At 42.3% G+C, this 72089-nt stretch overlaps 1 protein-coding gene across 4 annotated transcripts; it reads right to left on the reverse strand.

Annotated features, from left to right (window-relative positions):
• Positions 1-19194: 19194 nt before the first annotated feature.
• LOC139061606 (uncharacterized) lies at positions 19195-32647 on the reverse strand. 4 transcript variants are annotated; one of them, XM_070550281.1, is made up of 8 exons: positions 32581-32647; positions 30122-30208; positions 29960-29999; positions 27323-29524; positions 24440-25476; positions 24032-24187; positions 23857-23952; positions 19195-20802 (listed from the first exon to the last, which is right to left on the reverse strand). In XM_070550281.1, exons 5-8 carry the CDS (start codon positions 25094-25096, stop codon positions 20470-20472), a joined length of 1242 nt encoding a protein of 413 aa, XP_070406382.1. In that variant the 5' UTR covers positions 25097-25476; positions 27323-29524; positions 29960-29999; positions 30122-30208; positions 32581-32647; the 3' UTR covers positions 19195-20469. The 4 variants fall into 4 exon arrangements, with proteins under 4 accessions (XP_070406382.1, XP_070406385.1, XP_070406384.1 ...); XM_070550284.1 differs by having other exon boundaries at positions 27323-27382; positions 29402-29999; XM_070550283.1 differs by having other exon boundaries at positions 29402-29999.
• Positions 32648-72089: the final 39442 nt, after the last annotated feature.

Raw genomic sequence — 72089 nt, forward strand, 5'->3', positions numbered from 1 at the left:
CTGGAGGTTTGGTCGTACCTCTGCCTGAACTCATTTTAGAACCCGAAGTTCATGATGATGAAGGCCCTCTGCCTGCTTGTGTGCTAACTAGAGCTCAAGCTAAAAAGGATCCGGAGATAACTCTCCGTGGTTCTGTGTTACATCCTTTCCTGTTAGACGACAACTCCATTGCAGATACCACTGCTGTTATGACGCCCCAGGTTGCTGTAAACTTCCCTATAAGCTATGATGCTTTGGTAGCAGCTCAGAAAATGGACAAAACTCTCCAGCCTTATTTTTCACTCGCTGCTGGAGATGCTAAGCCCTCAATAGGGAAAGCTAGCTACATAATAGAAAATGAGGTTCTGCTCCGATATTGGGACCGGCCTTCTGCTGAAGGCGCCGAATGGGGAAAAACAAAGCAGATAGTTGTGCCTGAAAAGTTCCGCTCTCCCATTTTGGCGTTAGCACATGAATGTGAGTGGTCCGGCCACTTAGGCATAAACAAAACCTACGACGCTATATTGCGCCATTTCTTTTGGCCTGGTTTAAAGAAAGACGTCTCAGGCTTTTGTAAAAGCTGCCCGACCTGTCAAAAAGTAGGGAACCCGAATCAGACCATTCGGCCTGCTCCGTTACATCCTACTCCTGTCATTAGCACTCCTTTTGACCACATTGTTATTGATTGTGTGGGACCTCTTCCTCCCTCCCGAACCGGAAAGAAATATCTATTAACCATAATCTGTTCTGCTACCCGCTTTCCTGAAGCCGTGCCTCTGTCCTCCATTACTACAGCTAATGTAATTAAAGCGCTGACCGGTTTCTTCTCTGTATTTGGTTTACCTAAAATCATTCAGTCCGATCAAGGTACCAACTTTACCTCACGCATTTTTGCTCAGGTGGCTAAGACCCTAAATATACAACACCTGAAATCTTCTAGTTATCACCCTGAAAGTCAGGGAGTTGTTGAACGGTGGCATCAGACTCTAAAAAGTATGTTGAGAAAATACTGCCTCTCCACTGGACGATCTTGGGAAGATGGTCTTCCTTTTGTTCTGTTTGCCGCCAGAGACGCTGTTCAGGAGTCCACCGGTTTCAGTCCACATCAGCTCGTGTTCGGTCACACTCCTCGGGGGCCCCTAAAGGCTCTAAAAGAAAAGTTTTTGTGGCCCGTTCCTCAAACCGGGACCAATGTTCCACTATATGTGGAAACCTTTAAAAAGAGACTGAGAGAAGCAAATCTCTTTGCTCAACAGCACCTCGAAGACGCAAAACTAAAGATGAAAAGAACCTTTGATAGAAAGGCTGTACCCAGAACCTTGCAACCAGGGGACCAGGTCTTGCTTCTAGTTGTTGGATCTTCATTAGCTCCGAAGTTCGAGGGCCCATTTGTCATTCACTCCAAACTGAATGAGTGTAACTATGTGATTAAAACTCCCCTTTTGAGAATGAAAACTATGGTCTGTCACATAAATAGATTAAAACTATTTCGTGTTCGAAACCCTGTGATTCAGCCTTGTCTTGCCTCTACCGAAGTCGCTTCTCAGAAATCTGAGGTTTCCTCAGATGATCCTGTGCCGTGGAGTCCAACTCCTCCGATTACTCCACGCCTCTGTAATTCAGAAGCGCTCGCTAACCTAACCTCCAGTTTGGGTCATCTCGCCTCGCCCCAACAGAGGGAGCTCTCGCTACTGATTCATTCCTTCCCTGAACTGTTTTCTGATGTTCCCAGCCAAACTCATCTCATAACCCATGATATAACTCTGACTGATTCCGTCCCTGTTCGTTTGCATCCTTACAGGGCTAGCCCACTGAAAAGAGACTTGATGAAAGCTGAGGTAAACTACCTCTTGGAACACGGCTTGGCCAAAACCAGCTCAAGCTCCTGGAGCTCGCCCTGCTTATTGGAAAATAAGCCTGATGGAACCTACCGGTTTGTTACAGACTACAGAAAATTAAACGCAAAAACGGTTCCTGACTCGTTTCCTCTGCCTCGTGTCGAAGATTGTGTTGACAGTGTTGGTTCTGCTACCTTTGTTACCAAACTGGATTTACTAAAAGGGTACTGGCAGGTGCCTTTGACTCCTTTCGCTTCAAAGGTTTCTGCCTTTGTTACCCCTGATAATCTCCTACAATATACCGTGCTACCTTTTGGTTTAAGGAACGCTCCAGCTACATTCCAAAGGTTAGTTAATCAAGTTTTATCTGACATCCCCCACTGCAGTGCGTATCTGGATGACATTGTTGTTTACACTAATTCTTGGGACCTCCATATCCAGACTTTGAGACGTGTGTTCGACAGACTCAAGTTCGCTAACCTCACGTTGAATCTGGCAAAATGTGAGTTTGTTAGAGCTACTGTCCGGTATCTAGGGAAAGAAGTGGGTCAAGGTCAAGTAAGGGCCCTTGCTGACAAAATCCAGGCCATAGTTTCTTTTCCTCCCCCTACCACTCGGAGGGAACTGCGTCGGTTCCTGGGAATGACGGGATATTATAGATGTTTCTGTAGAAATTTTTCAACTGTCGCTAAACCATTAACCGACATGCTGTCCACTAACATTCCCTTTTCTTGGACCCCAGACTGTCACCAGGCTTTCCTTTCTCTCAGAAACCTGCTTTGTTGCGCACCGATCCTGGCTGCTCCTGATCTGTCCCGGCCCTTTAAAATCGAGGTTGACGCCTCTGACGCCGGAGCAGGAGCTGTTCTCCTCCAAGAGGATGCTAACGGACTTGATCACCCCGTCTGCTATTTCTCCAGGAAGTTCAACCAATCACAACGCAACTACTCTACTATAGAAAAGGAAACTCTGGCTTTAATTTGGTCCCTACAACATTTTCATGTGAATGTCTGCAGCCATTTCACCACTGTTGTTTTCTCAGATCACAACCCGCTGACCTTCCTCCACCGCATGTTCAACTCAAATCAACGCCTAATGAGATGGGCTCTCCTCCTCCAGGAGTTCAACATTGAGGTCCGCCACAAGAAAGGAGCAGACAACATGATGGCCGACGCGCTATCCCGATGCCACGCGGATTGAGGCTCCCTAATAGATTTTGTTTTTGGTTTAGCTGTAAGGATCTCCCTTTAAGGCTAGTGTTGGTAGCGAAAGCTACCATCTCGGGAACACTCCGCAGCGCTGAGGATCAGCGCAGCGCGATTTTATGTGTTTAATCAGCCCGCCTTCCGAGATCCAGGGATTTTAGTTAGTTAGTTAGCTGTTTTGTCTAGTTAGTTAGTGGGAGCGCTCTTGTTTCAGTGGCAACAAAAAAAAAAAAGATTTTAGTTGTTGTTTTGAGGGGGAGGGTGTTACAGACGCTGTCTGTTTTGTGGCCACAAGATGGCCTCGGTGCTCCTCCTGTTCTCCTGGCTCCAGCTGAGCCAGGTGTTGCTAATCCCTCAATCAGGGAGCTTCCTTTAAAAGGCAGCTCCCTCTGTCATTCGAGGAGGGAAGCTTAGCAGAGGCCTGAGCGTTAAAGCTGGTGATCCTCTTTTCCCTCCTAGAGCTGACTTATTAAGTCTTGTTGTGTAACCTGTGTGGTCTAGTTATTCTTCCTCGATTAGAGCTCGTTTACGTCTCTATTTAGTTTACTCGTTAAAGAGTTCAGCTTACCCCTTTGGTGGAGCCTCTTGCGTTCATCCTAGTCTTTCCCTTTTCCCGGTTTGGTCCCGGCGTTTTGTGTTTAGTAAAATATACCCAGAGTGGATGATCGTTTGTTTATTAGTATTTATTGTTAATTACCCAGTATTTGGAAGATCTTTGTGTTCGGTGTCTTAGTATTTGTTTCCTGCTCATTTCAGCAGCACTTTTAGTTAATAAACGTCCTTCAAGAGAGTAATCTTTGGTTGTCCTGTTTACACACATTTTTCTTTACGCCCTCAAACACCATCATCTCCTAGACGAGCTGGGGGCCGTAAAAGTTCGACATGTTTTTATAACGCCTGTTTAATTAACCAACATTTTAGTGTACAGCGCCTTGTTTGATTGTAATGCCTTGTGAATGCGCTTTATAAATAAAATTGGATTGGATTGGATTGGATTGGAATAGCAAACTTTGAACATAGTAATAAATCAGGTAAATTTTTGGCTTGCCAGTTGAAAATTAATAAAGAGAAAACTACCATATCTGCTGTTAAAAACTCAACCGGGAATATAGTTTATGACCCTGAAAGCATAAACAACACTTTCAGAGACTTTTACCAAACTTTGTACTCACCACAGATAAACCCATCAGATAATGAGATCAATGAGTTCCCTGACAGGATAACACTTCCTAAATTATCAGACAGCCAAGTTACAGTCCTGGACTTGCCACTAACATCAGCGGAGCTCCAGGAAGCCCTTAAATCTATGCCTAATAGGAAGGCTCCTGGCCCAGACGGGTTTCCAGCAGAGTTCTACAAAGAATTCTGGATCATTCTGGCTCCAATATTTTTCAGAATGGTGAGGGAAATCGAAGAGAGCGGCAGATTACAGCCAAACATGAATTCAGCCAATATTAGTCTCTTGTTAAAACCAGGCATAGACCCTGCATTTCCTACCAGCTACCGCCCAATTTCTCTTATTAATGTTGATCTCAAAATAATTTATAAAGCCCTGGCAAAAAGATTAGAAAAGGTAACCCCCTTCATAATACACCCTGACCAAACTGGTTTCATCAAGGGTAGACAGTCATCCACTAATTCACATAGATTACTTAATTTGATAGATTTCTCTTACAGTAGAAACATAGAAACGAGTATATTATCTCTAGATGCAGAAAAGGCTTTTGATAGTTAACTGGAAGTTCTTATTTGCAACTTTACATAAATTTGGGTTTGGGAACTTCTTCATAAACTGGCTACAAACATTATACAGTTCACAAACAGCACGTGTCAGGACAAACGACCAAATATCAGCTAGCTTCTGTCTTCAGAGGGGGACCAGGCAGGGATGCCCACTCTCCCCCTTACTGTTTGCTATCTTTATTGAACCACTAGCAGCAGCAATTATGCAAACAACAGGTATTAAAGGGATAAAGTGTAAGAAAATAGAACATAAGATAAGTCTTCATGCAGATGATGTTTAAATCTTTCTCCGGAATTCTCAATCCTCTCTCTCCCATTCAGTACAATTGATTAACTCTTTTTCAAAAGTTTCAGATTATTCTAAAAAATGGTTAAAATCCACAGTTCTACCAATTAATTTCTCATTTGTCAATTTACTTAATACACAATTGGAGTCAGCGAATATCACATACCTGGGAATTAATGTCTCTCCCAAGTTAGCATATCTAACCAAACTAAACTACATCCCACTTTTAAAGAAAGTGGAAGATGATCTTGCAAGATGGAAATCCTTACCGATATCACTCATGGGGAGAGTTGCTACAATTAAAATGATGGTCTTACCCAGAATAAATTACTTATTTTCATTGATCCCAAACAAACCACCAGCTGACTGGTTTAAATCTCTGGACTCTCCAATTACCAAATTCCTTTGGCAGGATAAACCTCCACGAATTAGCTTAAAAACGCTTCAGAAGACCAAAGACAGAGGAGGACTGGATTTACCCAACTTTTATTATGATTTCTTAGCCAACAGGCTGCAATATATACCAAGATGGTTTTAAGATAGCCCACTAGATGAGTCCTGGTTAGATATAGAACAGACACTTTGCAATACGATAGAGCTTTCAGACTTACCATTTATTAGCTCAAGCATAAGAAAACATGAAAGCTTCAAAAGTATTAGTATCAGCACCTCTCTGACAGCATGGTGGGAGTATCTAAAAACGACAGAGTCTTCACTAGTACCATGCAGACGCACACCTATCTGGAATAATCCTGATATTTTGCAAAATAATAAAATGACGAACCTTCCGGACTGGAAAAATAAAGGAATTCTATACCTGGAACACATATATGAAGGATTGGACTTCATCCCATTTAATAGAATAGTCTCCCAATTTGTAATAGATAAGAATAGCTTTTTAGAATACCACCAAATTAAATCTGTAGTCAAACAAAAATTTAAGCTCAATAAAATCGAATTACAAACACCACCAAGGGTATTAGACTTCTATAATCTCAAACCCCCCAAACTACTGTCTAAAGTATATAAGACACTGTCCAAAATAGACGATAGAATAGCAATCCCTATTGAAAAATGGGAGGTGGATCTATCAGTCAGCTTTGACCAGAACTTCTGGTCCCAAACTTGTTTAAAAACTTTTAAAATGATCAGACACTCCAATTTACAATTAATTCAGTACAAAATTCTACACAGAGTACACTATACAGGTCATCGGATGTTCAAGATGGGGTTTGTGTCGTCTGACACCTGCACACACTGCACAAACAACATTCCTGACAATTACATTCATGCACTGTGGTCCTGTCCACCTGTCCAGGAATTTTGGGGGTAGAGTATGTGAAGACCTGTCAAAGTCTCTGAAATGTCATATCCCAACCACCCACTCTCTTTGTTTACTGGGAAACCTGGACGATGTCCCGATTGAAACATCTTTGGTTCACGTGGTTCTGACTGCCATGTGCATCGCTAAGAAAACTATCCTCATGAATTGGAAAAATAGAGAAACTCTCTGCATTAACCAGTATAGAAATCTTTTGTTAGATCATATTACACTCTATATAGCCTCTGCTTCCACTTTAAATCAATCTCTCTGGGCTCCTTTGATTGGTTCCATCACATAGCGATGATGGGGGACCATTGATGTTGTCCTGCGGGATGATGTGGGTGAGGTGTGTGTGTGTGTGTGTGTGTGTGTGTGTGTGTGGGGGGGGGGGGGGGTCTGAGTTTGAAGTATCCGGATGTTCCCTGGAGGTGGGCTCACTGGGGATTTCTGGGACTTTGGTGGGCGTTGCTCCCCTCTGGAGGTGCTTGGGTTGCCTCGGGGGGTGGACTACTGGTGGTTGTGAGTGGGGCCCCGTGGAGGTCTTGGCGGCGGCCATGGGTCACTGCCTGGCAGCTGCATTGCCCCTGGGCGGGTCTGGGTGGGGGCCTGGGGGCTCGGGGTGTTGGGGTGGCCGGCCCCGTGTGGGGATCTGGGCGGGGCCTTGGGGGTCGGGTCCTGACATGTATGCTGCCGGGAAGAAGGCAGGAACATGCAGCAGTGCCTGGCCCGGGTTCGAGGGCCTCGGGTAGACCATGGCTCCTCTGCTGTCCCATCACAGGGGAGGGGGAGGTACAGGAGGGGGAGGACCCAACCTTACCTGGATGTCCTATGTCTTATATATTCTGGAAGTTGTGCAAATGCTGGGATGGGCATAGATATTCTGCTGGGGTGGGGCTGCGTTGGTGCCCTCGGACTCTGTGAGGCTCTGTAAGGCTGCTGCTTTGGGCCCTGGCAGGATGGGCTGGGGTCTCCATGCCCTGGGCGGCAATTTGACAACACGCATCAAATTCAAGTTGCTAACACTAGCATACAAAGTCTGAGATGGTACGGCTCCCATTTACCTGAATCCTCTTGCAAATGCTTACGTCTCGGCCCGGCCGCTCCGGTCATCACAGGATCTTCGGCTCGCAGTGCCTACACCACGCTCAGGACAATCCAGACTTTTCTCATGCATCGTTCCACAAATGTGGAATGACCTTCCAAGCACTACCAGAACTGCGGCTTCCTTTTCAATTTTCAAGAAACTCCTGAAGACCCTGCTCTTCAGAGAGCATCTTCATAACTAGCACCTTGCCTGCACCCGTCCACTCCTTGTTCCCTACTCTCCATGACTGATGTCAATGTTGTTGTTGTTATTGTTATTGTTAGCCTCAAGGGCAAAATGCCGATTATCACTTGTAAGTCACTTTGGACAAAAGCGCCTGCTAAATACATACACATAAATAACAGAGGTGCCTATTGGGGCCAGTGGGGGAGTTGGCTCCCTGGAGGGCTAAGCCCAACCAGCCATTCCTCCCCATCCCTGCATATTTCTCTCCTCCTGCTCCCTCACATCATCACACAAACATGCACATAGGACCTTGGGGGGTGGACAAGTCAGGGAGTGCGGGTTTGGACCCCATTTCCGCATTCCTGTGGCAACCTGCCCCTCAATTTTATTTGCACCTTATTCACTTCCACCCACGACATTCCACGCAAACACACACTTAGGGTCTTGGGAGTGAGCACATTCAACGGCACTTGGCTGTGGGATTTCTCAGCCTCCTCCCGAGTGCCGGTGCCCACTTCCAATTTTAAACTGCACTTAGACACCGAGGGCTGTGGGTGCAAGTGGGGTGGTGCGGTGTCATCAGCTGGCATAGGCCGGATGATGCCCGCACTGCCCGCTCAACGCAGCCATGGAATACACCTCATTAACACACAACACTATATTGGAGCAGGTGGAGGGAGACTAGGGGTCTTAGCACACCTCTGTTGCTTGGCTTCCTGGGGCTGGAGGCTAGGAGGGAGATCTGGCCGTCTGGGGTGGTGGGTTGCTGTGCTCAGCGTTGGGCGGGGGAGCCTGCTTATCAGCACCCCAGCAGAAAGGGTCGAACTCTTGGAACCGGTGATGGTTGTACCCCATGTGCAGCAGTACCGGGACCAGAGTGAATAGGGTGTGTATGGGGAGCATGTGTGGATGTCCGGTGTGCATTTTTATAAGTCTTTGGTTGTATGTGCATGTGTGAGCATGAGGGAGGGAGTGTGTGACTGTGTTTGTGTATGACTGTATATGTCAGGTGGGGCCTTTGACTCCTCCCCTCTCCTGGGACTTATTTTGATGATATAGATCTTCGTCTCCCCTCCCCCTGCCACACCTGGTGTGGGGTGTGGTGCCTTGGTCTGCCTGAGTGTTCGTGGCTCCCGGGACAGGGGGGTTTAAGATTTTTGGCGTCTGCCTGATCAATCCCGTTGGCGGCCTGGTGGGGTCTGGGTCCCTGGGCTCTGCTGGGTCCCCGTCAGGGGTGGTCGCCCCTGGGTCCCGGGTCACTGGTTGCTGGTTGTGGGCCCTCCGGGGCGATCCTCTTTGCCTCTCGAGGGGGGCGGGGGCCTTTCTGGTTGCAGTCTCCTTGGGGTTCCTGTGTTCTGGGGCAGCGCCTGGATCTCTGGGACTTGGAGCTCCCTCCGTCTCCTACGCATCTTTGGGGGGCAGATCTGAATTTATTTGTAAATCAGGGTGGAAAATAAGTATTTGGTCACTTCAAACAAGGAAAATCCCTGGCTCTCACAGACCTGTAACTTCTTCTTTAAGAAGCTTTTCCTGTCCTCCACTCATTACCTGTATTAATGGCACCTGTTTGAACTCATTATCTGTATAAAAGACACCTGACCACAGCCTCAAACAGTCAGACTCCAAACTCCACTATGGCCAAGACCAAAGAGCTTTCGAAGGACACCAGGAGAAGAATTGTAGACCTGCACCAGACTGGGAAGAGTGAATCTACAATTGGCAAGCAGCTTGCAGGTGTGAAAAAATCAACAGTGGGAGCAATTATCAGAAAATGGAAGACATACAAGACCACTGATAATCTCCCTCGATCTGGGGCTCCATGCAAAATCTCATCCCGTGGGGTCAAAATGATCATGAGAACGGTGAGCAAGAATCCCAGAACCACACGGGGGGACCTGGTTAATGACCTGCAGAGAGCTGGGACCACAGTAACAAAGGTCACCATCAGTAACACACTACAACGGCAGGGAATCAAATCCTGCAGTGCCAGACGTGTTCCGCTGCTGAAGCCAGTGCATGTCCAGGCCCGTCTGAAGTTTGCCAGAGAGCACATGGATGATACAGCAGAGGACTGGGAGAATGTCATGTGGTCAGATGAAACCAAAGTAGAACTTTTTGGTATAAACTCAACTTGTCGTGTTTGGAGGAAGAAGAATACTGAGTTGCATCCCAAGAACACCATACCTACTGTGAAGCATGGGGGTGGGAACATCATGCTTTGGGGCTGTTTTTCTGCTAAGAGGACAGGACGACTGATCCGTGTTAAGGACAGAATGAATGGGGCCATGTATCGTGAGATTCTGAGCCAAAACCTCCTTCCATCAGTGAGAGCTTTGAAGATGAAACGTGGCTGGGTCTTCCAACACGACAATGATCCCAAACACACCGCCCGGGCAACAAAGGAGTGGCTCCGTAAGAAGCATTTGAAAGTCCTGGATTGGCCTAGCCAGTCTCCAGACCTCAACCCCATAGAAAATCTGTGGAGGGAGTTGAAAGTCCGTGTTGCTCGGCGACAGCCCCAAAACCTCACTGCTCTTGAGAAGATCTGCATGGAGGAATGGGCTAAACTACCAGCTACTGTGTGTGCAAACCTGGTAAAGACCTGTAGTAATCGTTTGACCTCAGTTATTGCAAAAAACAGTTATGTTACAAAGTATTGAGTTGAATTTTTGTTATTGACCAAATACTTATTTTCCACCCTGATTTACAAATAAATTCTTTAAAAATCCTGCCATGTGAATTCATGGATTTTTTTCACATTCTGTCTCTCACAGTTGAGGTGTACCTATGATGAAAATTACTGACCACTGTCATCATTTTAAGTGGGAGAACTTGCACAATCGGTGGCTGACTAAATACTTTTTTGCCCCACTGTATACTTGTTTTCAATTACAATTATTGGGCCCACTTACTTTTTCTTTGGCCCACCCACAAATAAGTTTCTGTAGGGGGTGAGCAGCTCTGGCAGGTATACGGTGGCTAGACCATTCAGGGCTTTGTAAGTAAAAGTTAGAACTTTGTGTTGAATTCGAAATTGCACAGGAATCCAGTGTAGATCTGCCAGAATGGTTATGATTGATCTTTGAATGTTTAATCAGAAGATTCTGGGGTTCTTTGCTTCTTTAGGGACCATAAACACACTTCGTATTAATTCAGACAGAGTCAGTATATAGTTTATAAAATGAATTTAATTCTTTTTCCTAAACTAATAATTTATACATGACAAGAGATGTGATATGGTGGATGGGAGGTGTTGTGATGGAAGCTAGATGTTGTGCCAAGTCTATGCACCCTTGGTGTGGAGGTTCTCGTTCAATCTGGGGGGTCGATGGTCACTGCCGGTGGAGTGAACCTCTGATGTCAGGAACTCGTAGATAGCTCCGATAAGACCCGTCCAGTCTGAGATCCCTCAAGGTGAAGACCGAAAGACGGAAGGCTTAATTGTGTCTAAAGTTGATGTTTGAGAGGTGAAGTAGCTCTGCAAAGAGCTGTCTGGCTGTATCACCTTGCAGCGTCGCAGAAAGGCTTTGACAGGAGGTCAAAGGAGTTTGTTTCAAAAAGGCTTCTTTCCCAATTTGGCCGAAGCGGGAGTCAGCTGGAAACTGAATTACTCGGGAAGTGATTCTTGTCTTATTAAACTACTTTGTTATGATTTCTGGCCAAGTTTGGCCAATCAGAATGACACGTTTCTGAGTATTTACCAACATCCCTCAGAAAGCCACGCCCTCCTCAGATACAAAGATGTTTTTAACACTGTGAATTAGAATGTCCTAAAACTCTTATGTGAGGTGCATTTTAACCTTAATGAGTATCTTATTGTAATGTGTATGAGTGTAAACAATAATTAACTTGTTAAATCAAAGATGGACCATTGTAAGAACAACATTCATTTCAAATTTGATTTAAGCACAGATTATTCAAACATTTCATTTACACATCTTGTTCATTCATCACATATGATTATTTAACTTATAACTATAAAATCATGGAGTCCACTTATTCAGAGTGAAGAATGTTGACGTCTGGCTTTCATGCAGAGAGTGCAGGAACCTTGGGAGAGAATGATTGTCGTGATGTTTTGTCTTCTGTATGTAAACACACACTGAACAGAACCTTCTGGATTTGGAAGTTCAAACAGAAAGTGGATTTATTTCTGTAGATGAAACGCTATTGTTTTGGTCAATACATAGGTGAAAATTGACCCTTTACGACATTACTGCTGGTACCATATGATGTCATAATGCCGCTGTGAGCCTGTGTGTGTGTGTGTGTGTGTATTTGTTAGCGGCTCCGCCCTCTCATTCTGCCAGGCAACAGCTTTTGTTGCATTTTTCAAACGGGAAATGGGAGTGAAGTAAGACTCTGGTAGGGGGTAACTTGCTCTTTAGATTATTGCGTTGGACTTTGCAACAGTAGGAGGTAACATGTATGTACCCTTTTGTGTTGGCATTCTTCTGGTTCTCCTATAGCAGATATAACCAGTCCTGGTCTTGTCCAGCCAGCATACATCAGCGGGCCCCATAATGATATATGTGGGAAAACCATTTGGGTTAACAAGGTTTGTCTTGTTGTTTCCAAAAATTTATTTTTACCCTGTAAGAGCCTAGCCTAGCATGCCAATGCGTCCTTATGGGAAGCAAAGGGCCTGTTAACGCTCCCATTCAAATAACCCCACCCCCCTGAGAATTCTAGCTAAGCCATTCAGCATTGAGCAGCATATGTCACACACTGCAATGCTCAGTTTCTCATAAAAAACAAAAATAGCGTCAGAAACAGAATTGCTGCGACTCCTTCTTCTGTTCTAAATGACTTGAACATGTCTTCAAAACCACAACAAAGAAGCACAAAAATCCTTTCTTCTTTGGAAAGATGTTTGCAATGTCACCAGACGCCATCTTTGACTACAGCTAAAAAAATACATATCACACGGGGAGTTACTGCCGAGCTCCATCCAGCAACTATATTGAAAATGAAAGTAAACACAGGCCATAAGTTATGCTTTTGTAAAGGGAATCAGCTGAGATCTTAAACTGGAGGGATGTAGTGCTCCTGAAGCTTCTCTCTGTTAGAGCTGGAGGTCAGATCACCAGAGACTGCACGGGCACTGTGGGGAACAGCCAGCATCAGGAGCGGCTTATCAACAAACTTAACGATCGCTGCTTCAATAGCAATAAAAAGCAGGTTATGTCCAAGATAAACAAAAGTCCATCGCAGAGACCACCCCCATACATCCTTTATATCATCATCACGGAATCTTTTGTAAAAAGGACACAATTGCACCACATTTCCGCCATGGTCTGACCACTTATAAATGACCTAAGGCTAAAAACCGCCAAAGAGAAGATTCAGATAGCTGGCTTTGTTCATGCTGCTTTGGTGATCTGAGGCTTGGTCCTGCTTTTTGAACAGTGAATTTTCTTATTTGGGATGGTGGCATCCTCACGGAGGTGGATCTAATCCATGATGGTATCACCATGTTGCATAAAGAGCACATCCCATTCCTGCAGAGCCTTACTGGCTTCATTGGTCATTCATCCCCTCTGTAGAAAGAGTGTAAAACTCCTCTGTTTAAGTTGTTCTGGTATTTTAATGGTACACAATAACATCAATGCAATACTCAGTATGTGTTCAATACATGTGCAATACTATATTTACATTGTATGCCTATGTCCCTTACAGTTTTCATTTTTAGTTGTGGTTTCTAGTGGTTGAAGGTTACAATACTAGCTTACTGCCAATCTGTATATACATGTACCTTTGTTATAAGTTTTCTTCAAATTGATCTCTAAGTGTTGGTGCTGCTGTAACAAGTGAATTTCCCCACTGTGGGATCAATAAAGTCTGTTCTATTCTATTCCTGACTCCGCCTTCTCGCACAGTCGGTAGAGAAAGACAGGAGACACACCGGGGTGTTAATAGCAGCACTTAGATCAGAATGACCAAGTGGAGATAGAGCAGTCGTTTGCATATAGTAGTACCAAAATTTTATCAGCACACACTTCTGTAGTGAACCTTTGTTCACGTCTGTGTGCACTAGGTGAGAACAAAGTTTCTGTGAGAAATGTCAGTCATCCCACCTACCTTATGCCTCCGTGCTGTCATGGTGGTGGTCACAGAACTGAGCTGGGGAGTAGGTGTGAAGTGAGGACTACATGCAAATAGAAAATACTGCTGTCACTCTTTGGGTCTGTGTGTTTGCTCACATTACAGGACTGGTGCAATACAGATCATTAAAGCTCTCAGTTTTAGTTTGAATTTTATTTCAATAAATGCAACTGTGCAACTTATAGTAAAGACCACATTTTATGGTGTTGAGTTAGTTTTGGTGTGTGGTTAGATTAGTGTCTGTTTCCTCATAAAATAACTTCCTTATTTTGATTTGAGTCTTTGACAGAGGTGTGACTAATGGGCCATTCCCATCTGTACCTGGTTGGCCCTGCCCGGATAGCTCCAGTCGGCCCCAGTCTGGCCCGGTTGATTCCACACATCCTTGCTTAGGTATGCAAGGAATGCAGTCAGAGACATTTTCAGCTTCCAGGTAATCAGCATGATAATGAATGATAATGAATTGAGTATGCCTTAAGCCCATGTGGGCTGATTCGAACCACCAATCAGAGGCTTGCTCTAATGGAAGGTGTGAATTTGCTGTCAGCAGTGGGTGTGTTGGCCCTGGTCAGCCTGAAGCAGACCACCTCAGAAAGGGCTGAAAAACAGTCTTGTCGCACCCTGAAAAAAGGCAGGCCACCAAGATATGTTAGAAAGCTATGTTATCCGGGCCGGGCCGACCAGGTACAGATGGGAATGGCCCATAAGTCACTGTTTGGCAAGTCACAAGTAAATCACAAGTCTTTCCAGTCAAGTTTCAATTAAAATCCAAGTCAAAGACAACCAAGTATCAGTTATTAAAGTGGTGTAAAAACCTTAATGTCTTCATTTTTATAAAATTTGTAAAAATAGTTTCACTCGTAGGTCGCCATTGTCGTTAGTGTTGCAATGCACTCTTCAATCAATCAATCAGATTTTATTTATAAAGCGCTTTTCAAACAAAGTGCTACTCAAAGTGCTTTACAAAATGACCCCAGGTTCCCAAAACAGGTTAAAAACATTAACAGACATAGGCAAGCACACACACACAGACACACACACACACACACACACACACACACACACACACAGACTCACACACACACACAAGTAAAAATTATATTTGGCTGAGTCCAGATGAGCCAAGTAAGGTAAGGCAAGGAAACGCCATCAGAGGAGCCATCTGCCCCGGCAGCATCAGGTCTTCCACACTAAGTCAGGGCGCTCAGTGGAGGGGGAGCATAGTTCCCCACCTATAGAGCACCCAGGAAGCTACAGTCGACCACCGCTCCCGGGGCAGAGGGCCCCTACAGAGGAAACACTGGATTAAAATAAGTAAAAATGTAATAAAAGATCTAATATAAATGACAAAAGTTAGAAAATAAATGGTAAATGGCCTGTATTAGCGCACACTGCGTCGCCTACAGGTTGTGCAGAACAGCGCTGCCAGGTTCCTGACTGGGACCAGGAAACGGGACCACATCAGTCCGGTTCTGGCCTCTCTGCACTGGCTTCCGATTTGCTATCGCTCACAATTCAAAATCCTCGTCTTTGTTTATCATTTCTTCCAGGGTGGTGGTCCCCCCTATCTAGCCACACTCCTGAAAAGACACTCCCCATCACGCGCTCTGCGCTCCTCTGACCAAGGCCTGCTCGCTGTCCCTCGGTCTAGGTGTCGTACCCGTGGGGACCGGGCTTTCTCAGTCCTAGCACCGTTACTCTGGAACCAGTTGCCACCCTCAGTTAGGCTGTCCCCTTCTCTGCCAGTCTTTAAGAATCACCTAAAAACACATCTCCTCCGCTTGGCGTTTCCAGAACATGTTTGATTTTGGCCCTCTTTTATGTTGTATCCATTCCACAGTTTTCATTGGTACACTCAATCCATCCACTCAATCCAAATGTATTTCACACATTTGTCCTTTACCAGAATGTTTCATCTATCTTGTAATTTCCATTTTGTATTTTGTAATTTGTATTTTGTAATTTGAATTTCTTTTATTGTTGATTTATTCAATATATTTACATACAACTGTACAATGTTCAGCGCTTTGGGCTTCCTGACAGGGTTGCGGAAGGCGCTTTATAAATAAAGCTTTGATTGATTGATTGATTGATTGATTTGATATAACGCCTTCTAGAGTTCTTGAAACCCCCCAAGGCGCTTTACAACACATTCAGTCATTCACCCATTCACACACACATTCACACACTGGTGGGGATGAGCTACAATGTAGCCACAGCCGCCCTGGGGCGCACTGACAGAGGCGAGGCTGCCGAGCACTGGCGCCACCGGTCCCTCCGACCACCACCAGCAGGCAATGTGGGTTAAGTGTCTTGCCCAAGGACACAACGACAGCGACAGACTGAGCGGGGCTCGAACCAGCAACCTTCCGATTACGGGGCGAGCACTTAACTCCTGTGCCACCGTCGCAATAAATAAAATCATATAGACAGTAAAATAATAATATTAAATAATAAAACTGTGCTAAAATAAAATCATATAAAACATGCAAAGCAAGTAATAAAATATAATCATGTAAAACGAGGAATAAAACTGTAGTAAATATTTAGATAATAGCTAACCTAAAAAGATGTGTCTTGAGTCTTGACTTAAAAACATGAACGTTCTCTACGGCCCTGAGGTCCTCTGGCAGCTCGTTCCAGAGGCGAGGGCCATAACACTGGAAGGACGCCTTGCCGTGAGTGTGTCCTGACTTTAGGGATGACCAGGAGACGCCTGCCAGAGGAGCGCAGAGGCTGTGAGGGTTCATATTGTAAAAGCAGTTCTGAGAGATAAGAAGGCCCAAGACCGTTAAGACACTTAAAAACCATTAGAAGAACCTTAAAATGGATCCTGAAACATACGGGGAGCCAATGCAATGATTCTAAAACTGGTGTAATGTGCTCCTGCCTCCTGGTCTTCATCAGGACACGTGCTGCCGAATTTTGTAGAAGTTGTAAGCCTGAGATGCTCTTTTTAGGAAGACCAGAAAGTAGGGCATTGCAGTAGTCTATTCTACTGGTGATAAAAGCATGCATCAGCATCTCCGTATTGGCCCGAGAGAGAATGGGGCGGACTCTGGCGATGTTCTTTAGATGATAAAAACCTATTTTTGTGATGTTTTTAAAGTGTGGAATAAAAGTCAGCTCAGAGTCAAAAATCACACCCAGGTTCTTCACTTGTTCAGATGGATTAAAAGACAGAGATTGTAATTTCGGTAAAAGCTTCTCTCTCTGGGCCTCAGGACCAATGACTAAAACTTCAGTTTTGTCCTGGTTGAGCTGGAGAAAGTTCTCTGCCATCCAGGATTCAATGTCTAAAATACAGTTAAAAAGTGCATCCATTGACCGAGAGTCATCAGGAGACACGGAGATGTACAACTGTGTATCATCAGCATAACTGTGAAGGTTAACCCCGTGTCTCCTGATGACTCCGCCAAGAGGGAGCATATGAAGATTAAAAAGCACTGGGCCTAAAATTGAACCCTGGGGCACACCACATGTAATCCCATGGACCCTAGAGGAACAGGTATCCAAACTCACCATGAAAGTCCTGTCTGTGAGGTAGGATGTGAACCATCTATGTACAGCACCAGAGAGGCCGATCTGTTGTAAACGAGTTAAAAGAATAGTGTGGTCTGCTGTTTCAAAGGCAGCACTTAGATCCAGTAGGACCAACACTGTCAACTTCTGTTTATCATAATTTACTCTAAAATCATTTAAAATCTTCAGAAGAGCCGTCTCGGTGCTGTGGTTCACCCTAAAACCAGACTGAAATTTCTCTAGGACATTATTAGTGTTTATAAAATCATTTAGTTGATTTAAAACCAACTTTTCTAAAATTTTGCTTAAAAATGGTAAGTTGGATACCGGTCGATAATTGTTTAATTAATTAAAATCTAAATTGCTCTTCTTCAACAGGGGCCTCACAACCGCCCTTTTAAAGGCAGCAGGAAAGACCCCTGTCTGAAGGGAGCAATTCATCAGGGTTCAAATCTCATCACTAAAAGATCCATAAAATTGTTTAAAGAACGAAGTTGGAACTGGGTCCAGAACACATGCGGTGGGTCTCACTGAGGAGAAAACTTTATTAAGAGTCTCAGCTTCTACCAGGACAAACCTGTCCAGTGTTTCCTCTGGTATAGACACACATCCAGATTTATCTAAGACCGCATTACTTATGGAGGATAAAATATTCCGTCTGATGGTGTCTACCTTCCCTTTGAAGTGGGCTGCAAACTCCTCACAGAGTGCTTCTGAGTGGGTTTTCTGAAGTGAATTGGAGGTACGGTTTAAAATGTTGTTTATGGTGGAAAAAAGTATTCTGGGATTGTTTATTGTCTAGAATGAGTTTGGAAAGGTATGCGTGTCTTGAATTTCTCACTGCGTTATTATATGATTTAAGTAGCTCTGTATATATTTGAGGATTTATAGTTGTTTTGTTCTTTCTCCGTCTCCGCTCTGCAACCCTGCAATTTCTCTTTAGTTTCATTTGATTTTCATTTCTCCACGGTGAAACACGTTTTGAATATAGACTTTTGATTTTAAGTGGAGCGAGCAGGTCGAGAGCGGATTTCAGTCTACTGTTAAAATCATTGACAGTAAAATCACAAGAGGCAGTTACCGGAGTGGGAGGGATCTTTCTAAAGACTTCAAGAAAACCTGCAGCCACTTCAGGGGTGAGATGACGCTTCCTTACAGTTCTCACAGAGGGTTCCAGCTGGATAAAACTGGTGTTGCTAAAAAAATACACAGTAGTGATCAGAAACAGCCAAATCAATAACAGAGGACACACTGGTGGACAGGCCATACGTGATGACTAAGTCCAGGGTGTGTCCTCTGTTGTGAGTTGGCTGTGTGACATGTTGACTAAAATTCATATAACTCAGAATATTTAAAAACTCCTTTGAAAAAGGATCAGAAGGATTATCTATATGTAGATTCAAATCACCAGCTAAACTGATCCTTTCAAAGCAGTTGTGCAGGATTGATAAAAACTCTGAAAATTCTTGAATAAAAATGGCACTCTGCTTACACTGAAAAAAAAAATCTGTGCTCCTGACATAAAAAAGTTATAGACAGTGGTTCCACAAAACAAAGTTAAGTCCCATTAACATGGCACTTTCATGTTTTTTGAAATACTTTTATTCAAGTGTAATTAATATGACTTTTTAACATCCGTAAAATAAAGTATTTTTAGGTTTAATTAACATGAAATATTCATGTTTCGGAGCATATTTTTTTATATGGGAGGAACCTGATTTTTTTAAGTTTATAAAATAAATCATTTTTAGGTTTGATCAACATGAGATTTTTCATGTTTTATATATATTTTTTAAGTGTGAGGAATATGATTTTTTCAACTTCATAATACAAATATTTTTTATGTTAAAAAACACAATTTTCAGCTATCTTATACAAACCACATTTTGTATTGATAGGATAATCAATAACAAATTACATGATTAATCATCTGCACAATTGTTTTATTTGAATTTACAAATACAATTCCATACTTGTGGTACAATTAAAGAAACATAACTCCAGTGCATTCAACAGTATTGTGAGTTTAACAATTTGCTTTACAATCACAAACTGAGTATACAGAATGATGTAAAAAAACAACCACATTTAAACATTTGTCTGTAGCCAAAAGCAGAGTACTCCCACAACCTGGTAGTTATTGATATTAAAGGTGGATACTGGAAACTTTAGTCCGGAACTCGAATAAACATACCCACTCTTGAACAGTTTAAATTACACACAGCAAACTGAAATCTTAATCTATTACTTCTGATTATCAAGAACACTTTATATTCAAGAATACCTTAGGAAAAAAATAATCTCATTTTTTTAATTAACGATATCCAAACAAAATTGGCCTTTATTTGGCTAAATTGGACAACTATCCAAATCACAGAGGACTATTTGGTCTTACCCTTTTTGCAAATACTTCCTTCATAAAAAACATGAACTAACTGATTAGTCACAAAAGGAGCTCATTTTCACAAGTCACACCAAAGTTTCATTACTGGCAAACCTTCTGAATTGAGAAATTACTTACAAAAAAACCTGTCAACAGGAAGCAAGTTAAAAGATCACAAAAGGTAACACCATCTCACAAGCTAAATTTTTTTCCAGGAAACCCAAGAAATTTACAAAAAATTACTGTGTTACTAATGTATTAATATATTTGTAATGTATTACTGTGGAAAGAGTTGCCTGCATTAACAAACAAAAAACTTACATGTTAGCCTAGCCTTCTCTTCTTTGTATTTGGCATTTCCACGCTGCAGCTTTATCTCTGTGTTGAAGGAAAACTGGAATGTTAAAGATAGTGGGCCAGAATGTCCTGGAAACTGATGAGCTGGATGCATCCGATTCGTTTGAGGCAAGAATATCCATGTCAACACAACCACTTAAAAGAAGGGATGTTTCAGCAACACAAGTATTTAAGTCATTTGCTGAAGTGCCGGGGAATTCAGAGTCTGTAAAGGAATTCCCTGTCGTGGATATAATTCGAATTGTCCCTCTGTCCTGGACTTCATCCATGGAAGTAATGTTCATAAACTCATTGCTGAATAATGGATCCATAAATTAAAGTCTGATCGCATGTTTTAGGCCACGTTGCTTCTGAATCTCATTGACTCCCACTAAATTGTAGAAGAAAAATTGTGAATGAGAGAATAAGTCTGTAGAAAACAGAGCAGGAAATTGACCCCTAAAGGCTGGAAAATTCTTTAGGTTACATTAGTAAAAACATCTAACTCGCAGAGTCTATTTTTGAGAAGTTGGACTTTCTTTGAAAGAGTGCTTCCTTCGAGCTCCATCACTAGTTTCTGCAGGACTTCAAATGTGTACTTCAAACTGGGAGGGTAGTTCAGGTTCAGTGCATAGATGAGTCCAAATAGCACAGCTGTAGCTAATGCTATGTTATCCAGGTCTTGGAATACTATTTGGCCTTCGAGCACAATCCCAATGTCTTCTGCTGTATTGGTCAGTACACTTCTCACCACATAGATTCCCAGGGTAGTCTCCTCAATGGACGTCTGGAGGTAGTCCTCATCTGCGGCCTGAGGAATGCAAATAAGTATTCAATGAAGGCTTTAAAATATTTGACAAATAATTATTTTATGAACTATAAACAAAGCATGGAGAACAGTTTCATTAAGACCCACTCCAATGAAAATCTTTTTTTGCCTGTTCTTAGCTTGTTCTTGTAGCATTTTTTATGGCAGAGGAATTAAATTAAGCTGAAAATAAATAAATAAATAAATGCTTGCTTAGTATGAGGATTGCTGTAAAGTCAGTGACTTGATGCAATTTGCTGGGTTCCTTATACAGGAAACATTTTTTCTGATTGGCTTAATGAACTGACCTGTACTGGAATGTTTACTGTGTGAAGTGCCTTGAGATGACTCTTGTCATGATTTGGCACTTTTTAAATAAAATTGATTTGAATTGAATAAATAAATAAATAAATAAAAATTTTAAAAATTCATAAAATAGCATTTTTTTAGTATGCATCTGAATTGCTGTGCATCTGTAGCAGACCACAAAAGGCAGACTAAAACTGCTGGTGTTTGTGAAGTCACATTCACCCTGGGCGGAGCCTAAACCATTCCTGCCCACTCAGGCTCTGAGGAAAGGTTATCAAAGTTCCAAAGGCTTCGCCCACAACCCTGAAGCAATTGAAGGTCAAGATCAAATAGCCAACGAGGCATACAGGAAGAAGCTGTAGAACAAACTACAGAGGAACAATATCAGAGATGTCTGGTCAGGGATGAAGAAGATCACAGGCTTCATACAGAGGAAGGATTGCACAGATGGCAGCCTGGACACAGCCAATGAACTGAACAAGTTCTTCAATAGGTTCAGTTCAGGAACAAACCCAGCATCCTCCTCTCCTGTCCCCAGCCAATCAGACATCCCATCCTCCTCTGACTCACCATTTTCCTGTCACAGGCCAGCTCTTTTCTTCTCTAACTCAGTCATAGACTCCTCTGGTTTGGAGCTGAGCTATCTAGTTTTTCGGAAAAAAGGCTGTAAACACTTTCTCTCTCACATTTTATTTTCTGTTGACTTGCATTTTTTCCCATTACAAATCTTTTTTGCATATTTACCTGTATGCATTTTGTTTTTACTGCTCAGTTTAATGCTGTGGCTGTGTAAAAAGTAAAACGTTTCTTAATTTACTATATGGCTACCGTTACACCACAATACACTGAAATTGAATGAAATTATGTCCCGTTTATCAGATTTCTTTTTCCTACCCATGTCCATCCACTATTAAGCACATGGATGAACACATTACTAAATCCCTAACTCAGTGTAAATGCCTATCTTCTTGACTCAGTGTTTTCCTTACATAGGCGTAGCCGTGGCGGGCCGCCACGGCTGAAATCCCACCACCGTTTTGATTTTTTCATAATTTTTTTAATATTTTGCTCCATCTCCCAAAGAAGCAGCGGGAACTACTGAGTGCTTGTGATCACAGCCGGCAGGCAGAAAGGAGGAGGAGAAAGGGCAGGGTGGTTACAGCTAGGGATGAGCGTTCGGATAAAGCATTTTTGACGAATACGAGCATGAAACGAGTGTAAAACTCATAAATATCTGTAATCGTGCTGAAGGAAAATCCTCATTGGGTAACTGACGGTCTTCACGCTCTGTGATTGGCCAGTCACATAGAGCGCCCGCCCCTCCCTACACACATAACTCTGCAGCCAAGAGCTCAGTCAGCTCGACCCAGGCATCCACGCGCACACACAGACAGTAACGGATCTCTTCGCTGTCTCTGTCATTTCTTCAGAACTCCCTACATTTTCTTCAGCTCGCCTTTTTCAGTTCAATATTTAAAGTTACTTTTTCCGTAACGTACGTGGTGCATTTGACAAGACAGAGCTGAAAACGGCTCGTGCATGCGTCAGCCACTGCCTCCTCTCTAGTCTGGTTTTTTTTAAATTATTTTAACTCTCTCCCTCTCTCTCTCTCACACACACCTTAATCAACATTGTTTTGTTTAACTGTGTGGGGGGGAAATGCCAACAGCGTTAGGAAAAAATCAGTGTAATCAAATTAAAATAAAAAGTTGTGTCTATTTCTAGTACTTAATATTTTCTAGTTCCTACTGCATGAGTTCAGATGTATTAATCCATGCACTTAAATATTTATGTTTTGATTTTACTGAAAAACTTGTTCTGTACTAGTTTCTTTACTATTGTGATCATAAATATTTAATCTCAGTTCTGAGGCTGCTCTGTAAATAGTTTTCAAATAAACAACCGTTTATGAATAAACAACTTCAGATCAATCCATATCAATTTCAGACTTAAAATAATGTATTGATGTAATCTGCACCCACTAATTTCCAAATAATAAATAAGAGGTGCATTCATCTGTGTGTCTCCTCTGATCTGCATTAGTGATATTTTCAGCACCAGAACAATGAAGAAAAACAGATTCCTGAGTTTATGTTAGTAATTTTATTTATTAGGTGCATCTGCCCTGTTCTATTTTTCTCTGAAATGAGATCAAATCAGTGCTTCTATGGGTTGTCTCCTCTCTGCACTAGAAACATGTACTTTATTATAATGTTCACTGTAAAGCATCTTGATGTTCTTAACAAATAAATTACATCAAAGATATTGGTCAATAACGCCAAATATGTAAATTTGTGTTTCAGTCATTTTTATACTGGCTTAAAAATACTTCATTAAGTCTACTAAGCAGGGGTGTAGAAGGTGTTTAACAGGACCAGTCCAGTAATGATCTTGGACCTAAATAAAGGGGGCAGAAAGTCAAATAAAGGGGGGCAGAAGGAGATGTTTTTCCAGACACCAAGCCAAAAATTAAATGCCAACACCCTCCTGCAAAGTGTGTCACTGAGAGTTTAAAACAGAAATTATTCTTGTGCAAATATTGGTGTATTCACCTTTAATACTAGTTATTAAAATATAGCAGTTGCTGGATTGGTGCAGTTCAAAGTTGAGTGCATCAAATAAAACAATATTAACATAAAGGTGAGATGTGTCATAATCCCCCCCCCCCCCCCCCCCCACAGCTGGAACAATTCCCAGGGGAAACACTGTGACTAATGGAATTAAATGGAACATCCACCCAATACTCACTGCAAACTCTCTCACAAGGTTGTCAGGGTCCTCATTGAGGTACACACAAAGTGCCTTGATGATACATTCCCGTCCCAAGTCCACATCATCTTCATTCTAGTTGAGGTTGATAGAAAATAATTTTTAAAAAATCTGAAATCCAAAACACAATAATAAAACAAATAAGCAATCTTACTTGAGCCACAGGTTCCATCATTTTCAGAAGTCTCTGTCCAATCTGTCCTCCACGTTTCTCAAACAGTTTCTGAAGCTTGGCAGATACCACATCCAACTGTGACAGGAATCTGGACTGCAGTGGTATTGTGGTAATCCGCTTGAATTCAGCGTTTATCTACAAAAGTTTGTGGGAAAGGAGAGGACACAAAAATGCATTGTAAACGTCAGAACCAAACTTTCAGTTTGTGATATGACAGAAAGCCGCAACTACTACATTAAAAACATGAGAACTTTAATATGTAGAATACTATTTAAAAATGTCAAATTTTTAATGTCGGGATGTCCTATGCTTCATGTCCTATTATTATATAGAAATTTACATGGTCTCTAAACCTTGAAAAAAAATCAAACTGAAGTCATGACTGACCTCATTTATGTCAAATAGTGCAGGCCATCTAGCTTTAACGTCCTGAACCATGGGCGTGTCCCGAACCACCTCGAGTCTTCTGTATGCGAATGACCTTTCCATTTTCTTCCTCACAACATCCCTGTTGTTTTTCTTCTTGATGTCCAAAAGAAGTGATATTCTCAGGCTCTCCAGGCTTTGGTCGGTCTCTCCAGCTGGGTAAGGTGGGCAGTAGTTGACCTCACAACGGCGTGGTCTTTTGATTCCAGAAGCAGCTGATTGTCCCGCAGATTTGTTTTTCGCAGAGTTCACCACAACTTCAGGGCATCCCAGCTTTCTTAACTGGGTGCGATACATTGCAAGCTTGTTCTTTAAGCTGACTTTCCAACCTGCATATCCTGTTATGGATCCTCTCTCAGAAAGACAGGGGTGTTTGGCAATAAGTGCTTCACCCACAGAATTAAACTCTTTATCAGTGACATAAACTTTAAAACGAACAATTTCTTGAGTCAGACATTCCAGAATGTTGTGCTTCAGTTTTAGATCAGGAATAAGGAATGTTCCATCTTCTTTGTATTTGGCATTTCCACGCTGCAGCTTTATCTCTGTCGAAGGAAAACTGTGGAATGTTAAAGATAGTGGGCCAGAATGTCCTGGAAACTGATGAGCTGGATGCATCCGATTCGTTTGAGGCAAGAATATCCATGTCAACACAACCACTTAAAAGAAGGGATGTTTCAGCAACACAAGTATTTAAGTCATTTGCTGAAGTGCCGGGGAATTCAGAGTCTGTAAAGGAATTCCCTGTCGTGGATATAATTCGAATTGTCCCTCTGTCCTGGACTTCATCCATGGAAGTAATGTTCATAAACTCATTGCTGAATAATGGATCCATAAATTGAAGTCTGATCGCATGTTTCAGGCCACATTGTCTCTGAACCTCATTGACAAGTTCTGTCACAGACTCTGGAAGTCCATCAAGGAAAGTCAACCTTTGACAAGTGTTGTCGTCCAAGATCACTTTCAGTACAGCCTGGCCTGTCATTGTGACTCTCAATCTGTGAAGCAGATGTCATAAAAATGTTGTTTTAAAGTTAAAGAAGTAAAATAAAAATAAAACATTTGAATGGCTACATATAATGTAATTAATAAACATGTAACATAAAAAACAGAATGTTGAGCTAAACTGACGGCAACTGGACTTTTCTTCTCATTTTGTTTCCGACCCGAGAGGCTTCTTCAGTTCTGAGAGGACTGAGCTGGGAGGGTCAGATATTGACCCTTTGCACCGACGTCACCTAATCACGTGGGCCCACCATGCTGGACGGCAAAAGAATGTAAACAGTGAGCGACACGAGTAATAAACAAAGGGAAAAGTAGAGCCTGAAATTGTTTTTGCGATCAAAACGAAAACAAAACTCCTCCAGCATTCCTTCAACTAGTTCATGCCCAGTTCAGTTATCAGAAGAAGTAGCGCATCTAGCGGTATGCTAACTAGCTTACCAACGTTAGCTTACGTTCTCTCTGCAGCTGTTCACCGATGTAAACATGTTGCTGACTTTGCCTAAATTCACCCCGCTGGATTTATAACTTTATGTTATAAACAGCGTTTCACTTTACACCAAAGCTGATTGTTAAAAAGTCCGGATCCCTACCAGCTTCTGTTGCTGGTGGTGTTACCGGGTTCAGCTGCTGCTCTCACACCGGAATAAGAAGATCTCTGAATGCTGACGCTCATATAAATAAATAACGGAATTTTAACACACGTAATCATACACCAGAGCTTTAATATTGTTAATATTTATCTCACTTTACACTACAGGGGACGGCGCGCATCCTCCGTGGTGAAATACCCATCCATCAGGATGGTAGAAACGCATCACATTTATCCCTGTCCCCATCTTCCTTGTGAAATAAATGAATGTTAATCTTACCCAGTAAAAACATGTTCGCTGCTAATCTGAGGCCTGCTAGTCTGCTCGATTGATCGCTGCAGTTCAGCTCCATCCTCAGTCTCCATCAAAGTTATTAAAAAAACAAAACGAGTTGAGTTTACGTCCTTGTCTGTTAGCGCAGCCAACCACGCAGCAAGCTTAAAACCATTTTACTGTCAAATCAACTAAATAAAAGCGATAAAAGGCTGCAAACTGGCTTGTTTTGACTAGCTTCACTGGCGTTTCAATGGGTGTAAATGGTCTTTTTGACATCCATCATGGTGAAGGGGGCGGTCACAAGTGGCGTGACGTCACATGCAAAGGGTTAATACTGGTCTAAAAGTAAGGGTTGTTAAGTTTGCTGATGAAGCTCTCCTCCTAACCAGCCTTAACAACCTTAATTTTTAGACTCCTCATCCAGTCTTCTCAAAACTGAAGAAGCCTGTTGGATCAGAGACAACGCGTTTAAAATGAGAAAAGTCCAGTTCCCTTCATTTAAACTCAACATTACCAAGTCCTGGGTAAATGAGAACCTACATCAAAGTACAAAAGATTAGTATATTTCTAACTTTCTGCATTTTTACCATTCAACACCAAAAACGTAAAATCTGCCATTATATATAAACACAAATTCTGATTTGATTGGGCCAGAAAAGAACCTTTAATTGCTTTTTCATCAATTGTATTCTTATGTTTTCTAATCCTATGTGATCGCTTATGTTTGCAATGTAACTACTATTTTCAATTGGAATAAAAATAACTGAAGAGATATACTTAGAAGAATTTGGTAAACTTCTTCATAAACAAAAGGTTTTGTCAGAACCAATCGTCTACTACCAATACAATTACACTGACATTTAAGCACTCCAAGTTGCCTCAGCAAAGGATGTAAGACACTGGCTGTTGGGGAAAACATTTTTTTAACTCCTAAAAGCCATCCCATCACATGACACTTCACATTTTTACCAACCTTTGAAAATGATATGCCTTTTGAGGCTCACCATCCGGGTTTGTCCAACCGTGTATGCAGCTAGTGGATAAGCATCAGCAAGTTCATTGATGGACAAAAACTGGACCTCTCTTGAAGGTGACAAGCTCAGCTCAAAGGCTCTGTAGTGTTCAATGTACCATCCACACAACAGTTCCACAAAGACGAATAAGTTTTCTTTAACTATGCTTAACTGGAGAATTTCTCCAAACGTGATGACCCCAAAAGCTGATCCTACAGCCACTATCATACCTTTGTCATATGAAATACCCTTAAAAGTGACATTGTTTGCCATGTGAATTTCTAGGATATTGGGGTATTTTGCTTTTAGGGCTTGAGAAACCTTTTCTGACAATATGTGAACTGGAACTGTGGATGCATTTGATACTTCCAATGCCAAATTACTGTAAGATGGTGAGTTAATGTGGAAAGCAATCATCATCTGATGTTTAGAAGCTAAAGTTAATGGGACATTTTTAAAACAACTGCTGTGCTTTACAACTTGCTTAAAAAAACAATGCTTTGCTTCAAATCGTAGAGTCCAGACAGCTGACAAAGGACCAAAACACCGGATCATTTGAGGGTAATGCTCTAGATAGTGATGCTTTGGTAGTAGTCTGTCATTGGGGAATAACTCTTCATACCGCTGCCTATGTTCGATGATTTTGCTTTCAAGGTAAGTGATCGATTCGTCGTTGTGTGCAGGGGAAACAGCCAAATCCACAATATCTTTCAGATCCATTAAAATCAGCCATGCAGGCTCCTGTTCTGGTACACAATGTCCAACAAGAAATGAAAGCAATCTCAGAAAAGTCCAATTTTCATGGACGTTGCCTCCAATAGTTTTCCGGACACAAATATTCTGAGGCAAAATATGAGGCTTGTTTGTTTTGTCTGACCACTTATATGGAAATGATAAAATAGCTTTATTAAGGTCATCCAAACTAAAGAACTTTTTCGCTATTAGTGTCCCCAGACAATTTGCCAATTCAACTGGTACAACACCCTCAAACAGGTCGTGAGCAATGTCGGGGGGATAACCAGTCACTACATTAAAATGCACTAAGTTTTTTGTGAAAATACAAGCTCTCTTTACTCCTAAACAGTGGGAGTTGCTTTGAGATGCTATATTTACATGTTCACTGTGAAGTTCTTTGGATCTGACTTGAAAATCACCAGATGCAACACAGTTATGCCTTATCTCAGACTTTTTAGCAACACAAAAGCGACAGAAGTAGTCACCAGAAAAATTTTCAATGAAGCCAGCAATGCCGTGGGCCCCCAAATTATCAGCGATAACACTATGAACTGTTCCTTTAAGTGATTTACCCAATAATGGGACATAGACCCCGTCCTCTTCTAGAGTTTTAAGATCTTTCAAAAGGGGTTCAAGAACTTTTCCATAACCATATGTTTTTACATCAACTGTTTTGCAAAGCACAGCCAGATATATAGATGACAAATGAGAATGAGAACCTGGTGGCAGGTTTGCTAGTATCCAATAGACTGCACAAATTTTGTGTGTTTTTCTAGAAGTACCCAAAGGGTTGCAGGTTTCAAAATCATCCACATACAATTAAAGCAAAATTCGTAATTCTTCAGAATTTAAGAAAGCATTTTGCTTGAAATAAATGCCATCTTTAATTGACCTATATTGAAAAACTTGATCAACCTCTGTTTTGTCTTCTCCGGTATGATTTTTTAAAACCTTGTCTAGAATAACTTTTTGATTCAAGATTTGCTGCAACGATTTTAACAGTGGAATATACTGAAAGGACCGTTTCTTTTTACTGTCAAGAATGTAAGAAACTGGTTCCACAACTCCAAAATTTTCCTTGAAGTATCTTTTACGTAGATAAGAAGTGCTGAGAATTCCACCCTTTTCTAAAAATTTTGCCACAGGGTGTGAGTTTATAGATGCGTTAATTTCTGCAACAGCAGAGTCTTCAACTTCAATGTCATACTTTTTCAAGATGTCTTGTACAAAATGTCTCGATAGAGGGATTGATAAATCAGTTAGAAGGTAATGTATTTCTTGCAAAAATTCATCTATAGCTGTACCTGGGCAATGGACTAAATACTCCAACTTTAGAAGGGCTGCAGCAAGCTGCTTCTCAACTGCACCTTGTAGACCTTGAACTTGACCACTAGCTGGACTTTCTTCTACACTCCATTCTTCTTGGTCTGGAATTGGCAAATTATCTGATGACAAAGAAGCTAACACATGTGACTTAACAACACCAGGTTTAAAATCAGTTAGGGTATGAGGTGTATGTCTGCGATTTTTATGGGATTTAAAAGTTCCATATATACATGTTTCAAATGAACAACCAGCAAACATACAACTAATATTTTCATTCTTTCTTAAGTGAGCAGCTATATGAACAAAATATTCTTTTTCATTTGCCAAACTTTTTGATGAACATATATGGCAATTGAACAAACATAGCTCTTTTGGATTTTGATTTGTTTGTGAAGAGTGTTCTCTACTTTGATGAATTAATAATGCATTCCATGTCTTAAATTTACATGGACAATCAAAGTGTGTGCACGGATAACTGTTGCTTCGTCCAAAATGTGGGTGTTTAAGTTTATAATGATGTAGCAGAGCAAGTCTACCTTCAACTGACACTAGACATTCCTTACATTTCCACATGCACTAAAAGAGATAAAAAGAAAAAAAAACATCACAATTAGTACACCTGTTCATGTAAATAAAAAAACAAAAATCAATGACAAAAAAATCTCCAAGTTGGTATAATATATAAAAAAGAAACTTACCACTGCTACAGAGCCTTCACGTGGTGTGGTTCAAAGTTATATACTGTACACAAGACTCTGCAGGTCAAGAAATCCTTTTTTCTGTTTCTGGAAGGGAAATCAAATAATAATAGTCAGATTAAGTAAACAAAGTAGGCAAATCAATCCTACCAGCAGAGGACAAATTTACCCCAACAACTTTTAAAGGAATGGGGTGATTTTTATTGTTGATGTTCCAATATAATATGCAGCGTTTTTCCTGGCTCAGAGACAGAGGTGGTACCATCCTGACCATGCGCCAGCACATGCATACTCTGTGCATTCAACTGCCTCAAATTTTTAAAGGCAAAATATTATAAAAGACTCAATAATATGCATTAGATTGGTGTTTAGTTCCCTTTTTCCCATCTGATATTTGTAGTTAAAAATATTTTTAAATATTTGACCTACATTTCAGTGACATTTTAGGTTTGTATTAATAACACTCATCTTAGCCAAAATAACACATACATTTATCCAGTAAAATATAATGCTTTTCATTAACATGCACTTGTATTAGAAATGGTAATAACATTTAATTTCTGCTGCTAATAATGTAATGGTGGCATGTCTATTATGTACGGGTTAGTGTTAGGGGGGTGTTCTGTTTTGCCTTGGCCCCCAAAATTCCTTGAAACAGCCCTGGGTGTGCGACTGAGTTTTGAAGGTGATCTGAATTGTATCAGATGTATAAATATTACATGTGTATAACTTATTGTTTTATACTGGTAAAAGCGTGTACTGGAGATAAATCTACCTACATTTTACTTTCAAGCTTTGTTTTTATTGAACTATTTTCACATCCTGTCTGGCTCTCATCTTCCTGCATCTCTTCTAAACTCTCTAGAAAAACTGCTGCCTGGATTCTTACTTTTTCACCTCTGTTACTTTTAAACTACGCAAATTGTTATGTAAATAAGAAAATTAGAAACAGACAATTAAAAAAGCAGCTCCTTTCAATATTTTATTTATTGCTATTTTTTTTTTCTTTTTGGTTAGATTTTTCTGTTTATTTTTTATTTATTTTTGTTTATTAGTTAATTATTTCCGGTTCAGTTACTTTCTTTGTGAACCTTAATAGTTGAGTGTTACCCACTTTTCAAATACACTTTAGAGTATAATGTCTGATCTATTGGACCCTTTTTAAAGAGATTTGGCATACAAAATAATTTCTTTTTTAAAATTAGGGGCACACTTTGACTATGACCGTTTTATGACCGTTTTTTTTTGTACAGCCTATGCACAAAAAATACAACCAGCATACTATTAAGAGCAGATAAGGTAGGACTACATCTACAAGTAAGATTGAATATTATATTCTGTTATTTAATCATTCATAAAAATTATGTAACTTTTTATTTACCTATCAAAACATTGATAACGCCATTAACTATTACTCTGTCACCAACTTATATTAATTTACTTACTTATAATTATCCCTAAAATGCTGAAAACTGTCACGTGAAGTGGCTTGTGTAAGCCTCACATATGTGCAAGCTGCCCTGTGACCGAGCTAGCACCTGCTTCAGAGCCTGACTCGTCAAAACACAACAGAACCACGTCTCGGTGTGTCCTTCCTCAGCCGCTTCATTCAAACTGAGAACGGTTCAGAAGACGTTTTACCAGAGAAAGAGACACTGCAGAAACGCAATTCAGGATTGTCAACCATATGCTCGTCATTTGTTGAAAGAATGTAAAGCATAACACCAACGACCCTTAAGTTACAAAGCGCAAGCAAAACAAATTCATTAGTGGACACTAAAGGTGTATAAAACAGAGGATGGTAAAATCAACCGTTTTACCTTTAATCAAGAATTACTCCACTTGTGCCTGCACCACAGACTTGCCTCTCAAGCTAGTCTGCATAGCTGTGCAACGCGCTCGCGCCGGTCCCTCCCACGAAGAGGGGTGGGGGTGGGGATAAAGAAGTAAAAAAATGGCGGGCTTGGCCTCCTTATTCCCCTAAAGAGGGACTTAAACGAAGCCTTTTGCTAGATATTTTTGGTGTTTTTTTTTTTAATTTTGGAGCGGGGAGGGGGGATCTTGCTTTAAAGGGAAATCAACACGATAGTATAAGTCTGCCGCAAAAACTAAACCGTGAAATACCAAGGGGCGGCTGATGTGTTTTAATCCTCCACACTTTAAAATTGTAATGGCACCAGGCATTAAATTGGCTAAAATTACTCAGGAGTCGAACACAAAAGCACACACACATACACACACACACACACACACACACAAAATCGGCATGAGTAAAATCATGACAGAGCAGGACAGTTTCATATTTAGCTAGCTTAAAAAGCTATCTTTAAACAAACTTGAAAATGCTTGTTTTACTATTATATTCTACTAGGTTATAAAAAAATTATATATAACATTTATTGGTTAACATCCGAGAACAACAATATACTTAATTTGAATAAATTTAACAATAGACTTACCGTGTTCAGCAAAGAGCCCTTTCCCCAACGACACAGAAAATGGCGGATGAAATGAGCAAGCAGCAAGTGTTATAGCATTAAGTGTTTTAAACGTCACTCCTCGAAGGGGGCGGAGTGTACTCCGAAACATGATCCGAACATGTTGTTTCAACATGAAAATTAAATTTACATCTAACAACATCAAGGAATATGTTATGTGTTTAAGACTTTGTTATGTTAAAGCAAGAAACAAAAAAGAATCATGTTAGCTTTGTAAAATATTTACATGTCAAGATCACAATCCCATTTCCCCCTTTTTATCAGTGTAGGAGGCGATAAACTGTGACATATAAAATCTGAGAGCTAAAAACTGCTGCTGTATATACGAAAGTGGTAAAATTATCAAATAAAACTGGTTTGGCAGAAAGTATTGATGAACTAATAAAAGCAGTACCGCCTCCCCTTTTGCTACTCCTCGTTGAAAAATAAAAATAAAAATCTGGCGGAGAGGCCTCTGTGAGAACAACAGGTGCATCTGAACTCAGCCATGTTTCTGTTAAAAGCAGACAGCGAAGATTACGATCTAAAATCAGGTCATTTATTAAAAACGTTTTGTTCAGCAGAGAACGAACATTTAAAAGAGCCATATTAATAGTAACAGGTGAAGGAGTGACTGTATTAACTGAAGGTTGGACTTTTGGTAACTGTTGTAGATTACTGGGGTTGATTTTGTTAGGTTTATGATTGTTTGTCCGCTCTCTGCTGATAATAACAGGTATGAATGAGGTATGGCAAGGTCCGAGTCCGATATGTGATTTGCTGTTAAAATCAGGGCTGGGTTGGTAGGAGCAGGGACCAGCTACACATCAGGAAGTGGGAGCAGATGAGGCCAGTGGAGTAGACGGGGGGGTCGTGGACAAGCCAGGCTCATGGTTAGAGTACGGGTCCCCTGTCTATTTAGGTGAAGCCCATCTGCTCCAAACAGGTGTCTCCTGCCCCAGAAAATGTTAAAATTGTCTATAAAACCAACATTACGGATCACGGTGGCAGAGGAAAGCCAGGTGTTTAATGATAAAAGTCTGCTAAAATGGCCGATTCCTCTGCCCATGGTGGGAGTGTGGCCAGAGATAAAAACAGACAGATGCATAGTTCTTAAAAGATTAAAAAGGTGAATAAAATCACGCTTGAGGAGCTCTAACTGCTGCTTACGGATGTCACTGGTACCAGCGTGGATGATGATTCTACTCACTGTTGTGTGTTTCTGGATGAGGTCTGGGATGTGTCCTGCAATGTCCAACACTGTAGCTCCGGGGTAACAGAAGGTCAGGGCTCCTCTCATCCTGACATTACGAATGATGGAATCCCCAACGATGAGAGTGGTTGGTGGTGGTGGTGGTAGTATGGGTGAGTTAGTTGGTTGAAGCTGGGCAGAGGACCCTTCCGGGACCTGCTGACTGATGGGTTGAGCTCCCCCGGGGCTGCAGCAACGAGAAGTCAGTGCACCTTGGTGGGTCCCAGCTTCAGTCTGGGGGGTTGTGCGACGTAGATGGCTGCTGCCGTTCAGCTGGTCCCGCAGCAGCTGGGAAGATCCTGTAAAGTCATGGCCAGGGGCTGGCAGAGGAGGAAAATCCAACTCCAAGGTGCCGAAACGGTTGGACAAGGACAGGCTAGGTGGAGGAGATCAGTGGCCACCGCCCCGCGTACCCCCACCTTCGCCGGACCCAACCTTGACCCATGCACCCTGGGGCAAGGGAGTGGAGCTGAGGGGGGCTTTCGGCTTTGCCCCCAGCTGGAACCAGCGCTCCTCCTCCGCCGCGAATGCTGTGCAGGCCCCCGGCACTCCGAGCCTGCTTGGAGAACTGGAGATGGAATTTGCTCCAACAGTTACGCTGGGCTGGCATGAGATGGCATCCGCCAGCTGAGCCCCATCAGTGGTGGTGAAGGTCCGAGAGAAAATGGTTTCCACGTCGCGCTCATGGTCCTGGATTTGGTGGAGCGTGGAGATCCTCTTCTCCAGCTCTACAACTTTCTGGCTCAGCCTCACACAGACGACACACCCAGGGCTGCAGGTGAGAGGCAAGAGGCAGGTGGAAGTAGACAGCAGGTAAAAACACACAGCAGTCGAGCTCCAAAAAGTTAAAAGTTTAAAAAAAAAACTCACAGTGGTAGACAAAGAAAAAACGGTTAAAACAGAAAAGGATTAAAACCAGTTAAAAACTAGTTAAAACCGCCAGACTTGACAGCTCGCTAGTGTCTGGGTAGTGACGTCATTTGGTTGTACCTCGGTTTCACCGGCCGGCTTTGGGACCCTGTAGTGACTGTTCTGTGACATCAACAGGTCATCTGTTCAGCCTTTTCAATTTGAACCAGAGCGAAACATTAATGACATCACTGACCATGTTTCACAAAACGAGCATCAACATGAAGAGCAAGAAGGGTGGGATGAAGCGAGTGCAGGACAAAACCACGTGCGGCAAATGTCTCCATAGTAGAGTGGTGAGTGTTTGTTGTCAAAAGCTCACATTTTGTCAGCAGAAGTTAACGGTAAACAATCGTGTGATCAAACTTATTCAATTATGAATGATTTTGGAGAATTTTAGCGTCCAGAGCTGTTGTGTGCTTTATAGATGAAATGATTAGGATATTCAGTGAAACGACTTTACTCATTTTAGCAGGTATCATATATATGTGGACAACACTGTATTGCTACACCTACTGCTTGTTTTACTGACGGGAGAGGTGAATGTTCAGCTTCATCCGTGACGAGTGGCGTGTCCGATGGTTAGCTGAACGTGACAGAAGTGGCAGCTGCAGAAGCGGGTTGTTGGCTCAGGAGAGCGTCCGGCGTCTCTCGTCACTCCGAGGGCATTTAGGCTCCTTGTGTGGGAAAATGGTCGGTAAAGCATTCAGTTTCTGCCTTCTCTTATACCCAGCCGCTCTGGTGAGCTCTTTAAGTAGTTGTGGTCGACTATAAGCCTCAAACGCATCAGGAGAAAATGTTGGGAACACAGTTGCAGATCTTTGGGAAGTTGTGTCTGTCCACGGGCATCTTCACACTGCTTTCTCCTCTTCTTGCCAGTGGGAAATCTGTAAACTCACATCACTTCCATTGTTGCCCTTTGGCTGGAATTGCATCCAAAAGCAGCACAATGCAGCATTTTACTTAATTATTAATACGGTGAGTGTGTAAACAAACACTAGCATCAATAGCTATTCTTCCAAGTAAAACCAACATACGTCATCACCCCCAGAGTGCATTGCGTGTGGAAAACATAGCATCTTACGTATGCCAAAAAAATTTACTAAATATTACAGATTTATAAATAAACAGCAATATTTTGTGTGTTTATAACATCACAGTTTGGTACAACAGAAAACTTGTGGCACATTAGGGCATAGACGTCCTCATAGCCGGAGTTCCTTTTAAAGCTTCATTTATTTGCTCAAACAAGCAGGAAGTGCAACTGAAACTGATTATAAACAAAGTGCTGCTGCATTTAGCAGAACAAGATCAAACCCAGAACGAAGAATGAGTTATGATTTTTGTCCATGTCGGGCCACTTTTGTGCTAAAATATCAAATATGCTCAAGTCATCATCAAGTCAACAGATGCAAGTTGATTCAAGTCGCAAGTCACTGGCGTTCAAGCTCGAGTCAAGTCGTAAGTGTTTATAGATTTTATCAAGTCAAGTCAGAAGTCCTTAAAATAATGACTTGAGTCTGACTCGAGTCCAAGTCATGTGACTCGAGTCCACACCTCTGGTCTTTGAGCACATCCCCCTTTCTTCATGAAAATTCATTTCCCTTACTATTCATAACTTGCCCCACCTTTTTAAAACATTTCCTTCTTCCTGTACTTTGGCTAAGATTCAAAACCCCAGAGTCAACATGAGACTAGGACTCTGTATGTACTTGACGAGCCTCGGGGGCTACAGGTGTCTGTTTTTAATTAATCACTTCAAAAATCGAATATTGTAGCTGGATATTAAGGACTTTTAGCTTTGAGTTTTGGGTGAAAATATGTGGCAACAATGTGTTTACTTATCTGGTGCCACTTGCTGATGTAAGACAAGTTGTCTTACATCAGCAAGTGGCACCAGACACGGCGTCAGAGTGTCATGGTTCGTGGTGAGCTGCCAGCTTGTAACCCTGTTTTTTTCCTCTGAGTATTGTTTTCACAGGTGGGCGTGTCTGAGAGCTCCTAGCTGCAGCTGATTTCACAATCAAGGCCCAGGGGATTTAAGGAGCAGTGTGACACTTCACCACGCCGGATGATTACTCTGTTTTGTAGCTTTTGCCACCAGCCTGATTCTGATATTTGTACCCTGTTCATGTTAATCTGTCGCCTGAAGTTCCTGAATGCCCTTCCCTGCTCTGCTCCAGGTTCATCTTCATCCTTCGTCATCTCCAGAACAACCCCGGATCTCTGCATTCCTGGCCACACTGCGTCATCCCCTGGCCGCCCGCTCTCAGCCGCTCACCTGCCATCAGCCATCCCTACATCACTTCTCTGGATAAATCAATTCCCTCATCTCCTGGATCTCGTCAGCTCACCCGGACCTGACCTAACCCTCCCTTTACATTTCACCACTACCAAGAAACAGTAAGCCCTGCCTCCAGATAAGTCTCCATTGCTTCCACCTTGTGTTCACTCTGTCTCTCCTCCTCAGAATCCCCTCCTGGTATCCTGCTGCCAGTCCTGCACTTCGTCAGTTCCCGTCTCGCCTTTGCTCCTCTACTAATAATAAAACCCTTTACTTACTTACCTGTTCTCCTTGTTGTGATTCTGCATGTCGTGGGTCAAGAAATTGCCACCCAACATGACACAGAGGTATAATAACTTGTGTCAGTTCCAAATTTCTCACTTTCGCCTGTATGTAATCAGGTAACAGTGTTGTCCATACTCAACAGGCGTGGACAAAAAGGTAGGTACCCTTCGGTCAATGAAAGAAAAACCCACTATGATTACAAAAATAACTTAAATCTGATCAAAGTAATAACAAATAACCATTCAATTAAATTTAACTAATAAAATTCAGACATTCCTTTTCAACCATGCTTCAGTGGAATTATTTAACCCTCCCACTGTCCTAATGGGTGTTACCCCACGAGGAAAGTTGACCATTGAGCAGGGTTGATGGTTTATCCCTTGGGTCCATGTGGCAGGGGTGAGGAGTGAGCACCACCTCACCCCTGCCACGTGGACCTAAAGGGATGAACCATCAATCCTGCTCAATGGTCAACTTTCCTCATGGGAGTCACCCATAAAGACAGTGGGAAATGAACTCATGGAACAGGCCTGGACAAAAATGATGGAACCCCCAGAGAAGACTAAAATAATGTGACCAAAGGGACATGTTCATTTAAGGTTGCCCACTAATTAGCATCACAGGCGTCTATAATCTGTATATAGGGCTCCAGGTAGTCACTGTGTTTGGTGACACGGTGTGTACAACACTTAACTTGGACCAAAGGAAGTGAAGGAAAGAGCTGTCTCAGAATCTTAGAACAAAAATTATAGACCAACATGTTAAAGGTAAAAGCTTTAAGACCATCTTCAAGCAGCTAGATCTTCCTTTGACTGCAGTTGCAGCAGCCAACCTCCCTGGACCTGGCCGCAGGAGGAAAATTCTTGACAAATCAAAGAGACGGAGAATCTGAATGTTAGCAAAAGAACCCAGAAAAACTTCTAAAGAGATCCAAGGTGAACTTCAAGCTCAAGGAACATCAGTGTCAGATCTCACCATCCACCATTGTTTGAGCCAAAGTGGACTACATGGTAGATAACCAAAGAGGACACCATTGTTGAAAACAAACCATTAAAAAGCCAAACTGGAATATGCCAAACTACATGTTGACAAGCCCTAAAGCTTCTGGAGAATGTCCTATGGTCAGATGAGACAAAAATGGACATTTTAGCCAAGGCCCATCAGCTCTATGTTCACAGATGAAAAAAATTAAGCACACCAAGGGAAGAACACTGTCCCTACTGTGAAACATGGAGGAGGTTGTGTTATGTTCTGGGGCTGCCTTGCTGCATCTTGAATCTGTGCAGGGTAAAATGAAACCTTAAGATTATTAAGGGACTCTAGAGAGAAATGTGTTGGCCAGTGTCAGAAAGCTTGGTCTCAGTCACTGGTCATGGATGCTGCAACCGGACAATGACCCAAACACACAGCTAAAAACACCCAAGAATGGCTAAGAGGACAACATTGGACTATTCTAAAGTGGTCTTCTATGAGTCCTGACCTCAATCCTATCAAGCATCCGTGGAAGGAGCTGAAACATGCCGTCTGGAAAAGGCGTCCTTCAAACCTGAGACAACTGGATCCATTTGCGAGACAGCTGCAGCTAATCAACCATCACCCTGGCTGTGTATAAAAGGAGTGAGACATCTTCAACTCGCCGGATGATTACTCACTTTAGCTCGTGCCACTAACCTTTCTCTAGTAGAACTCTAGGCTCTAGTACCATAGTTAGTAACACTAAGCCTAACCCCTCTAGGCATTCGGCTCCACCTAAAGCTTGGTTTATGCTTGACACATTTACTTTCCGCTTGGTGATGCGGCTCGCGGATGAAACACGCTTCACAACCTGCAGCATTTATGGTTCATGCGGCTTGTCTCTGCAGTGAGCCAACATTCTCCCAAACTGAACAGGGCAGCATGGAGCTCTACGGCATGCATCCAACACTACACCATAGTAGAAGTAGAAATTACTGTGTACAACATGGCATTCCAGAATTTTTAACAGCATCCTCGTTTTTTCCGACAGTGCGAGCTATTTCTCTCCAAGAATTATTAACATGTTGATCACGGTGATCTTTGAGAGCTGAATCATACAAATGTCTGTATTTACGAACCTCTGCCATACTAGTTCTTGCCGGTCCGCCATGTTTTTCTGCGTCCGACCGTCTGCATGGTTAGAAAATTTCCTAGGTGCGCGGTGCGGAAAGTTTGGGAAGTGCGGAGGCGCGGTTGAGGGGCGTGGTTGTAAAAATGACGCAATTTTGCCGCGCGGAGCCGTGCGAACCTCGCGGACGCGTCAAGCATAAACCAACCTTAACTCATCCACAATAACTGCTCTGGACTTCCCCTTAAGCCATGTCTCTTCCTCCCCTCTTGGACCAATCCACTCTCCCACCGCTCAGCTCACCCACCCACAGAGACTCTTGTCACCCACGCCAACTTCCTGGATCCACCTCAGGCCCGGTATTCCCCCCTCTCATCCCCTACCTCTCCATCCACAGTAAGATTTGGTTTTCTCACAAGTTAATTCATGGCTTTGATCTAAGATTTAAGACTGTCTGTTTTCCCAATGCTGCTCTGAGCTGCGTTGTCAGTGCACCCTAAGATCAGCCTTACTAATAAACTTTATTTTTACTCCTCACCGGTGGTCCTGGGCATGATTCTGCATGTCTTGGGTTAGGTCCCTTCCTCAAAGCAAGTCTGAGATGAAATATTGACAGAACTTGCAAATAAAATAGTCATGACAACTCATGCCAGTAGAGCTCAACCCCTGATGTTTTCTGAAAAGCCCCGAATCTAATTTTGTCATTTGAAGAGTAAAATAATTGCTTGGAACTGGCAAAAGAACAGCTGTCACTGACATGTTTATGTTGACAAAAGTAATAGTGAATCTAAAATCATGGCATTGCTTTAAACTGTGGTTCAACAGAAATTAAGAAAAGGTCCAATAAATAGTATTTAGTTGAACAACACTTGGAGGAGACCACTGCAGCCAAAGGATTTCTGAGCCTCAGACACCTGTTGACAGGTGTTTTAACCTTCTGCTCATTAGTGAAGTTCTAATTTTTTTGGGACTGTTTTGTTCTAATTCTTTTTTCAACCACAATTCAAAAGCACATTTATATTTCAAGACTCAAGAACAGTTTAATTCCCCAAGTGATCACCATTCTGAATGCATGCACCAGAAACTCTTTATACAATAATCTAGTTGCAATTATTTGACCTTCAGATGCCAGCAGTGTTTCTGGTACTTTTATTTATCCTGTGATTTTTCCGTTTTCTTCACTCATATAAGCATTAGGACCCCGAACTTTGAGCTTCATCGTGCCAGCAGCACTTCCTGTTGTTGAACAGTGGCAGTAGAGCTTTCTAATTCTTATAATTATCAATTAGGTTTTTTCTATTTGCTATATTTTGAATTTCTATTTTTTTCAGTGACTTCTGTGAATTTTGTCTTTTCTTTAATGGAAGCATGTGAATAAATGTGAGGATTACTGTATAAACATGGCTCAAATCCTAACGTAAGTTCCTGAGAGGATTTGTTTTCACAGTACTTATGCATTTACTATATCAACATATTAGTTCATTAAGTGTAATCTAGTGCTTTTTGTCTGCTTGAAGACGGTCAGAATGTGAAAGTTAAAATGTTTCATTAAAAAGTAGAAAATCACTAATCCGGGCTAAGCCTAAGCCTCTGATTGTTCCTATCAGGAGAAATGTTTCTATAACATAGTTATTAATACTTAAAGGGGCATTATGGAAGTTTGACAGCCAAAACATGTATAGAAATAATAAATTTCTTCTTCATACATTCTCCTGCAATGCCCTGATCCTGTAGACTGAGCCCCGGCAATTTTACTGTGATTGCCTGTTTTTCTGTAAATTCACAGAAAAAGAGAGATGCTCGGGTCGAGCAAGCTGCTTCATGCGCGTTCAGGCTCAGGCATAGCCCGTAGCATTTGCTATCAGTTGCTTTAGCAGCAGAGAGAGAGGCAGTTGCACTTTGTCGCTGTTCCTAACGCCTAGTGACATAGCTAGCTACATTTCTGAGGACCCTTAGCTACTTTCTTCTAGATATTTCCTGCAAATTAGCAACAAAATAGCCATTTTTGCTCGAACCGTTCTTTGAACGTTGTTTCAGCTGTCATCAAGGATATAAATGTTACAGATACAGAAGACATCACTGACGCTTACGCTCACCTAGTAAGACATCGGACTCTCGTGCAGAAGACCCGGGTTTGATTCTGGATGTGAACATAGTTTATTTAGAGTTTCTTTTTTTACATTAATGGTATATTTTTTTACAGTAAGATGCCCAAATTTTTATTTGAGACTCGCCGAACGGCATTGAATTCACAGATAAAAAAGATGTGGGTTCAATTTTCATTTTGGAACAATTTTTCAAGCAAGGGAAGGGAATGATCTGAGAATGCAGGAGGACTGACCCATCTTAAACCTTTGTCGGCTGTGCTGAAGAGAAAGGTACCAAATTATTTAATTAATTAGCTGCGCATTCTTCTGTCCTCTGTCCTCCGGGCCACACACACACACACACACACACACACACACACACACACACACACACACACACACACACACACACACACACGGGACTGTCTCAGCTGTTATTTTCGTTAAGGAGTGTGCACGTACAGCATGCGCGCCTCGTGCACGAGCCTACTATTGAAGCTGCCGTTACGCTTTTGGCCTGAGGGGGCAATCGCGAGCATAAAAATTCAAAACCCCGTAAAGTCCCTTTAATGTTCAAAAATTTAAAAAAAGCAGACCCTGATATGGCACTAAAGGTAATTAGTGTGACTCATGTGAGCCAATGGGTAAATCTGTGTGTGTGTGTGTGTGTGTGTGTGTGTGTGTGTGTGTGTGTGTGTGTGTGTGTGTGTGTGTGTGTGTGTGTGTGTGTGTGTGTGTGTGTGTGTGTGTGTGTGTGTGTGTGTGTGTGCGTGTCTGATAACTTCCCTTTAGCAAACACTGATTGAAGTGATACCGTTTTCAAGTTGGCACTGAGTCTTAGAAACCTTGACTGTAAAAGATAGTTTAATGGAATGGTTTAAATACCAGTCAGTTCACGCTCTAGGGTTACAGAAATGGTGTTGGGAGCACAAGCAGGTGTTAGGCCTACGATGGTTCTGCAACAGTGGTCTGTCTGACACAATGGTTGCAATGCCAGTGCTTCTCAGGAAAACAAACAGGTGGTTTGCTGATTTTTTTCTGGTATTTGATTCACTATATGAGTAATGTCATGTGGTGAGTGTGAAGTCCAGAAAATGTGTGTCTCACCACACTCATTGCATGAGGCTGTTATAACATGCTGGGACACAGGGATGCTGCTGCAGAGGAAGTACAACCAGAAGTTTTCAAGCAACTATTATATATTTGAAGGTTATTGCTTGATTGACTGTCTTCTTACAGCAAGCCTTTCTGTTTTTCCTACTGTAATGAGTAAATAATCATCATTTATTTAACTACAACTTTTGCAGTCAGTCCTATTCAAGATGGCAACCACCGCTAAATAAAAACTTATTAGCTAGTGACAATAGTCCAGGGGTCTCATTTATCAAACATTGGTAGAATCCTTACTAAAACTTACTTACTTGAGCTCAGCAAAAAAAAAAAAATTACTTATGCCAAGTAGGTTTGTGATCTATCAAACATGGAGTATGCACAGCTGCATGCAATCTCTGCTTCATAAATCAGAAACTATCTAGAAAGGTTCTCAGCTGCTTTTTAGTCACATCCTGCCCTCACCACGCCCACTCACTGCCATAAATAGTCAATGCAAAGTACCTTGTGGATCTCATGCATATACATAAGCCGGCTGTTGCAGCGCTCCGCCAATGACATGGCGACTGTAGATCAAGGCAGATCAAGGAAGTGCAATTTCACAGAAGCAGCAGTTGAGGTACTTGTGGGTGAGGTGGAGAAATGAAAGGAAGTGCTTTTGCAAAACAAATAAGAGAAAATCCACGGAGTGGCACAGCGTTGCTGAAGCCGTCAGTGCTGAGTTCTTCAGAGAGATCTGTGGCGGATATAAAAAAAATGGTCCAATTGGGATTCAATCCCCAGACTCCCAGGTGAAAGTCATGCACGCTAACCAGTCAGCTAAACAGAGGTCTCTGTTGTCCAAGTAGCCAAAGTACATGATCAATTGGGTCACAGTGGCAGGACACACACCGTCACAGACGCATGACATTCTGTCTCAATCTGTCCCCCTGCTGGTATTCTGCATTCTGTATTCTGGCTTCAGGCTGTGTGTGTGTGTGTGTGTGTGTGTGTGTGTGTGTGTGTGTGTGTGTGTGTGTGTGTGTGTGTGTGCGTGCGCGCACGTGCGCATGTGTGTGCGTTTGGGGTTGGGGGGGTCTTGTTCCGCGTGACAACGAAGCGGTACAAGTGATAATGCTGCAGGATTTCATAATTGTATCTTCTCAGCAGCAGCACTGCAGGTGCTCTCCATGTCCAACATGTGTGTAAGCCAGGTCCTTAGTCAACTTAAAGTTGCGCACATTTTTCCGCTAAATTTTCTTTCATAAATCCCAAAGTTTGCGTGGAAAGTTGCTTACGCAGTTTTCCGACCCCGTTTTGTGCGTAAGCAAGCTTGATGAATGAGGCCCCAGAACTGCTAATCTTGTTTTTTAAAGATTAGTCCAAATAGTGGAGCTGGTGTTTATCTCTAGCAGTCATCATCAAGTGAGAGGCAGGACACACCCTGGACAGGTCTCCAGTCCATCACAAGACCCAAACAGAACCTAACCCTGCTACTTCAACCTCATTATAGAAGTATAACATCAACTTTAATTTGAAGAGGAATGGAGAAACGTTTAGAAAAAAGCCGGCAGCAACATAGATTTATTAGCGCTTTCATTAAAAGGTTAAAGTTGATCAGTCAAAAGAATTTACTGCAGTCAAACAGAAAAACTGATCCGGCTCGTTTAAAATAGAAAAACCTGCCAATTCTGCCTTCTTTATTGCTGCATTCATGCCAAAAAGCACATTTGCATGCACATACTGATTAAGAGGTTTTGTGTTTTGATACTATATGTACATTTGATGGGCAAAACGAGAACTACTTTGAGCTTCTACTTGCAGGTTGCTGCATGATCATGTGGATTTGCAGAAAGTTTAGTCCTAGCTGTGCTGTCTGACACAGAGGAGCATAGATGTTTTAAAGGCATATAAAATCCTGGCAGACTCACGACAAACTTCCAGCTGAGCTAAAACTCACACACAACTGGAAAATCCCCTTATGCATCTTCTACCTCCACTCACGCGGCTAACTGAAGCCTCATGCTTCAATTGCTGCGTTTTCCTTTATAGACCAAATTTAGCAAATGATTTTAATGAGAAGGAGGGTAGAAGCTGTGTGATGCTCACTGCTTTATAACACGGGCCTAGTAGCCATTAATTAAAAACAAACGCATGACTACTCAGCATATTCCACCACAGCAACCTCTATGTGCTCTTTAAGCTGAACAAGTGTTTGCCCTTTATGTTAAATTCATAAAAAAACACACAAAAAACTCATGCAGTTACATTTACCTCATCACGTACTGCATATTGAAGTATTTCTGGTATGATGTCACATAAACAAAGATATATAACCAACTTTAAACGTCATCTTGATGCATCCGTGTCTTTAAAGTTTGCCTGTTAAAGTAACCAAACAGAGTTGCTGTCTTGGGGGAGGCTGGGGCAACATGAAACACATCTGCCCCGGGGCAGCTTAGTCTGGGGAGGGCTCGGCTCTGGCACCAGTGGTCTGCAGTTTGTTGGGGAGTCTTCTGATGATGCGGTGAGCTGCATGTGATCAGTGTCACTTTAATTTGAAGTCATCATGTGGTTTTAAAACGCTGATGCCAGGAAGTAGTCCTGCTCACGCGTAACTTTATCCCCTTTTATGTTAACGCACCACGTCACTAAAGGAGCTTCGTTGTGAGCCTGAAATCCACTTTTATTATTTATTTTCTCAGGGAATTGTCAGAAAACTCCACTTTTGCCTTTTTTGTGAAAGAAAATTGTAAAAATGACTTAGTGAAGTGAGGTTAAGCCATTTAAAATGAACTTAAGTGAACCTTCTTGTCTGATTGTTCATGAATATCATAATAGTTGTGTCTTAGGTTTTAGAAACTAATGTCACTAAATTTCCAAATGTTACATCAAATAACGGGGTGTAAATACGTGGGTTTTTGTATTTGGTAAACTAAGACACGTGGAAGAGGTGGAAGATTTAAAAGTAAACATCTAATTCACATTATGATTCAATATATAATCAGTAGGGGTGCAGCAGTTGGTTTTATGTCGTTCCACTGTTCGGTTCCCTTTCTGTAGAGTAAGTAAGTGGAAATAAAAGATTTTCTTCTGTGTAAGCGGGTAAAGGCTAATGACACTTCAAATGAGTCTTTACTTGCAGTAAATACAAAATATGCTGAGATGACATAGCCTAGTGAACTAGACCAAATTCTTGCTTTGCATAGTTTGGTCTAGATATGCTCCATTGGAACCTCAGCAGCTCCTTCCAGGACTCTGGCTAGCCAATCACAGCTCTCTAGAGGGGTTTCAAAAACATAAAGAGCTGTGATTGGTCCATAATGGTGGGCCAATCATAGTGCTCTATCTGCTTAGCGAACAAATCACAGAGCTTTATTGGCTTTGTGAGCCAATCAGGGCACTCTATATGCCTGGTGGGTGGGATGATGCAACAGAGTGAAACAAGAGTATGTCACATTCATTGTCCAGTGGAATGCGGAGATCATTTGAAAGACAACGGTAGAACCCGCCCCACAACCGAGAGCCGTCAATGGAGCGTGGCCAGACTAAATAATACATTTATTTAGTCTGGCTTGCCAGGCTAGAGATGACACAAAAAGGGATCAAATTAAAAAAAAATATATATATATAACAGTTAATGGATTTGTTCAGGACACTGCAACATCAATACGTGTGCTGAACTTTAGAAAAAACAGAAATGTTTTATATATTTAGGAAATTTACTTTGTGTATTTCCCTAAGTGAGACATTGAGCTCCAGTTCTTTGCCTTGACCTTTATTTTCTAGGCTCCCCACAGATACTCTGTCTCCTGCTGCAGTTTCGTATTTTTCTGGCCACACCTGATCAGCTGGCTACTGTGAGCAGGGGGGGGGGGGGGGGGGGGGGGTTAACTGTCAAGCTAACGCAGTTTGTTGTTGCATTGATTTCATAAACAGTCATTAGCTGGGGCCCTGGCCAGCTCAGGGTGGGGTTTCCTCAGATTGTTGGTGGCTGCTGTGATTTTGAAGTTATAAATGAAACAAAGAACCTCAAATTGGCCTTTTTTTGCACCATAAATGTGCTACATAGCACATCACAGTACTGGGCTGCTGCGGGGCAGCCCCTCTCTCTCCACATACACAAGGCTCAAAAACAACAAAACAGTGCTCTTGGTGACAAAACCACACAGTCACCCACAAACACATAGTGATTCACACAAACACACACATGAACATGTTATACAAGTTAGAAACACACACACATGCACACAGAAGCACATGCTACAACAAACATGGACAATACCATCTAACAGTTCCTAGTTCATTTTTTCTTGGAGTTTTTCTTTCAACCCCACCATTTAGTCCTGCTTGTGTGTTTGTTGTCTGTTGTGTATTGTTGTTTACGGTTGTCCCCCCACTCCCCCCACCCGTCTCTCTTTCCATGTTTGTGTTATTTGTCTCTTTTCTCCATGCCTGCCTGCACGTAGGTGCGCTATGGCAGGAATGGCAGAAAAGGTGCCAAAAACAAACTGAGGATGTAGGTTGTGATATTGTTACGACATTTTCAGTGATCTTCAGTCTGTGACTAGCAGAGGGCCTGAGAAACTGGGTTTCTTTTGAAATGTTATTTTTCAAAAGGCCTTTTGCGTGAACCAGCCTGGCAAGCCATCATAGACAGCGCTCAGCATTAATGAGTACACCCCATTTGTCAGAAAACCCATTAAATTCCTTTCAGAATCAACATTTTCTATCGGACCCCAAACTTCAAAATACTCTCACAAATGTGGGCCGTTTATTACAAACAAGGTTTGTTCATTTTCACACACAAAGAAGTGATTTTCCTAACAAATCCTTTCAAGCCCATGTTGCAAAAATCAGTACACCCCAATTATAGTCTTAGGAGAAAAGCCACACTTAAGACTACAAAAGTCAAATTAGCAGGCATTCAACCACAGGTGAGTCTGATGATTCATTAAGAGCTGTCCAGCAGACAGGTGACTATAAAAGGGCGTTACTTAACAAAGAAAAGCCTTTCCTATTTCATGCTGTCAGCGATGGCTTCACATGCAAGAGAAATGTCAAAATCTGAGAAAGAAAATCATGTCTTTACACAAAAAGGTGAGGGCTACAAGAAGATCAGTAAAGCTTTGCATATCAGTCAGATTACTGTAGCAACAGTGATCTAAAAATGTAACAAAGATGGAAGTGCAACCATCTTACAGAGACGTCCAGGCCATCCACAGACGTTAAAGTCTGATGAGAAGGGTTGGAGAAAATCACCATGCAAGTTCACTGCGGTTAGCTAAAGCAGTAGAAAGCCAAACCGGAGTGACCATTTCCTGTGACACCATATGGCGCACACTGGGGTTGGGCGATGGGACGAATTATTGGTGATGAGCTGGGCCATTATGACTGTTTTTGCAAGATTTGTTTGTGTATTTATTTATTTATTTATTTGTTTGGCCGTGCGTAAGTTTGTTAATGACAGATATTTTACACGTTACGCACAGAGAACATCCTGGAGATAAAAGAAAAACAAGAAAAGATCTCAATTAGAGCATCTGAGCATTATCTACAACTTTCTCCGCATCTTGCTGCCGACGGTGTGCGTGCAAGCGGCACGCTGAGGAGGATCTAGAGCAGGGGTGGGGAACCCTGGTCGATCGAGGGCCGGTATCCAGCATATTTTAGTTTCAACCCTGCTCCAACACACCTGATTTCAATCAGCAGGTGATTAACAGGCTTCTGCAGAGCTTGATGAGCTGCTGAACATGTGAATCAACCACTGAATCAGAAGTGTTGGAGCAAAGACATGCAGGATACCGGCCCTCGAGGACCAGGGTTCCCAGAGCGTCTGTGGTCCACTCGACATCGTGCACAAGAGTGCACGATGTCGAGTGGAAAGTGGAAACCCTTCTGTCTTTCAGATAGTCCAATCTGGTGTTTTCATTTGGAGAAATTAAATTTAAAACTTTGACTTAAGTAGCGCTCGTTATTCAGCACCTGCATCAAGTGTGTCAGTGGAGTGCAGATTCATCCAGAACATTACTGAAACAGCCACGAGTCTGTCCGAGGCAAAAGTCCAGAACCTCTTAACCTCTTCAGCAAGCTCCTAGAGACATTTGATTACACACAAGCTGCAGGTGACCAGCAGGTTTATGTGGAGCAGAAGCAACGTGCCGCAGCAGGTGAAATGTTCCTAATTTAAGTGAAATCTTAACTGCATTGTTTATGTAGGGCACTCTGATCAGCTTGCTTGGACTAAATATTAATTTAAAATGAATGGAAATGGAATGATTATTTATTATTTTAAAAATGAAAGTGACAGGGATAAATGTGACCTCTGGCAGCGAGCAAACGCTCCCTCCTCAGAGTGCATCCAAACACTGCAGTGATTCTTTTCATTTATCAAAGTCATAAAGGAAGAAGCCCAGCGGCATTTGTTCAGAACAAAAAACCATTTTGCTTAAATAAAATACCACAACAGGGAAACCAAGAGGCTTCTTTTTAACACTTTAATCGTGTCTAATGAGCCTTTTATGTGTCACTCTACCAAACTTCAAATACAAAATTAAGCAAAAAGAAAAATCAAACTTTCTCTTCCAGCAAACATTTGCGCTGTGCTTCTATAAAAAAAATCAGTGTTTGTACTTTTACTGTATTTGCTAATCTGTCCGTGCATCATGATGTTGCTCAAAGAGTCACATGCACAAATAAATCACCCTTCATCATTTATTGAACTGACAATTGGCGATGGGAAAAATTATACACACCGCCCAACCCTAGTGCACACTGCAGAGAAATAGCATGCATGGGTATCGTCCACGAAGGAAGCCTCTTCGAAAGCCCATGCACAAAAAAGCACACGTAGGATTGGTAGGACCCATGCTGAAAGAGGTGAAGACCACTGGGTCTCTAGACTCTGGAGTGATGAGACAAAGATCTCTGTCTTTTGAACTAATTGTTTCTAAGCTGTATTGCGTCGTAAAGGTGAGGATCTCAAAGAGAAATGCATGGTGCCTACAGTGAAACACGGTGGTGGTGGTGTCCTCATGTGGGCTGCATGAGTGCTGCTGGTGTTGGGAGATGCATTTCATTGATGGAATCATGAACTCAACAATGTCCTGCTCTATACTGAAGGAGAAGATGCTGCCATCACTTGGTCATCATGCACTTTTCTAACACGACAATGATCCAAAACACACATCTGAAGCTACTGTTGCATTTCTGAAGAAGTACAGGATGAAGGTGACTGAATGAACAAGTATGTCTCCTGATCTGAACCCAATCGTGGGGAATTCTGAAGCAGCAAGTTGAGCATCACTCTCCATCCATCATCCAGGCTCTAAAAGAGGTTATTCCTGAAGAACGGAAAAAGATAGATGTTGCAACATGTCACCAACTTGTTCACTCCATGTCTAGAAGACTTGGCGCTGTCCTTGAAAATCACGGTGGTCATACAAAATACTAGATGTAGTAGTTTTTGTTGCAGGGTATATTCATTTAGATTTTGTGATCTAAGTTATATTATTAACCTTAATTTCATGTTATGGAGTTAAACACGTGTTCAATAAAACCCAGCCTTGAGAAAATTCTGGAAATTGTTCTTTTGTTCATTGAGCTGCTGATTAAATTTGTTCTTTTTAACGGGGGTGCACTCATGTATGCTGAGCACCACATGTAAATGATCCATAGACAGAGACATAATAATAATAATAATAATAATAATAATAATAATAATAATAATAATATCTAAGGTGATCACTGTTTTCCTCATTTGAAAATGTTGCATTAAGCAAAACTTTGTTGTTTTAACCACTCACAGAAACCATTTTAACCAGTAGTGGGACCTTTGACCTATGGGAAATGTTCCTTATATAATGACTAGGCCCTCTACATTGTGTGGGAGGGCAGCAGCTGACCATGGCTGTGGAGGTCCGGTTATAATTAGCAGCTTTTGACAGGTCACAGAGGAGGGGACGGAAGTACGGCTGCCGTCTAATCAGCTTTACATCAGAGAGTGGGAGGAGGAGAGAGGCGTGCTGGATATAAGGAGGACTCAATTACAAGCTGTGGTTAAGAGCACCCCTCACGAAGGTGTTTTCACGTCCTTTTAGGAAACACTGCTTCGACTTTGGCGACCGGTTGTTTCTATAAGGACTCCACCTTCTGAGCAAAAAACGTAAATTTCTTCAAAAACAAATGTTAAAGCTGATTAAAAGCTTTAGCATGATGAAAGAAAAGTTCCACAACTTAGCAAAGTGGCTGTCAGAGAGGAAAACTGGAGCGTGAATGATGAAGAACATTTTATTTATTGTATAAATCCACTCTTCAAAGGTCTTCATTAGACATAAAAACAAAGACAGAATAAAGTCAATAGTGAGATTTGGTTTGTTTGTTTTTTCTTTTTCTCTTTTCATTCTGATGGAAGTGTAAGGTTTTATTTAAATGGTTTACTGAATAAAAACATTAATAAAAAAAACAACATAGTGATTTCCTGTTTTCATCCAGATATTTACTAAGAAAGAGAAATGTACCACAGCATGTGGAAGGATTTTTGTTGTTTGTTTGCTTGTTTATTTACATTACATTCATTTTCATGCATTTGAATATTTTAGAACATCTTTATTTTTATTGCACATATTTGTTTTGTTTGTTTAATTGTCTTTTACATTAAGGCCAATAAAAAGGGTGGTTTTACCTGTGCAGCCATGTTGATGTTTATTAGATTTGTTTGTCTTTGGTAAATCTCAGATATGAAGCGGAGGAGGTCGTGTCCTGCATCAGGGTGTGATTCCTGCAAAAATCAGATTCAGCTCATCTCTTTGGCTGCTCTTATTCAACATGATGGTTGCCCCTTTATTTTTAAATCATTTCTCTGTGAAACTTGGAGTTGCCCTGACCTTGTAGCGCCGTTCTGAGTCAGAGGACCTCATGGTGCTTTACAGGACAGTAATTAACTCACATTCACACATTATGATTCAGTATTACTTTGTTCTAGCATCCAGGAAATAGCAGAGAACATCTCGGCTAGTAGCTAACCATTAGCATTAGCAAATCCACCACACAGCAGAAGTCCTTCAGGCTTGTGTTATTTGTGGAAATAAGACATTGAGAGCAAAGTGAGTTAGTGGTAGAGTTGTGTTGCTGTTAACCAATCAGAGGCAAGATACCAAAATATCAGGAAATAAGAATCCAGATCCTGTCGTCTGAAGCTACTTTCTCCTCTGAAACAGGCGCACCAAAATCTTTTTTCCACAGAGTACAACGTACAAGGCATTCATTCCTACTAGAGACTACTGTATATGTGTTCAAATATGACAGAAGGAACTCTTCTCTTCTGGCACTCGCAGAGTACAGACACTTCTCTTTTTACTCCCTTACCTTTTTTCCCAAGGCTCTTTGTCCTGTCTGCCCACAGAGCGCTTCTCTGCATTTCTTCTGAAAAACCCTATTTTTTAACAATGGAGTTGATAAATTGGTCATTCAACGCGATCGATAAGATTTTTTCAACAATGAGAACGGAGCAGGGGGCTCTCACTTGCCCGCAACGGACACACCCGGCGGGATATATGATGGATTCCTGGAAAGAGTGGAAGATCGTATGCCTCTCCCAGCTGTCCAATGAGGACGTCGAAGACGTGTGGATATTTGGCCTGATGATCACTGGATTTCTTCTGATTGGAGTGGGAGGATATCTGGTTTTCTGGAAATTTGGGAAGACGGGAGTGATTGGAGGGTGACCCGCATCCACGGAGAGCACCGTCCGTGTGGAGACTTCTCAGACTGGGACGCTACTCGAGGTGAATCGCAAGCTGGACAATGTTATGCGATACTGGTATTAGTGCGCAAATGGATGTCATCTCGGAGAGGGTCGCCGGATGGTGTGGACATGTTTCAAAACCTAAATTGGCTTCACTGAAGGACTGGAATGATCAGTTAAAGACTGAAGGCAGAGAGGAAAATTATCTCAGCCTGACCCAAACAAAATCTTGTTATCCGAATCTGACACCATGGCAGCCTTGAGATCCCAACAACAAACCCCCACGAAGGAATGCAGACAGATGCTGTGAAAACCTGAACACCCCCCCCCCCCCCGGATTGGTGACTTCAGACTGGCGAGGTCATCAATCTGGCTACAGTGGCTGAGTGTCGTACATGGCTGCTCTCGCTGGGGAAACAGGATCCTAGCCGCCCCCCCCCCCCCCCCCTGCCTTCCTATTGGAGTATCTATGTTGTGTTGTGCTGTCTGTTGCTTATCTGTTTGAGGTGGGGTTTTTTTTGCACAGCAAAGCTGCCCTCCTGTTGGGAGAGTAGCTGTGAAGTGCCTTTTTTCCCCTCCTCCCGAATCAATTCCTCATGTAACCCTCTTATCTCTATTAAGGTAGCGCGACTCAGGGTTGCGAATGACCACAGTCACCAATTCTTGTCATGTGTCTTTGCCTATGTATGTCTGATTTCTGAATTGTGTGTACTGAAACTCTAATTTCCCTCTGGGATTAATAAAGTTTGATTGATTGATTGATTGATTGATTGATTGATTGATTGATTGTTCTTTAAAAACGTTAAATTATTTTACTAATGTATTGTAATTTTATTGTCCTTTTTTCTTGGTGTGGATGTTAGAAGGTTCAAGATCATGAAATCAGCAGTTCAAACTGTAACTAGACTGGACAAAAACCATGAATTCATACACTTCAAATACCATACCACAGTGATTTCAAATATCCCTCTCACAGACACACACACACCTTCTGTCCTGTCCTCTCTAGTAAACTCACATCTTACGTTGAGTGTAGTACGGACGGTATGACTGGACAGGAAACCCCCACACCTTTGCCCATGTTGGATAGAGTATGTTTGTGCCGGCCGTTTGCCTCGAGGCTATGTGAGGCTGCAGACCCGGAGAGGCATGTCTAGACGTCTGGATGCTGCATGATTCACTCCCAAAGCTCCAGGAGAGGAAAACACTGAGGGGATTGTCCTCTGACTTCATCTAGAAGTTTACTTTAGGGAGCAGATTCAATGTGCAGCTGCACAGGAGCAGCTTTTGAACTCCTCTGAAATGTCATGGTTGGAACTAAAATAGAAAGACATGAGTCACTGCTGCAATTTCAACTCCTTTAAGCTAAAAGGTTTTATCGCCCTAGAAAGAACTATCTCTCTAAAACTTGTGAATCTGGATTTAGATGACTTGGGTATGGAGGAAAAATCCATTTTCCACATCCTAGAATCAAGTTTTTAATAATTTTATACATGTGAAAAATGTTCAGTTGGTTACTCGAACCTCTTTTCAGGATGAGTGCAGGAGGCTAAATGCTTTTTGTGCTGATCTGATGCTGAAACATAATTTATCCTAAACTAGCAGACATGCAAACATCCACTCACTTCTGTATGTTGTGCAAGTGAAGAATCAGAAGTTGTGTTCATGATCTGAGCTGCAGCGCCACATGTCCCAACAGGCCGGGTCACAGAGCACACTGCTAAACGGGAGGGTGCGCCGCAGACTCAGCAGTACCTCCAGGAGGCAGAATTGATAGAAAACATAGTTCCTGCCTGGAACTGGAATAAAGTAGTTCTGCAACTCGATTAAACCATCTGGCTGTTTCCTTTAAGGTGTTTTCTTAACCAATCTCCCAGCCACACATAGTATTTGGTGAGAAATACTGATATTTGAAAACATGTACCTAAGAGGAGGTTTAAAAAACAAACTTGGTTCCTCTGTGAGGATATAAATGCTGAGTGAAAGAAGAAATTTCCATAAAAAGAGAAGAAAATAAACTTAGCATTAGGCCATATAGCTTTACATGCTTTTCAGAAAAGATTAGCCATGCTAGCTATTTTTAGCACTTTTTACTTCATTTGTAAGACGGTGAAAATATCCTCTTTCTGTTTGAATAGTCACGTTAAATAAAACTGAGGATTTGTAAGAAGATGATATGGAAGTTCCTGAGTTTCATATTGTTTCAGGTCAAGACAGCCCGACCAGATTAGCCGTTAGCTTATCTGATACCACTGAAATCATTCAAAGAGCTGTCAACAGATTTTTCGTTTTCTTATTATATTTGCAGAAACCCACCCATGAAGCGTTGAATACTGGTTTAATGTATCTTGCTCTGAAAAGTTTTCTGTTTTGTGACTCCTGAATACATCTGAGCTGGATGGTTGGTTCACTGAAGAGAACAAGACTTCAGATGACTCGTCGTGAGACATTTGCAGCTCTATGAATGTATTTTAAATCATTCCTGTCTACCTACTATGGAAACCACATTACAAATGTATCTCAGCTTGATTCTATAAATATGCTTTAATTGAGCTGTATTTTGGTAGGTGGGAGGTCCTGAAGGACATGAAGTGGTGGTGAAATATGGAACTCTGAGGAGCCAACAGTAGCCAGTGGTTTATAGAGCATTACTCATTAGCACAATCTTAATCATTTAGTTGTGTTTGCCCCACACTGGAGTGGGGGTGCCCATATGTATCCGACTATGAAACGGTGGCAGCCCCGTGGGTACGTCTGGCCGCCCTCGCTCGTCTGAGAGCCGCTATTCAGGAGTCCCTTGTCTACTTGGGGTGATTATTACTGCTGAGGGTGGCAGGGCTGGAGCTAACTGCTCCCTCCCAGATAATTGAAGTCCTTGTTTAAGTGCCATGTTACCTAGCAGGTCTCAGACCCGGACTGTTTTATTTTAATCTTGTAGAAAGCAGGCTGTGATTGTAATTATTTGATAGTCCACTCGTTCACAGCTCAGTGGAATTGAGGGTTATACCTCAGACCCACAGCTGCAGTAGAGGACAGGGCTTCGTTTGTTTTCATGTCAGCTTAGGTCATGGCATTATTTATGATTTTTCTTTTTCTTTTTTTTTTTTTGTACCGTGTCCTGTCTGGCTGTGAAGCAAACAGAACTGATGTCTGAATGCTGGTAACAAGCCTTACAGATTTACTCTCAGGTGGAGCATCAAAGCGTCTGATTTTAAAGTCACACCTGATACTTAAAACTTGATTGTTTTTGAATGCTTTGCTCCAGACACGGAGTCAGAGGTGAAAGAGAAAGGAAAAGACAAAAGGTGGGGAGATAGGGGGGAAGGGGTTGGGGGTTCCACAAAAATAAACAATAATGAACAAGAGTGTGCTTCTAGACCTGCAGAAAGAGACAAGAAAAAAAAGCAAAACAAAAAACAAAAAAATGGGACACAACAACAATACAACAAGATCAAGCTATCACTGCATCAACTTGATGAAGAAATATCTAATCAACATTGTTTAACTGAACAGTCACACGATGATAAATCACAGTGCATTTAGTGCCCACCATAGCCCACCAAAGTCTTAAGACCTGTGTTGAACGTGCCCAAGCCCATACTTTTGAGAGCACCATGTGAGCACCTGTGTGCGTACACGCGCTTGTTTATGTAAGGTTTCTCTATAGGAGCGTCCAATAGAGAGTGTGAGGGACTGCAGATCTGCCCCCCAAAATTGCGTAGGAGACGGAGGGAGCTCCAAGTCCCAGAGATCCAGGCGCTGCCCCAGAACACAGGAACCCCAAGGAGACTGCAACCAGAAAGGCCACCGCCCCCTCAAGGGGCACAGAGGATCGCCCCGGGGGCCACAACCAGCAGCCGGCAGAGTCCCGGGAGATATCAGCGGCAAGCCCACAGGCCCGCCCGCAGCCTCCCACCCCCTAGCCGGCCGAGCCCGGGACCCAGCGACCCGGGACCCAGGGGCGACCACCCCCGCCGGGGACCCAGCAGAGCCCAGGGATCCAGACCCCACCAGGCCGCCACCGGGATTGATCAGGCAGACGGCAAAAATATTAAACCCCCTGACCTGGGAGCTACGAACACTCAGGCAGACCAAGGCACCACACCCCACACCAGGTGTGGCAGGGGGAGGAGAGACGAAGATCTATATCATCAAAAGAAGTCCCAGGAGAGGGGAGGAGTCAAAGGCCCCACCTGACATATACAGTCATACACAAACACAGTCACACACTCCCTCCCTCATGCTCACACATACACATACAACCAAAGACTTTAAAAAATGTACGCACCCACTCATGCTCCCCATACACACCCTATTCACTCTGGTCCCGTTACTGCTGCACATGGGGTACAACCATTACTGGTTACCAGAGTTTGACCCTTTTTGCTGGGGTGCTGATAAGCAGGCTCCGCCGCCAAACGCTGAGCACAGCAACCCACCACCCCAGACGCCTACCAGATGGCCAGATCTCCCTCCTAGCCTCCAGCCCCAGGAAGCCAAGAAACAACAGAGGTCTGCTAAGACCCCTAGTCTCCCTCTACCTGCTCCAATATAGTGTTGTGTGTTGATGAGGTGTATTCCATGGCTGTGATGAATGGGCAGTGCGGGCATTGTCTGGCCTATGCTAGCTGATGCCACCGCACCACCCCACTTGCACCCACAGCCCTCAGTGTCCAAGTGCAGTTTAAAATTGGAAGTGGGCACATGCACTCGGGAGGAGGCCTCTGCCAAGTGCCGTTGAATGTGCTCACTCCCAAGGCCCTAAGTGTGTGTTTGCGTGGAATGTCGTTGGTGGAAGTGTATAAGGTGCACATAAAATTGGGGGGCAGGCTGCCACAGCAATGCGGAAATGGGGTCCATACCCGCACTCCCTGACTTGTCCACCTCCCAAGGTCCTATGTGCATGTTTGTGTGATGATGTGAGGGAGCAGGAGGAGAGAAATATGCGGAGGTGGGGAGGAATGGCTGGTTGGGCTTGCTATTTATGATTTTTCAGGCCTTTACGTGACATGCTTTTTTATGGATTTGGTATTGTTGAAAGCAAAATGCTCTTTGTTTAGAAACCTCCTCTGGTTCCTTGGCAGTTTTCCTCGTCTTGTTCATTTCTAACTCAACAAAAGAGTCAAACATCTTTTTAACTCATTCACTGCCAGCGTTTCTCACCGTTTTTACTGTTTTTTTAAGAGTCACAGAACGTTGCGCGCTAGCATGATGTCGATGCCAAAACAACCAAAACAAAGAGGAGACTCACCTCTTACATCAGGAAGAAGCCGCATGTTTCAAGCGTTATCCGTTCTTTCATAATCCGTTGTCGAATTGTGATCGGCAGACGCTTTTCCGGTTCGCGCCTCACTTTTTTTACAGGAACGGCCCAAAACGATCTCCAAACACATGGATGTGTTGCTTCCTGATCATGTGATCTGTGACGTATGCGGATGAAGGTCGGCTTCAGGGCTGAGATGTTTGTGCTCTCAGCGCGGGGGCTCGTTCCGATGCTCAAACAGAAAAAAAATGCAAATGACGACTTTAGTCGTCAATGGCAGTGAATGAGTTAATTAATAATAATGTTTGTACCTCAAATGAAAGGTATGTTTAAAAGAATGTCTGTGACTGAAACCAGTACAGCTGAGTAGCTGTTTAATGCACTCCAACAATATTTGTCATCCTATTGGTGGCTCATTTGCTCACACCAGACTCCTCAGCCTATCAGAAGCAACCGGCACCTCTGGAAGTAATGCTTGGGTATTTTGAGGTCCTAAAAGTACCTTTGAGCTCAGATTAAAAAACAGACTGTTGAGGTGGTTATTTTCAGCCACCAGGTGTTTATCAAGTGTAAATATAGGTTGTATGTGCAATGTGATTCTGTATTTACCTCACGTCCACATTTGGGTTAGTGTATTTAAATAGGTAGCGTTAGCTGCATACCCGGCTTTGTGCATTCACACTGGGTTGTGGTCATCTCATGCGCTTACTTAACGGAGGTTCTCAAAATAGCAACGCTCCAGTGAGATGATGTGTTTACATGTGACAGACACTTCTAAAAGTATGGGGTAAGGGGCCTGGCAGCTTACAAAACTATATCTCAATGTGTGGTTAGCCTTTAGGTAGCACTCTCAGGGAACTGTGTGTTTGTGTGTGTGTGCGTGCGTGCGTGCGTGAGTGTGTGTGTGTGTGTGTGTGTGTGTGTGTGTGTGTGTGTGTGTGTGTGTGTGTGTGTGTGTGTGTGTGTGTGTGTGTGTGTGTGTGTGTGTGTGTGTGTGTGTGTGTGTGTGTGTGTGTGGATAGAGACAAGGGGGAGCTTGTGTCCAACCAGACCTATTAACTCTCATGGGGTGGGGGCTGTGGCTAACAGTTAGAGCTAACCACAGCTGAATTGAGCAGTTTGCATGGCCAGGCCCAGTCCATGTTAGTGGACCATGTGCGAGTATTCAGTAGTGTTTTTTGTTGTTCAGCATGGGTATGTGTATTTTGTAACATGTGAGAGGTCAGGGCACATGTTGTGCCAAATGTCATAAAAGATTTAGTGGAAAAGTTAATCATTACAAAGTTGTCTGTCTTGTTTTCTGTACCTTAAACAAAAAAATCCACATTTTACAGTATTGGTGATGAAGAAGAGTTCAAAGGAAGGTGTGAGTGCAACTGTGCTACAATGAAGAAAAAAGGTTTAGAAAAAATGTCACTGCAAACCAAACGAACGCCTTTTACAAGCCTGGACGCCGACAGCTGCTTTATTATAGGTTGGTTAACCATTTAGTGATTCAGAGAATCCTGTCGTCTTGTTTTTCCTGGGGTAGTTATGCCATTTGAATTCATTAGCTCATGATAATGTTATCGCTAATGCTAACGATCAGTATGTGCTAGGATTTACTTGTAATACAATTTATTTTAAATAATAAATAAAATGTGTTTTAAATCCATATTTTGGTACGTTTGTTTTATTTTAATAAGCTATAAACACCACGTGACAACACTAAGCTAACTGCTAAAAACATTAGCATTCAACAGGAGTCATGTTGGTGAACACAAATCAAAGCAAATCGCCCTGAATTGTTTAAAACAATAACTACATTACCTATCATAGTTATGCAGATGACACCCAGATTTACATAGCTCTATCACCTAATGAGTCTGGTTCCCTAGACTCAAGCAAGTTAATGACTGGATGCACCCTTACCAAAAAGAAGTACACTGAAGTATACTTGATATTATATACTTAAAGTATACTTCTGTTTCATAAGGGCAGTCATGTTTCCTTCAGTTAAGAAAAGACAAGACTGAAGCTATTGTCTTTGGAAATAAGGATAGGATGGAAGCTATTTCTCGACTTAGCCCCAAAGGAATAAAGACTCAGGTTAGAAATCTTGGTGTTACCATTGATTCAGACCTGAGCTTCACTGGTCACATTAAGGCTATAGGGAGCCTAAGTCAAGCCCACCTACTTCCGCACCTTGGGTCCCCGGAAGAACAAAAAAATTAATGCAAGTCAACGGGGCTAAAAACGCTACTTTCTAATTCTGCTTGTGCCACGGATTTTACATATGATGTCCATGAATTTTAAAGACACATTTTAATATCAAGAGAGTGCTTATTTTCGAACAGGGGGAAACGCTGTTTTGGGTTTTGTGTGAAAATAAGTCCTGGGCTACAAATGTGCTTCACGAAAGTGACGTCATCGAACCAGACACAGAGAAAACTGAGGGAAAAGGGCTGTAAGTTCAGCAAACTTCCCAAAGGAGGAAAGAACCACCATAAATATGGTCATATAGTAAGTAGCAGCTACGCTAGGGGAGAGGAGATTATGTGGTGACTTCACATATGCGATGTGCTGATTTCTAGTTTGTAGTCATGCTAATTACGAAGTTTTACAAGCTAATAAATCTCAAAGTACGTGACAGGTGTGGTCAAAACACCCATCATTATTTTTCATTTAAATTGCGGTCCAACATATGTGTGATCCAGGGCGTAAGGCAAAGCGGATTAGAAAATAGCGTTTTTAGCCCCGTTGACATGCATTCATCTTTTCATTCTTTCGGGGACCCATGGTGCGGAAGTAGACTTAGGCTCCCTATAACTAGATCAGTGTTTTGTCATCTCCATCAATTAGCAAGATTCAGAGGTCTCACGTCAAAACAAGACATGGAGAAACTCATTCATGTGTTCATCTCCAGCAGGCTGGACTATTGCAATGGTCTTCTAACTGGTCTTCCCAAAAAAGATGAGAAGCAACTGCAGCTTATTCAGAATGCTGCTGCTAGAGTCTTAACAAGAACCAACAGACCCAAGCATATCACTCCTGTTCTTAAATCTCTACAATGGTTACCAGTAAACTACAGGATCAACTTCAACTTCAAAACTTTCTTTTCTCCCCTCACACTGCCGCCATTCTCGTCCACAGCCTCGTCACCTCCCGTATCGACTATTGCAATTCACTTCATGGTCTCCCCAACAAACTCCTTCATAAACTGCAACTGGTCCAGAATTCAGCAGCCCGTATTATCACCAGAGCCCCTTCCTTTCACCACATCACCCCGGTTCTCCAGCAGCTTCACTGGCTCCCAGTTAAATTCAGGTCCATCTTCAAAATTCTCCTCCATACCTTCAAAGCAATCCACAACCTCTCTCCTCCATATATCTCAGACCTTATAAGTATTCACACCCCATCCCGTTCTCTCAGATCTTCTTCTTCCATCCATCTTGCGGTAACTTCTGCCTGTCTCGCTACCATGGGGAGCAGAGCTTTCAGCCGCTCTGCTCCTCGTCTCTGGAACTCACTTCCCCCAGACATCAGGAACATCGACAGTTTTACCCTTTTCGGAACAAAACTCAAAACACATATGTTTAAATCTGCCTACAACCTCTGATTTTATTGAACTGTTTCTCTCTGTTTTTTTTTTCTTCTTGTTTGGGTATTATTATTGTTTTATTGTATTTTATTACGTGTTTTCTGTCAAGTGACCTTGGGTGTTCTGAAAGGCGCTTTTAAATAAAATGTATTATTATTATTATCAAAGTGCTTCTACTAGTTTATAACTCACTCAGTGGCATGAGGCCAAAATACATGTTGGATCTTCATCCAGATACACTCAGCAGAGCTCTCAGATCCTTGAGAAACAGTCAGCTGGTAGAACCTCGGGTCAGAACCAAACAGGGTGAAGCTGCTTTTAGCTACTCTGCTGCACACAGATGGAATCAGCTTCCTTTTAACCTCATGTGCCCCAACTCTAGTGACCTTTAAATCAAAATTAAAACCCCTCATGTATTCATCAGCCTTTGAATAAATGTTCTCATGCTGCACTTTATGCGCTGTAACTGCTACACATTTGACTGCCTTTTATCTGTTTGTTGAGTCTGAAATTAATATCTACATTTCTTTGTTTGCTGTGTGCGCTGCTCTTGCTTCTGCAAAGCACTTTGAATTGATTTTGTGTTTCAAATGTGCTATACAAGTAAAGCTGCCTTGCCTTGCTCATGGCCGAGAAATGCTCTGCTTTCACCTGAATGCCAAATCAACAGTTATTCTTGGTTGTAAGCCAATATGAGCGAGTCCATCAATGCTAATTTCACAGGGTGTCGTAGATCTGTGTGGCTTTTTCTGACCAGCGCGTTTCCCCATCTATTTTCTTGTGGTAGCTAATGAAGAAAATATTCAGCATGCATATGAAACTCAGAGTGCCCAATTGTATTTCAAAAGAACAAGTAGTAAAAATTCTCAGTGAACCACCACAATAATCTCAATCCACTTCAGGTATAGGTGTAGACCTCCCTTCATAGACTCCTCTGCCTGAGGCTGAGGAGGAAATTATATTTATTTCCAATATGGCTGCTGCCTCTTGGGTGGTCCCTACCACATATTTGCCTCTGTGTGCAAATATGTTCATGTTTGAGTGTGTGCAGAGTTTTTTTTTTTTTTGTCCTGTTGCTTTAAGATTTGGCTAATTAATTTGGCCCTGTGGTTTTTTAAGGGGGCATTTTTTGTTTTATTTTTTGACATGCACAATTCACAGATTTTCTTACCCAGTAATTAGTCATGCCTGCTTCTTAAGAGGGTGATCATGTAGTGAATGGGGTAAGGAGACAGCTTAGAAAAAGCTGCTGTCTGCCAGTGAGGAGGTGATGTCTTTAAAACTGAGAGAGAAATACCCTGCGAGTTTAAATGTATGAGTTTCTTTTAAGGCAGCCGTTTAATTGCTTAAATAATTGAATAAACATATTTCCTTCTTTGCAGAATAACCCAGACATACTATAGGCCCAAGAATGTTCCTCTAACACACAAAATCTATATTTTCCACATATCCGTTTGCTCTAACCGCATGGCGCATCACGAGATAAACATTCATCTACACGCTGACTCATGAGACCAAATTAGAATCAACAAATAAGCTAACATGCTTGTTTTGAGACTGCGGGAAGAAACCGGAGAACTTGGAGGACAGAGGGGCCCCCAAAGCCAAGTCTCAAACTGGAGACAGAGATTACTCTTTTACACACACACACACAAACACACACACACACACACACACACACACACACACACACACACACACACACACACACACACACATATGCATAGAGAGAGAGAGAGAGAGAGAGAGAGAGAGAGAGAGAGAGAGAGAGAGAGAGAGAGAGAGAGAGAGAGAAGTAATTAAATACAAATTATCTTCAATTGTCTTTGATTTCAGCGATAAATTTGACAAAAATGTTAAATTACACAAAAGTTACAAACTTTGAAAAGTAGTTTGTTTGTTTGTTGGCTATAAGCTACAACTTTAGCAATGTGATCTAACAAGCAGCAAAACCAGAGATGAACTGTTATCATATAATTCAGTGAAGTTGAGGATTTAAAGCAATTAAGTAGAATACAAACATGTGGGTCTGTCCTTGGAAATATTTGTTTTCTCTTTGATGACTCGTATAATAAAAGTGTGTACATATTTGTATTCTTGGTCTGAGTGAGTTCATATCGGTGGTAGGAACATGCCCGTTTCTCCCTCACTGGCAGAAACAATAGCCTGCGGTGGAGTCCTGAAGAGCAGCCAGAGTGAGGAAACATGCCAACGATTGTCTCAGCAGGAGGCGGCTCACGCTCAATCCCTCTTCAGGGAGTACAGGCAGCACGACTAGAACCAGGTGAAATTTCAGGAATGCCAGAGACCCATCTGGCAACATTTAATAGGAAATCATGCATTAGAACGGAAGACGTAGAGGATTATGTTCACTGCCCTGAGAGTTGGAATGCAAAGACAAGGCACGCGAGCGGTGCTGACTAAAGCAAAAGCCATTGGCATTCAGTGGCCAAAGAATCTGGCTTCATTTCCACCATGGGGTACACAGACGGGTGGAAGAAGTCAGTCACCTCTGTCACAACACCATTAATCTTCCCTTGAATCAAAAACTGTACTGCATTAGCTTTAAGTATTTTATTTTACTTTTGATAAAAGCTTCAAATTGAGGCAAACTAAGTTAAGATTATACAGTACTCTCAGTTCTGGGCCTTACCGACAGTGACATCATCACAGCACCAGTCAAGGACAACCCTGTGTACCATGTCTGCTTTAACCCTCTGGAGGCAGTCGCTGCAGATTTGCAACGTTAAAACCTACCTGGTTACTCCACATACGTATTTCATGAGCATTTTTTAACTCAGAACTTCCCCTGAAGGACTTAGTTGTTCATCCTTTTATCAAAACTTAGTTTGAGCCTGAGAGGGTTAAACTTATTCAGAGTAAAGCAGCAGCAGCTCGCCCATAGAGTATGCAAGGAGAAACAATGGCTGTGTCCGAATCCAGAGGTAGGATGCTTGTAAGAGCGCATTTTGAGGTCGATGACGTCAAAGCGCAGCGACGAGTACTGTCGAATTACAAGAATCCTCATTCTCGCGTCCTCAAACACGTCCTCGCTCCACCCACATTTCGAGGATGGGTCTGATGGATCCTCACAGGAGCAAGGGTATCCCAGCATGCTTTGCGCGCCGGCCGCTGGACTCGACACTCGCAACAACGGCGGACGGAGCGGGACAGCAGTACAGCTTAAAATGTAAGTTAGTTAAAAAAATAGCGGTCAAAAAATAAAATACGTGTTTGGGCACTTTTGGTTTGTTTTTTATATAAGATCTAATACCGCAAATTGTTTTTTTTTTCATGTAATTTAAGGCTAAAACATGCCCCACCGAAAACCAGCTTGAATGTTTAATAGGAAAAAACCCACCGTAAACTAGCTTGATCCCAGCAGGCTTTTTAAAAGAAAATAGCTGTAGAAAACTAAGCTGAAAGCGGTTCTGTTTATAGACATTTTTCGTTTGTATAAGTACATTTTAAGCAGAAATCAGCGAGAACGAGCTTGTATGGTGGTCCCGTCATAATTCCCGTGTGTGTGTGTTTATTTAGCGAATAAAGCTTCTCATCATTTGTTTTAAGGTTAACACCCCACCGTAAACTTGCTTGAAAGTCTAATAGGAAAAAACTCACCGTAAAAGAGCTTGCATCTTATGTAATCATGTAACGAACGCCAAAAATAACGAAAACTAAGTTTAATGTTTATTTAAGTTAATTTTTAAGAAACCACATTACTGATTTAATGTTTTTAATTTCATTTTAGGCGGAAAAAAACACAGAAAACAATTTTCATCTCCCATGTTGATAAATTAAAATATTGTTTATTGCATGTTTTATCAACTATGATTTATAATCTGACTTTGTTCTTCTATTCCTCTCTATTCTCATCAAGAACCAGTACCTTTAAGGAGCATCTGTAATTTCATTATGCCCATAGTGTTCTCTGTTGTTAAATGACAATAAAGCCTTTTAATTCTAATTCCCTTTGTCTGTAGGACTGCAAGTATCCAGGGTCAGGAGAGGGAGTCAGCGGAAAGCCCACTGCTGAAACCTGGCCCTGGTTTGTCCCCATGGACGAGGTGTTGGGACAGAGGCCTTCCACTATGCCTCCTGTCCTTATTGCTTCCATTCCCGAGGACACTCCAGGGCCAAGTGCAGCAGTGGGTGAGACAGAGGACAGGGAGAGTGGTGGAAGGAAGCCGGACTCCTCATCAGGGAGGAAAAGGAGAAGGGCTGATGAGCTCCTTGACCTGATCAGGGAGGACATGAGACAACAGAGGGAAGCGGAGGAGAGAAAGAAGGATGGACAGATTTTTAGCATTGATGGAAAGGATGGCAGAGAAATGTTTTTTTTTTCTTTTAGTTTCTTCTGGTTCAGGTTCTATATATGTGTTTGAATGTTTTTGTTATTTGTTTAAATGTAATAACATTTCTATTAATTGATAACTCTTTTTTGATCATTAACAGTTTTATTATTCAGTTTTTAACAAGTAACAACATAGTAAATAAATTGTAAGGGAACACTGTAAGGAATAAAAGTAAAATATATACAGTAAACTCGGAAAGCAGGGAGTCTTTGGTGGTGTTGCTAAATCTACTAAACATGGATCGAGGTGGATGGAGTGCAGGAACCGAGATCCGTGGCTGAACGTTTCTGGTTGGCAAGTGGAACATCAGACAGAGTGGTCTGCAGAGGGTGCTTCTGGATGCCTCATCTCACTGACCACTGCATCGTCCATCAAAAGGGTTTGCTGGGCTGGCTCAATCGACGGCTGTCACATCACTAACATTCAGATATATGCAAAAAAAGGAGATCATGAGTATAATACTTGTAACTCTAGCAGATAACAGGACTAAATGATTTTTAAACTTTAAATACAAAGGCCGGTGACGTTTATTGAGCCGTCGCAGCTCCTCAAAAACCACAAATAAAATGAAGTATTGCTGTGGATCCATTTTCAACGTCGCTACTAGCTTGTTTGCCTGTTTGCCGCCATCACGGTAGCTAGGCAACCTGACCTGGGGGCGGCAATAAAAACGAGGCTAGTACTGTCCGAATTCAGAGCCGCTGACTTCCGGTTTTAGCGGTCTTGCAAGGACCAGGCCTCGCTAGACCGGCGAGGACCCGTACTCACAAGCATCCTACCTCTGGATTCGGACACAGCCAATGTGTATATACACACTCACCTAAAGGATTATTAGGAACACCTGTTCAACTTTTCCTTCATGCAGTTATCTAATCAACCAATCACATGGCAGTTGCTTCATTGCATTTAGGGGTGTGGTCCTGGTCAAGGCAGTCTCCTGAACTCCAAACTAGGGCTGCAGCTATAGAATATTTTTGTCATCAAGTACTCTAATAAATTACCCTTTAGTGTTTATAAACCATTATATCAAATATCATGTTATAAAATATGAAAGACCTCTTAAAATGAGCAAGCAATTGCCAGTTATTCTTCAAGTTTTATTCAAAATTAGTTTTCAAAACTTCAGCACTTCAACTTTACTTCACAGTAAACAAATGCGAGCGGCTGTGGCCCAAGCAGCACCAGAACCGCTCACGGCGCATGCGCAAACATGGCTAGCCAGCTGTTTCCCTATTAACACACTTCCGTTTTAATTTCTACACTTTTTTTTTCTCACACTAACAAGGATTGTCGAGAAAGCATGTTTGCCGTGGTTATGTCAAATTATACTAACCACAAAACACTTATTTACTTTATTTAGTTTTCCTCATAAATACCTGTGTCCTCCTACAGCAGTGGTTCCCAAACTTATTTAGCCACGCACCCCCTTCTATGTCCCGACCATGTTGACGCACCCCCCAGCCCCACATCAGGGCATGGATATATATATATATATATATATATATATATATATATATATATATATCAGACGTCACGCTAAACCAGGGGTCAGCAACCTGTTCCCATCAAAGAGACATTATTACCCGTTTCCTACAGTAAAGAAAACACCACAGCAGCCGCAGTGTTGTGGGCGGGGCCTACCCTCAGACAGCAGAGCACTGCTCACAACAGGTGACAGCAGCCGGTACCGGTCACTTGTGTACGTCAAAGCTATCTTTCATAAGAAGATAATCAATAAAACGATTTATATAAAGTGGATCCAGAAGTTGTAGCCCGTCTCTGCCTACAATATTTTGATATTTTTCACCCTGTTGGTGGTTTTACTGAGCAGGTGCCACTTTTGTCATACGTTTCTTTTTAAAACATGTTTAGACTGTTCAGAATACAAATCCAGGCTCTGTCACGTTTGATTGTTGTAATTAAACTTTGTAGGTGGGGAAGGTCAGAAAAGGATCCGATCATTTTGTTTTCCCCTCATTTACAGTGACGGAGATAACGGCGCAGTGCGCCTGGCTCTGGTGTTAATCAAGTTAAATTTGCAACAATTTTCACAAGAAAACAGAACAGTTAAAAGCAGGGCTTGTGTTGACCGGATCGTTCCCGTTTTTGACCGTTTATTTTGACGGAGAAAGAATAGAAAGAATTACCCCGACGCAAGCAGACGAACTGACACTTTATTCGTTTCACAAATCGCAGATGTAGCTAAATCACTAAAGAAAAGATTTCCTTCTGAACATCTGAGCTGGACACCGCTCAGCGCAGCTCACTGTCAGCGCGTACATAAGGTGCACAGCAAGCTGAAGATGTGGAGAGGGGCTTGGAGCACGTTGCAGAACCAGAGCGCATGCAGGAAGATTCCTCCGACTGAAGCGAGAGTTTTCCAAACCCGGTCTCTCAGAGAGACTTGTCACTTAGAAAATGTTCCCTGATTATGAAAATTTGGCTGAATTGTGCTTGTTCCTGTCTCCAATGTGGCGTCTGAGGAGAGTCCCAGAATCTCACATCGTCTTCAGCTCAGAAAGCGCCGATATGATTACGCACAAGAGTGACTCGTCAACCCGGTCACACAGTAAGACCGGGTTGGACCTGTTCAGGTTTACGCAGACAATCTTTACATTTGGAATTAGCTTACAGATGTAATATTAATGCAGTAAAATATAAAGCATTTTATTTAAATATCCATTAATTATTTTACAAGCACAGAGAGCCGCATCAGATGGATGGAAGAGCCGCATGCGGCTCCAGAGCCGCGGATTGCCGACCCCTGAGCTAGGGCATGTGGGGAGGACACACACACGCACACACACACACACACACACACACACACACACACACACACACACACACACACACACACAAGGCAAATATACTTGTTTTCAATTACATTTATTGGGCCCACTTACATTTTCTTAGGCCCACCCACAAATGAGTTTCTGGCTACGCTAATGGTGACATATGACAGACTTCTCTGAGCACCGCAGCCATTACACCTTTCACCTTGCGCACCCCCTAGCGGCAGCTCGCGCACCCCCAGGGGTGCCTGCAACCACACTTGTCCCTGTCCTACAGCAATCACGAGGGACAACAGACATCAATAACAACACAACAAAAAGTCTGACGTGTTGTGTAAAAACTGCTATTTTTAGCACATCTTTAGGTCCGACGTGTTGCTACCAGTCATACAGTGTGAGCTGAAACTAAGTGCTACAAATGAAAAAGTTGCACAGTGTCCGCAGACTATATAGCGGACCTCCGAGTCCGCTTGCAGAAGTGACATTTACATGTGAAAACGCCTTACAAAGTGAAAAATGGTTTCACACCTTTTTCTGCCATCGTTCTTTTTCGCTTTTTTCGCACTCCACCGGGGTCCACCTTGTCCGCCATGGCTTAAGAGAAAGTTAGGTTACATTCGCTGCTCGCGTGTGCATTCAGCGTCACTTATTTCGGTCCGGGTGAAACATGACCACGGGCGACTGCAAAGCCATGAATTAATTAAACATGAATTAAACAAAGCCTCGAGGCAGAGAATTTGACTCGAGGCTTTTTTTACTCAAATTATTCGAGTTACTTGAGGAATCATTTCAGCCCTACTCCAAACTGAATGTCAGAATGAGAAAGAAAGGTGATTTAAGCTATTTTCAGCGTGGCGTGGTTGTTGGTGCCAGACAGGTCAGTCTGAGTATTTCACAATCTGCTCAGTTACTGGGATTTTCACACACAACCATTTCTAGGGTTTACAAAGAACGGTGTGAAAAGGGAAAAACACCCAGTATGCGGCAGTCCTGTGGGCGAAAATGCCTTGTTGATGCTAGAGGTCAGAGGAGAAGGGGCCGACTGATTCAAGCTGATAGATGAGCAACTTTGACTGAAATAACCGGTTGTTACAACCGAGGAACGCAGCAAAGCATTTGTGAAGCCACAACACGCACAACCTTGAGGCGGAAGGGCTACAACAGCAGAAGACCCCACTGGGTACCACTCATCTCCAGTACAAATAGGAAAAAGAGGCTACAATTTGCACCAGCTCACCAAAATTGGACAGTTGAAGATTGGAAAAATGTTGCCTGATCTGACGAGTCTCGATTTCTGTTGAGACATTCAAATGGTAGAGTCATAATTTGGTGTAAACAGAATGAGAACATGGATCCATCATGCCTTGTTACCACAGTGCAGGCTGCTGGTGGTGGTGTAATGGTGTGGGGGATGTTTGCTTGGCACACTTTAGGCCCCTTAGTGCCAACTGGGCATCGTTTAAATGCCACGGGCTACCTGGGCATTATTTCGGACCATGTCCATCCCTGATGGCTACTTCCAGCAGGATAATGCACCATGTCATAAAGCTCAAATAATTTGAAACTGGTTTCTTGAACATGACAATGAGTTCATTGTACTACAACGGTCCCCACAGTCACCAGATCTCAACCTGATAGAGCATCTTTGGGATGTGGTGGAACGGGAGCTTCGTGCCCTGAATGTGCATCCCACAGATCTCCATCAACTACAAGATGCTATCCTATCAATATGGGCCAACATTTCTAAAGAATGCTTTCAGCACCTTGTTGAATCAACGCCACGTTGTCAGGTTCAGAGCAGGAGGTGTAGGACCCAATATGCAGAGCACCAGACAACATGAGGCAGTAGTAGTTGAAAAAAGGTAGAATCCTTTATTTTGGGTTTATCCAAAAAAAAAACAGACAGGAAGTCAAACCAGGCATCCAGAAAACACGAACAAGTTCAGGAGTCATTAAACAAGCAGGAGTCTCAGGTTTTACACGAGGGAACAAAACACGCTGACAACAACAATGGACCGACAATCACTGAGGGACAAGACAGGGTTTTTAAACACAGAGGGAGGTAATCAGGTGAACAGGTGACAGGTGTGAGGAGTGAGATCTGGAGGGAAGACAGGTGCCGTCAATAACCTAAATGGGGGAAAGAACAAAGCAGGAGGGAAGATAAACATAAACCTATAAAACACTGAATAACTAAACCTAAAGACTAAGGGCAAATATAAACAACTAATACTAGAGGAGGACTAATACAGAATCAAATAGGAACTACCAGGGAGTGACTAGGGGGAAACATGAGGGAAGCCTAGAGAGAGCTGGTGAACATTGAGACACAGGAGGAGAACCTGGAGTGAGAACAGGAGGGGGCTGGGGACCAGAGGGACACAGAACATGACACACGTAGAATTAAGGCAGTTCTGAAGGTGAAGGGGATCAAACACCGTATTAGTATGGTGTTCCTAATAATCCTTTAGGTGAGTGTATTTCCATTGGAAATCAGTATTTTCCTATTCAAACCAAAGTAAGTCAAAGTCAAAGTCATTTATTGTCATTTCTACCACATGTGCAGGACATACAGAGAAACGAAATTGAGTTTCAGTGCACACAATTCAGAGATCAGACATACGTGGGTAAGACACATGACAAGAATTGGTGACTGCGGTCATTCGCAACATGAGTCGCGCTACCTTAATAGATAGATGAAAAGGGTGTTACATGAGGATAATTGGGGGTAAGGTAAAAAAAAAGGCATAGCAGAGTTAGACCCAGCGGGGAGTAACTCTATTATACAAAAAAAAAAAACTCCTCAACATAGAAGCACAAACATCACAGATCCAAAACATCAGAGTCCGATGGGGAGGCGGGGTTCACTCTATTACTTAGGGAAGTTCACAAGGAAATAAAACAACCATAAAGACCCCGCTAATTTTATAGGAACAACCCAAATCTCAGCTCAGTCAAACTGCAACAAAATGATTCTTAAAGCTGTTATAGCACATTTGAAAAACAAATGAGCTTGAAATTTTGTTTTCATGCCTGTGAACAACGTTCTAACATCGTATAGCTATAAAACCATTTAAAAAATAATAATAAAATGGGTCTCTCGCATTTGTCTAAAACCCCACCAATGACACATTTCAAGAGTCAACATCGATTTACTCAAGATTGTTTTATTGTCATTGTGTACAATTAAAATGACTTTATGCTCACAAAAGACAGCTAATTTTAGGAGGTAGTAGAATAAAAAACAAAAAAAGTAAAGTAACAAGGCTAAAATGGGCTGCACAGTGGCGCAGTTGTTAACACTGTTGCCTCGCAGCACGAAGGTTGCAGGTTCGAAACTCGGCTGCGGCCTTTCTGCATGTTCTCCCCATGCATGCGTGGGTTTCCTCCGGGTACTCCGGTTTCCCCCACAAATCACAACAGGCCCTATAGGTTATAAATTCTAAGTCGCTTTGGATAAAAGCGTCTGCTAAATGAATAAACATAAACATAAAATGTATGTCATACACACACACACACACACACACACATCTTTTTGGATCAAAAGCAACCCTTGGATCCGGTTGTCTGTTCTTGTCACACTTGCATATTTAGCAACAGAACACCACTGGTGCGAGAGGTTCTCCACCCAATGATATCAGAGAAGGAGAAACGGCCAGCTGCTACCACTTAAACTTTAGGACAAACTACCAGAGTCCCAACAAGAAAAACACCATTTATGTCAAGGAGAACAAAAGATGTTTGGACCTAGAAAACGGCCACTGGTG

Source organism: Nothobranchius furzeri, chromosome 4 (assembly GCF_043380555.1).
Source record: "Nothobranchius furzeri strain GRZ-AD chromosome 4, NfurGRZ-RIMD1, whole genome shotgun sequence".
NCBI classification, from domain to species: Eukaryota; Metazoa; Chordata; class Actinopteri; order Cyprinodontiformes; family Nothobranchiidae; genus Nothobranchius; species Nothobranchius furzeri.

What these genes read in the sequence shown, in the direction of transcription:
- LOC139061606 (XM_070550281.1), bottom strand. Translation starts at nt 25,096, where the DNA reads ATGCATCCAGCTCATCAGTTTCCAGGACATTCTGGCCCACTATCTTTA. An exon ending in CACTATTTGACATAAATGAG is followed by an intron (nt 24,188 to 24,439) that starts GTCAGTCATGAC and finishes AAACTTTTGTAG; the next exon opens with ATAAACGCTGAATTCAAGCG. An exon ending in TGATGGAACCTGTGGCTCAA is followed by an intron (nt 23,953 to 24,031) that starts GTAAGATTGCTT and finishes AACCTCAACTAG; the next exon opens with AATGAAGATGATGTGGACTT.